Genomic DNA, 72,089 nt, shown 5'->3' with positions numbered 1-72,089 from the left:
GGCATGAATGTGGGATCTAGTTCCCTGACTAGGGATCGAACCCAGTCCCCTGCATTGCGAGCACGGAGTCTTACCCACTGGCCCACCAGGGAAGTCCCAGTTCAATCCTTTCAGAGTTAACATTTATATGTGGCATTAGGTAAGAGTCCAACATAATTCTTTCACATGTAAACATCCAATTTTTCCAGCGCCATTTGTTTAAGAGACTACCCATTTCCAATTGTGTGCTCTAGGCACCCTAGTTGAAGATTATTTGACATAAATATGGAACCTTCTATCTGTGCTCTCTCTGCTGATCGATTATTCTTTTTCTGTCTGTATGTTTGCACTATTCTCTTTTGATAACTATAGCTTTGTAGTATATTTAAAATCTGGAAGTGTAATGCTTCCAACTTTTCACTTTCTTTATCAAGTTATTTTTGATATTCAAAGTTTTGTAATATTCCACATACATTTTAGAAGGAACTTTTCTATTTTTGTCAAAATTGTCATTGGGATTTTGAAAGCGACTGTTCTGAATCTATAGATCACCTTGGGTAGTATTGACAATTAATATAAGTATTCCCATCTGGGAATATGGAATGTGTGTTTGTTTATTTATATCTTCTCAAGTTACTTCCAGCAGTTTTTACAATCTTTATCATGCAAGCTTTTCACTTCCTTCATTAACTCCTAATATATTATTCTGTTTGAACCTAGTGTAAATGAAAATATACTCTTAATGTCTTTTTTGGATTATTTTCTGTTAGTGTATAGAAACTCAACTAATTTTTGTTTAATTTTGTATTTTGAAGTTTGCTAAATTTGTTTATGATTTCTGTACTTATTTGCTTTTTAATGTGGATGCTTTAGGTTTTTCTACATAAGATTTTGTCATCTGTAATCAGAGATACTTTACTCCTTCCTTTCTGGTTTGGATGCCTTTTTTTCCTTGCGTGATCATTTTGACTAGGAAATTGAATCCAAGTGGTGAGAATGTGCATTCTTACATTTTTCTGGAATATAGAGGAAAAGCTTTCAGTCTTCCACTATTGAATATACTGATAATTGTGGTCTTTTCATGTATAATCTTCATTATATTCCGGTTGTTTGCTTTAATTTATATTGGGTAACCCTGGTCTCATAGAAGGTGTCCTGATAATTTATCTCCTCTTCACACTTTGGAAATATTTGTTGAGAATTTGTGTTAAATTTTCTTGAAATGTTGTTGAAATTATCTAGTTAATTCATCTGGTTCATAGATTTTTTTTGTTGGGAATTCTTTAAAATTAGTATTTTTGTCTAATTGTAAGTTTATTGTGATTTTAAAAAATTCTTTTATGCTAAATTCTAAGTAGGCTGTATCTTTCTAGAAATTCATGTAATTTTTTAAGTGTCAAATTTGTTGTTGTATAATTGTTCATAGTAGCCTCCTATAATTACTTTTATTTCTATAGTATCATTTATTATATCTCTTCTTTCACTTCTGATTTTACTTGGGTCATTTCTGTTTTACTTAATTTAGGTAACTATTTGTCAAATATACATAAAATGTAGAGTATTTTCACTGAGATTATTAAGTGGGATAATTTATTTGGTATCTTTCAGCTATATCTTTTCATGACATCCTGGGTTTGATGCCAAAAAAAGCCAGGCATGGAAGATTTATTCTGAATAGTGCTGTTCAGGAAATAAGAAAGCTGTCGCCTTAAAAATTTAAACTTAATGAAAGACTGGGAATGTAAGCAGGCATGTGAAGGACTAAAAGGATGTTATTATGGATATAATCGTATTAGGACAACTTCCCATAGGAAAAACATTACTGCCAAAATAAATCAAGGATATAAATCAAATTGGGAAAAACTCCAATTTAAGTCAGTAACTTTGGCAGAAAAATATGTTTTTGTACATAAAGATGTGTACCTTTTTTATTATTTATTTATTTTTAAAATTTTTATTTATTTTTTGGCTGCGTTGGGTCTTTATTGCTGCACGCGGGCTTTCTCTAGTTGTGGGGAGCGGGGGCTACTCTTCATTGCGCTGTGCAGGCTTCTCACTGCAGTGGCTTCTCTTGTTGCAGAGCATGGGCTCTAGGCGCACAGGTTTCAGTAGTTGCAGCATGCAGGCTCAGTAGTTGTGGTACACCAGCCCTAGAGCGTGCGGGCTTCAGTAGTGGCGGCGCGTGGGCTTAGGTGCTCTGCAGCATGTGGGATCTTCCCAGACCAGGGCTTGAACCCATGTCCCCTGCATTGGCAGGTGGATTCTTAACCACTGCACCACCAGGGAAGTACCTATAATTTTTTAAATTATGCACAATCTCTGAATGAAAATTTGGAAAACTTGGAAAGTCATCTAGTCTATACTGCAAATACTCATGTCTGAAAACAATAGATTTAAGAATGAAGAAAAAAAATTCCCAGTATCAATTTGGGAGATCCATTAGCAAGTGTTCTTTATACCTTAACCAACAAATAGTTTCTCCCTATTCTAAAACCTGTAATGTTGATAATAATGGGAGGGTCTTTATCCAGCCAACGTTGTTCTATAGGTATCATAGTATAGGTAATACGAAACAACTTTTCATGTGTAATAAAATGAGTAAGGCCTTAAGCAAGAGCTCTATCTTCAACAATCACAGGAGTATTTATAATGGAGCAAGAAGTTATCCATTCATTGGAATGGGGAATCACTTTGACCAAGACTCAAATCTTATGAAACATCGGGGAATTCAATTTTCAGAGAACCATTCTAAAAGTAACAGTGTAGAAATGTTTTTCATCAAAGTTCTAATCTTACTGTGTATTAAGCGTGTTCGTATTGGAGAGAAGACTTCCAAACGCAGTGAGTGCGGTAACGTTCTTCACCAGTCTTCAAGTCTTACTCAGCATCAGAGAATTCATACTAGGGAGGAACGTTAACAAGTGTAATAAACGTGGGAAGGGCGTTCATCAATCATTAAATCTAAGAAGACATAGGGAAATCCATACTGAAGGGAAATCTTACAAATGTAAAGAATGTGGCAAAGCCTTTAATCAGCGTTCATATCTTAGTCAGCGTTAGAGATCTCGTGCTGGAGAGAAACCTCGCAAATGCAGGGAATCTAACAAAGCCTTTAACTGGCTCTCAAAACTTTCTAGACATTTTCCTACTAGGGAAAACTGTGCAAATGTAGAGAATATGACAAAGCTTTTAACCACAATTGTCACCTTGCTTGACATCGGAGGGTCCACCGTGGAGAGAAACCCTACAAATGTAGTAAGTGATTAAAGATGTTAGTCCTGGGCTTCCCTGGTGGCGCAGTGGTTGAGAATCTGCCTGCCAATGCAGGGGACACGGGTTCGAGCCCTGGTCTGGGAAGATCCCACATGCCACGGAGCAACTAGGCCCGTAAGCCACAACTGAGCCTGCGCGTCTGGAGCCTGTGCTCCGCAACAAGAGAGGCCGCGACAGTGAGAGGCCCGCGCACCGCGATGAAGAGTGGCCCCCACTTGCCGCAACTGGAGAAAGCCCTGGCACAGAAACGAAGACCCAACACAGCCAAAAATAAATAATAAATAAATAATAAATAAATTTAAAAAAAAACTGATGACAATTAAAAAAAAAAAAAAGATGTTAGTCCTAAATATATACTTTAGAAAACACCTGAGAGTTCATAATGGAAAGAAACTTGAATGATGAAAAAATGTAAGCAGTTAATCAAAAATAAAATCTAATTAAATACCAGAATACATAGTAGAAAGCATTCAGTCAATAACCCTTTTTTGGCATTACTTTAAATCAGAATATTGTAGAAAATAATCTAAAGACAAACACTTATAAAATTTATTTGTTGATATTGATCACAGGGTCAAGGGAATGAATGGACAGGTATAATTGTTATCAATATCTTTATTTATATTGGCTTTGAGATTGTTTGAAAACAATAATTAATATAATCCAACTCTCAAATTACTTTATTGATATCCAAGAAAAGTATAGGTAACCCTTCCATAAGTGGTTATAAAATGAATGTACATCCATGTTCACTAAATAATTAACCTCATGTTTGTAAACCATATAAATCACAATCTCAGATCATTCTATCAGAAGAACAAGAATGCTTCCGAATTTCTGTAATCTGTATTTTGACAGAGAATCATAGGTGGATTGTTAAAGGTTTTTTAGGCTGTATGTGAACTTAATGTATGTTAATTAATAAAACTGAATGTTTTAAAAATAATGTGATAAACTTGTATAATAAATGCAAATTAACTTCTTCCACATTATTTAAGCATTATTTTAGGTAACAGATGATCACAAAAAAACTATTTGTGAACAGAGTGGGGTGACACCTATAGTAATCCCTTTCCTACTGGCCTTAGCACTCAAATAGTTTGAGATTATATTTTTCATAATTTGTATATTGTATCTTTTCCTTCTGTTTGTAACTGCTGGCACGTTATGGTAGTTATAGTAAGGTTTATACAAGAGGCTTGTTGAGAGCTTACTTAAACTACTGCCTGATACTGCTTCCTCAGCAATCGTTTTGTGTAGCCAGGCAACCTGCAGGTGCCTTGAACTGACACCAGCCATTCCTGTGAGCACATGCACTAGAAAACAGGCTGCGAACTCACTGCAGACTCTCATTGCGGTGGCATCTCTCGTGGAGCACGGGCTCTAGGCGCGCGGGCTTCAGTAGTGGCATGTGGGTTCAGTAGTTGTGGCGCATGGGCTTAGTTGCTTCGAGGCATGTGGGATCTTCCCGGACCAGGATTCGAACCCATGTCCCCTGCACTGGCCAGCGGATTCTTGACCATTGCACCACCAGGGGAGTCCCCCAAATTATATCTACTTTAAATGAGTGACCTTCCAGGGAAGATGACCCACAGGTGGCAAGGAGCAGCCTCACTTCCTCTCAACAGAGCCATGGCCTTGTCATGTGCTCTGGGTTCTATACCAGACATCAAATAGTTGGGGGAAAAGTTCATCAGTCAGAGGCAGTGGGTATTTCTTTTTCAAACAGTTTATTTAGTTTTTAGGCTAGAAGTTCCCGAGATTTTTCATAACCCATGCTGTCTTTTTACCAACCTTGCCTGGAATGGAAAGAAGAATTTTTTCAGTTGTGCTAATTGATAGAGTGGATTTGGGTAGCAGTTTATTCTCACTTTTAACATTGGTATAAGTGAACTATAATCATGTGTCTTTTTCTGTAACTAGTGGTTTGTTTTCAGTTATACCAAGAACGGACTACTGCATATGGATAGAAAAGATGTATATTTGGTGTGATGTACACAGTGCATAGGTAGACGCTCATAGTGGACAAAAATGGCTGAGAAAACTTATGAGGTACCTTTTCTGTTTTCACTTCTCTCTGGCGTTGTCTACATGCAGGCACTTTGCACATATAACCCAGTATGGTTGCCCCACCGCCAGGCATCAAACCATGCTCCATGCAACGAGAAGGAGGCTGTGGGAGTCTGATAGCACAGAGGCGTTTTGCTGTGAAACCACTTTTTTTTATTGATTTAGGGAACATCATCCTCTTTATATCATTGGTCAGAATTCTATCACGTGGCCGCTCTGAGGAAATGCATGTTCTGTAGCACAGGCGGACATGTGAAAAGATATTTGTGAATGGCTGATGTGACCTGAACTCTTCCTCAGAGCCTGACACAAAGGACGTTGCAAGTGGTTAATTGTTTGAATTCAGGATGGTGTGGATGGTTCAAAAAAAGGAGTGGTGTGTAGGGGACATTGGCTTCATTTGGGCCAATTCCCTGTCTCTGTTGTGTGTGAGTCCTGATGTCACCCCTTGAAGGGCCATCAACTGACGGGAGAGGTGATGATCATGACAATGATTTGTATTTCTCTGAACTTGCTGAGAAGAGTTTCTAGTATGATTGTCCCAGAAAATTGTGTTTATGTTAAATTTTTTTTGTTTTATTTTATTTTATAAAATAGGCAGGGAAATGGGTTAAAATTACTATGAATTTTTAAAGTTAAGTTTCTGATGGGCAGGCTTAGGAAAGACAGTGAGGGAAGTACCCCAGAAACAGGGAGAGCAGTGCAGAGAGCCAGCTCCTTCCCCAGCCCTGCCCCCCAGGAGGCCATGCGCAGGTCTGTCCCCACCCTGGGTCCTCCCCTCACTGCACAGGTTACAGGAGATCGGTGTTTGGTTGGCTGCTTCTCCCACATCTCAGTGGAAGATGCTTGCATTTTGCTGAAACCCACAAGCAGATAATGTGAAGAGCAAATACTGTATGTTTTGGAGTCTTAATTTCTCATTTAATTCCACATTTCAAGATCCATACCTTCCAGCACCTTGCTTTCCATTCCTGCAGATCCAGTATTTGTTCAATTTCAAAAATGTGCATGTATGTTGTGAAATGATTACCACATTCCAGGTAATTAACATATGTGTCATCTCACTTATTTGCATTTTTTTCTGATGAGAACACTCCCAATCTTAGCAAATCTCAAGTACATTGTACCCTATAATTAACTGTCTCATCAGGCTGTACTTGGATCTCTACAATTTATTCATCCTGCAGAACCACATCCCATCTCCTGCACAGCAAGTTCCTGACAGTCAAGATTCTGCTGTTTTATGAGTTGGACTTTAATAGATTCCACATATAATTGAGATAATACAGTATTTTCCTTTCTGCGTTGCCTTATTCCACTTAGCATAATGTCCTTCGGGTTCATTCATGTTGTCCCAAAAGGAAGGGTTTTCTTTTTGTAAGGCGGAATAGTGTGCACTCCTCTGTATCACATTCCTTTATCTGTTTGTGTCAGACACCAGGGGCACGACGGCCAGGTGGCACCTCAAATTCCTAGACGCCTAAATTAAATAAATCACAAATCGGGAGCATCCAATGTTCGTGAGAATGAATAGCAATTAACCTCCCGTATGGCTGATGGGAGAATAAAAACTACATGCCGTTAGGAAAACTAACTGACTTTTACCAATCAACGTAATATCTTATCTACCCTATTAGAAAAAAAATGAAAGTAAACACAAAGCAATGACAAGTCTCTGAACTTCCAAGTTCCCTTCCTTCCTGTATGCCTCCACCATCTATAGTTAGCTTGTATTGTATGCAAACGTTTTTTAAAATCAGTGATAGGGAAACAGAAGAAGAGACAGAAAGGTGAGCCCAGTAACTACATCTTCATGGTTATTACGTAGCGCAAGTGTCGTGCTACTAAACATGGCTCTGGGGAGCAGCGTGGTCACAAAGAAGAAACTTGATGAAGATACAGATCCATGGGCCCCACTCCAAACCTGAAGAATCACAGTTTCTTCCATGGATCCTGGAAAGCTTTATATGCATATTAAAATTTGAGAGGTAAGGCTTACGTAACTGCTTAGCACTCTAGGCTTACAATAAAGAAGACATGTTTTAATAACCCGTATCACCTGTGACCTCCTTCACAGATTCTGCCTGAGGGGCACATTTAAAAAACAAAAAGTATAATTGACCTACAATATTATATTTGATTCAGGTGTACAACATAGTTTCAGGTGAACATAATTTATCTAGATTACAAATACATTTTTTAAAAAACTACCTGCTCCAGGCAATTTCAGGGTGAAACCAGCGTTAAGCAAGAGGGCTCTCAGATATATTTGTGGTGTGAGAGGTGACTCCATCCTTTGGTTCAAGGAAAGGTGATAGAGCCTGTGTGGGAGGGTCAGGTCCCTGCAACCCACGTTCCCCGTTGCTGCAGCAGAGTTAGTGGTTGACTGTGGGATAGAAGGGCACATGAAAACAGTGCAGGAGAAAGGCACCTTTTGGTCTCCATGTAGGAGCTCATTTTTTCCTGAATCTGTCACATGACCAATGATAGGGGACCTTGGCCTTTCTGCATTTCCAGGTCCTGCTGCCTCTGAGTGGGGGGGCAGCATGTGAAGGCACTGTGCTGGTGGCTTCAAACTTGTACACGTGTGATTTATCTGTATTACAGGGTCTGAGGAGGGAACCTAGAAATGCGGAGGAAGAGGGAGAAATGGCAGGTTCTCAGGTAAACGTTGTGACCCAGGTCAGTGGCTGTGTCCCCCTTTCTTGCTGAAATCCCATGTATGTAGCACTTGCAAACATTTACTTCTCTATCTCTGGTGGTCCTGCCTAACACGTTTGTTTCTACTACTTTGTTTTCCTAATGATAGCCAAGGGTAGATCTTTAAGATATTCCTCTCTTATATCCTAGACCCTTCTTTCCATTCTTTTCCTCCAGGTTCCCTTTATAGCCTGAAGAATTCCTACCATAAATTACTGATGTGCAAATGATGAAGATGTCCCCTTTTTGTCAGATCACCTTGGGGATGTGTTGATACACTAGATTCCCACCGAATATGGGGTTGAGTCCTGGGATATCAGTGAAGAAGGGGAATATGTAATATTTAGTCCTGTCTGGATGCAACATCAGTCTATGTAGACAAGGATTATGAAAATGCACCAATAAAGCAGATTGCTGTATGGCCCAGAATTAAAGTTCTGAAAAAGAAACAGAGCCCTAAATTGCCTCAAGGAAAGAGTTACTCTTTAAAATGCACTAGAGTACAGGATATGAGAGTTATATGTGGCTTTAAATTTGATTAATACTTTTCTTATGATTATATTATTTTTATTATTATTATCATTATTATTATTTTGCAAAACTGTATCACAGCAATGATGAGTCCTGTGTGCACTGGCCAGTTTTTCAATTTGTTCAAGTACGGCTGACATTAATTTTGTTCACTTGGTTCAGGGGCTGTCTGCCAGATTCCTCAACTGAGAAGCTAATAATTTTCCAATTATAATTTATAAGGGTCTTGGATTTATTGAGAGATATGCATAAACAATTGCATTTAATCTGAAAATTCCCCCTTTCTACTTCATTTCCCTTTACTTGTAGATTGCTTTGGAAAATCACAGCTCTCACCTTTGTTCAGTGGAGATACTGGCTTTTGTTAGTAACTGTTTTGTAAATTTCTATTTAATTCCACTGTCATGTCGCAGTTATTCACTTCTTTATTATTTTTTGTATCTTCAGGAAAAGAAAACAACAGTTGTATAGTATATGTTCAAGTATCTTAAAATGCTATAATCAGCACAAATGAGAAATGAAATCATTTAAAGGAAATAGGAGTTTGTTGATGCAAAGAAAATCTTCAAGATATTTCTTCTTATCCTTCTCATTTCTTGAGTTGATCTGCACCTTTCACTCTAAATTAGTGATAATTCTAGATATTCATAAAATGAAATAAAATACTGTTGCCCACATCTTAAAGTCGAGTATCCATTCCCTGTTTTTGATAGAGTTCCTTATTTTTGGAAGTAGAGTTAAGGATCTGCAAATTAGAAATGCTTCCAATTTTACAGGGGCTGTCAGGAAATACTATTTGGTGAACTAATTTTCTATAACATGTAGTATCCTCTCTTCTCTGCTGAGCACAGTACTGGATTGGAAATTGTAGAATCCCCGGGACGAGTCATGTTCCTTTTTTAAATAAACAGGTCTTGCTGTCTCTAAGCTGAACCTGGTCACCTTTTTTGAGCAGAGGAAAGACCCGGGATGTGAAGAAAAGGAGACAACAGTCATATACACTCAGGTAGGTGAGAATGAATAAATCAGATAGCACAGGTGTGATGTCCAAAGGTGAAGGAGGAAGCTAGGCTTTAAAATGTGGTCGGGGAAGCTCTGCTTCAATGGAAATTATTTTGAGAAGCCTAGGTTTATGTCTCTTGCTGTCATGAATGGTGGACCTTTGAAATATCATGCTTACTGACATAGATTAATTTACTGAAAAATTTCCAGTAAACGCTGGAAGAATGAGCTCTGGGGTCACTAAAAGAACGGAGGAAGATGTTTCAGCTGAATTTTAGGGAAACAGCATGTGGCAGGAAACGATTAGAGATTTGCTGTGCATGAAAAATGGACTCATAATCTGCAGAAGGAAGATTTTCCTGTGTTACCCCCTTTATTGACAAATAAAGAGGTTGCAAGATGAACTCCTGCATTTCTGACCTTAGAAAACACATTTATAGAGGATCTTTTCATTCAGTTTGGAACAACATAGAAGGCAAAATATATGAATCTATTTTGTTTAATAGTTTATTTTTGAAATCAAGAAAAGAGTTAAAATGCCTTCCATAGAAAATAAAAAAGGCTATAAATTCAAAGAGGTAATCAGTTAACATAAATATTTGTGGTTAAATTATAAACTTTTATATAATTTTAAGTAAACATTTTATTTTAAAAATAATTTCAGAATTGTAGAAAAGCTGCAAAGATAATACAGAGAGGTCGCAAATATGTTTTCATTCAATTTTCTCTATAGTTACCCTTGTATATTACCATGCTGCATTTGTGAAAACTAGGAAACCTACACTGGTGCAATACTGTTAGCTGAATTCCAGACTTCATTTGCATCTCACAAGTTTTGACCCTATGCCATTCTTCTCTTCCAAGACCCAGTCCAGAGCATTAGGTACATATATTCATCCTATGTTCCCTGTCTCTTGTGCTCTATGACTCTCTCTCAGTCTTCCCTTATTTTTCATGACCTTGACAAGTTTGAGGAATACAGATAAGACACTACTTAGACTACCCCTAAAGTTGAGTCTGTGTTATGTGTTCCTCATGATTAGAATAAATGAGTTATTCTGGAGAAAGATTCCACCTCTCATCATGTCATATCATTTGGTAATTAACATGATTTATCATTAAGGTTGTCAATCACTTGTTTAAAGTATTTGCCAGGTTTCTCCACTGTGAAGTTACTGTGTTTTTCTTTTCCATACTCTATTCTTTGTAGGGAAATCACTAAGTGCATCTCAAATGCAAAGAGGGGCTGGAGGGGGTAAAACAAGCTTCCCCACTTTAAAAGAGCAATCGTTCCCTGTATTATTCATCATTCTTATGTATGGAATGTATTCCTTTTCCCCATTTATTTCTATAATTATATTTTTAACATTGATATGGAATCCTATGTATTTATTGAATACTTTGTATTATCATTCAGTTCCATGCTCTTTATTTTGTTGTTCAAGTTCATCTACATTTGACCATTGGGAGCTTTTTCAGTTTGGTTCTACTTCCCCGTGATGCACCACCAAACTTGTGGTTCAAGCATTACTTATAACCTCTTTAAGATCTTCCAGTCTCCTGTGTATTTCCAATTTCCACAGTCAACTCAGTATTTCCTGCTTCATTCACATACGACTCTGTCTGACTTTTACTTTTGGGATAAAGTAAAACAGAACAAAAAGGAGTCTCTCAAAACTCTTCAATGATCTCCTTGGAAATAGCTAGTAGATTGTAGTTGTTTTTAGTAATTAACAACTGGGATAAAGTTTTTCACAAGTATCCTCCGTTCCCCCAAACTGTTCTCTTATCGCACCTACAGGTGCAAGGATATGTGCAGCTTTGAGGGGAGATGAGGCCCGAGAATCACAACCTGCACTTGGTTTATGCCTGTCTCCCTCCAGAGTAGGTACTGGCTGTCTTGACCCTCCCGCTGAGCCCACCATCCCGGCAGCAGAAAGGAGTCAGGTGACAATGATTTCTTTATATCTGAAGGGATGACTCTCCATGGAAGGGAGGGTGTCAGGAATGTAGGTAAGTGTTCATTTCAGAAAAAGTGATTCTCCAGGGTTTGATTCTGGTCCAGTGCCAAAGCCACACAGGAAGATGAAATAATTCTGAACCTTGAGCTGAACTAGTAAAGAGAGTTTGGGATTATAGTTCCTGCGTCAGCCCATTGTGGTTTCTAATGTAGTTTAGTGTAATTCACAATGACCTTGATTCTTGGTGCTGAATCCAAGTAATGCTGAAACATGACTTTTAACATACTTTTAAGTGTGGAAACCAATCTGTTGTTCGTACTAATGACTGGAATCAGAGAATAAATGTTCAGGATCACTGCAGGTTTGAGCCTGTAACACCACATGCTTATGGTAAAGACTAAGAGAAACGTATGTTAAGTCATTCAGTCCTGCGCAGAACGTTGTATCCAAATGGTAGTTGCTGGAGAGAAATGTGTCCTCTAACTCAGGGTGTATCGAGGGCTCAATGGAGACACAAGCTCTCTTCTGCCGCCATCGTCAGTGGTCAGTTCATCTTGATGAGGTGGCCTTCCCTCTTGAAGAAAAGGAATCAGTCCTTAAGGAATGTGAATGTATAATCATGAATTTCAGAGAGTGGAAGTCAGGCTCAAATGTACCTTGTGATAGTTGCTCTGTTTTAAAAGTATTCTATCAATAAACAATGTATGATTTCAATTTAATAAGATGCACAAGGTTTTACACATGGGAGATTCCATTTTTGCATAACTATCTTGTATATTAAAATAACATAAAAGCCACCTCTACCTTCATTGCTAATAGTTTTACTTCAGTCAGATATTAATAAGTTGATGAGAATATGATGTAAAATTTGTGATTTCTTTACCCTACACCATTTTATTCATATTAGTGATTCATAACAGCTACTTTAAGGCACACTACGATACTATTCAACAATTCCTGTGATAGGTGGTATTCCATTTTGTTCAGGCACAGAAACAAATGACTATTTCTGTTGCTGTCCTAATATTGAGGCTGTCTTGCATGTATTAAATCCAACTTTGTCATGTAGCAGGTTTCTGTAGTTTTACAATGAGAGCATCTATATTAAGATCACTAAATCTTCTGAATAATTGATATTGGCCTATTAAATGAGTCTTTATACCTAAATGGAAACTTGTCAGTACTAAAATAATAAAATAAATTACCACCAACTTAAACTATAATGACAAGTTAGGAAAACAGATAAATATATATCTAGACTATTGGAAGAACACAGCTAACTAGATTTGTAAGTATTTCATAGTAATTAAGTATGCTAGGTTTCTCAACAGCAAAAGGATTTGGGACTTGTATGTATCATTTATTTCATAACAGAACCACCATGTTACTGATTGTAGGACGGTTAGTATTCCCTGGTGTGTTTCATGTTAGGTGCTCATGATCTGATCCAGGTCTCTCTGGTTTTCGTCTTGAATAGGCACAGGCAGCAGATTCAACACATCCGTAGCACTGACATCTCCCCTAGATCCTCCCCTGAACCTAGAGTCGCCCAAAGCGTCCTTGTCTTGGTGGGAACTTTTGTGTCTTTGTAACCGTCATCTCCGTATTTCACATTTGTTTGGCTGCTTTAAGTAATCCCAGCTGGTAGGTGGTGAGTGCTGCTGCACTGATCACTGTCTGTTTCTTAAGTGTGGTCCCCTGCGTTCCCTTGATCATGACCGCAGAGCACCCAGGCTTTATTTTTCTTTGATAATAATTAGAGAATTTCCTAATCTTGTGATATAGATATAAATTGATGATATTTGCACATTGATCAGTTTTTCATATATTCATTCCTCTCTAAATTATAAGTATAATTTGTAAATAGTCATTTACAAGAGAGTGGCAAATAAGACAATTTTATGCTCCAAAAGAAGCAATAAATCATAATACAATTGTGAATGCATTCTTGTTTGATTATCATATAAGTACCTATGTAAATACAGTTTTATTAATGCTTGTAGTGAAGCTTCAGAATCTAGGCAGTGTCAAGCAGTAGTCTCAGATAATCTGGGATTACAGAGGAGTTTTGGGTGTGTAAATATGTATCTGAAATAATACATTTTCCTAGAAATAAACTTGGCCTGGAATTGTAGGAATAGCTACATGAAATGAAAGAGCATGTGAGATGGCCATTCAAAATATATAGGGATATATGTTGAATATATATATATATATATATATATATATATATATATATATATATATATATATATAACATATATATGTATGTATACGTATATATGGTAGTATGGTCATTTTAACAATATTAATTCTTCCAAACCATGCACATGGTATATTTTTCCATCTTTTTTGTGTTGCCTTCAACTTCTTTTATCAATGTCTGATAGTCTTCTGTGTACGTCTTTTATCTGCTTACGTATGTTTATTGCTGGGTATTTTATTCTTTTTGATGTGATTGCATATGGTATTGTTTCCTTAATTTGTCTTTCTATTTTTTTAATTAATTTATTTATTTATGGCTGTGTTGGGTCTTCGTTTCTGTGCGAGGGCTTTCTCTAGTTTTGGCAAGTGGGGGCCACTCCTCATCACGGTGCGCAGGCCTCTCATTATCGCGGCCTCTCTTGTTGAGGAGCACAGGCTCCAGATGTGCAGGCTCAGTAATTGTGGCTCACGGGACCAGTTGCTCCGTGGCATGTGGGATCTTCCCAGACCAGGGCTCGAACCCGTGTCCCCTGCATCGGCAGGCAGACTCTCAACCACTGCGCCACCAGGGAAGCCCCTAATTTGTCTTCCTGATAGTTCATTGTCAGTGTTTAGAAATGTAACAGATCTGTATATTAATTTTGCATCTTGCAACTTTTCTGAATTCATTGATGTGCTCTAGTTGTTTTTTGGGGTATCTTTAGGATTTTCTATGTACAGTGTTGTGTCATCTGCGGACAGTGACAGTTGTACTTCTTCCTTTCCAATTTGGTTTGCTTTATTTCTTTCTCTTGTCTGATGTGGTGTGCCTAGGACGTCCAATACTATGTTGAATAAAAGTGGCAACAGTGGGCATTCCTGTCTTGTCCCAGATCTTAGAGGAAATGCTTTCAGTTTTTCACCATTGAGTATTATGTTAACTGTTGCCTTCTCCAAATGGCCTTTATTATGTTGAGGTATGTCCCCTCTATACCCAGTTTCTGGAGAGCTTTTAATAATGAATCGTTGTTGAATTTTGTCAAAAGCTTTTTATGCATCTATTGAGACGATCATATGGTTTTTATTCTTCAATTTGTTACTGTGGTGTATCACATGGATTGATATGAAGATATTGAACCATCCTTGACTCCCCGGGATTAATCCCACTTGACCATGGTGTATGGTTCTTTTGATATATTGTTGGACTCAGTTTGCTAATATTTTTTGAGGATTTTTACATGTATGTTCATCAGTGACATTGCCTAGTAATTTGTGTGTGTGTGTGTGATATTTTTGTCTGATTTTGGCATCAGGATGATGCTGACCTCATCCTCTGCAATATTTTGGAATAGTTTAAGAAGGTTATGTGTTAACTCTTTTCTAAATGCTTGGTAGCATTCAACTCTGAAACCATCTGATCCTTGAGTTTTTTGTGGAGTTTTAAAAAAATTATTGCTGGTTCTATTTCATTACTGGCAATTGCTCTGTTCATATTTTCTATTTCTTCTGGGTTCAGTCTTGGGAGATAGTACAGTTCTAGGAATTTGTCCATTTCTTCTACTTTGTTCATTTTATTGGCATATAGTCATTCATATTATTTTCTTATGATCCTTTGTATTTCTGTTGTGTTGTTTTTTTAACTTCTGTTTTTTCATTTCTGTTGTTACTGATTTGGGCCCTCTCTTTTTTTTCTCGATGAGTCTGGCTAAAGGTATATCAATTTTGTGTATCTTTGCAGAGAACCAGCCCTTAGTTTCATTGATCTTTTCTATTGAATTTTTAGTTGCTATTAAAAAAAAATCTACTCTGATCTTAATAATTCCTATGTTTCTACTAACTTTGCGTTTTGCTTTTTCTTCTTTTTCTAGTTGCTTCTGATGTAATGTTAGGTTGCTCATATTTGATATTTTTCTTGTTTCCTGAGATTAAATGTATCACTGCTGGCTGTGTCCCATAGATTTTGGATTGTTCAGTGTTCATTTTCATTTGTCTCCAGAGATTTTTGGAATTCCTCTTTAATTTCTTCAGTGTTCCTTTCTTCTTTTATTCTCTTCCCCTGTGATGTAAGGACTATCTTTAATATTATGTTTGGATTTCTTTCCATTTTTTTGTATGTTTGTTTGTTCTGTGTGTGTTTATCTCTTATTGATTTTTGGTTTATAGTCTTTTATCTGGTCCACAAGTTGAGAGCAAAGAGCTCAGTACAGAACCCTTGATGTAATGCTGTGCAAGGCAGATGACCCTCATATCAGGTGGCTTGAGTGGTAGATGACCTGTGAAAACAAGTTTCTTGACCACTTTTTTATGGGCTGTGTGGATAGTAATTGGCTTGTAAGGATGCTGTGGGAGGAGACACCACACACATAAATTATAACTGAATTGCCTCTCAATGAAGAGAAAAACCAGAAGTGAACAAATAAAAATATTTGGAACATATGAAATTAAATTTCACTGTAAAAGAAATAAAAGTACTCATTTTACATATGAGAAGGCATCCAACCTCAATGATGTTCAGGGAAAAAATACATTAGAATGCCACAGTAATAGTTTGGGTTTTTTTCCTATTATATTGGAAACTTAAAGTGCCTTTGTAGTATCTCTTGTCAAAATCAGTGGAAACAAGTCCTTTGATATACTCTTGCACGGAGTATACATGTCTAATATCCTTTTTAAGGTAGTTTGTCCCCTCTTTTACTTCTTCAGGTTCTGGGATTCAGAGGTTCTATGGGACTGATGTTTGTGTGATGACCTTGAAATTTAGGCCTCTGGTCAGTCTCATTTAGGCATTGATCATTTGATTTCCTGAAGTAGAAGATAACAGGTAAAAAAGTCATATAGTGATCAAATGAAGACAGTGGAATAGAAGGGCATGGAGCTCATCTCCTCCCACAAATACATAAAAAATACATTTACATGTGAAACAGTCCTCACAGAATACCTACGGAACACTAGCAGAAGATCTCAGGTGCTCAGAAGTGCAAGAATGATCTCCACATAACCAGATATGATGACAGAAAAAAAAAAAAAAGGAAACCAGACAGAGCCTGTGACCCTGGGAGGAAACTGTGAAAGAGGAAAGGTTCCCTCACCCTGGGAAGCCCCTTCACTGGCAGGGAGATAAGCTGGGACAGAAAGGGAGCTTCAGAGGCTTGAAGGAGAAGACAGCAGCAAGTTTCCAGCAGGCAAAACAGAGAGAGACTGGCACAGAGGATCTGTGCTACCTTACTGCTGTTCCCAGCCCAAGAAGCATGCCTGCGAGTACGTGCAGGGGCTGGGTGCTGAAACTTGGGCTTCAGAGAACAGACTTGAGGAGAGAACTGTGGTTGGCTGCATGAAGACAGCCTGAAGGGGCTGGAGTGTGGTACAGCCACAACTGGGTGTGTATGCACAAGAAGCCTGGGCCTGCCATAGAAGTAAAGCACCATTGTGGAGGGGCATGAAGGGAGGTGTATGGCCACCATAGCAGCCTCTTTCTTGGTGCCACCTCTATGAGCTCTGGGAGAGTGCAAGCGCCAGCAGATTGCCCACATGTGGAGGTGGGGCTGAAATCAGAGCTGATCTCCAGGGACCATGCAACTTGGAAAGCAGGGCTGAAACCTAAGGCCAATCCCTGTGGCTGGGCAATACCTGGCTTTGCACCACTGCCCTGTCTTTGTAAACTCAGTGCCTGTGGGGCACGTGAGTAGACAGTGGGTGCTCCCATGGCTGGAAGCGGTCTGGCCTCAGCAGCTGTGGGCCTTGTGTGTACGTGGAGGCACACGGAAGCTGGGCTGGGCTGAGGTGTGGGCTGCTTTCCTGCTCCCATGGGGTCCATGTGTGCAACAACTGTGGTCCTGGTACCTGACTTCAGTGGATCAGTACCTGTGGATCTGTGTGGGTGGCTGTGTGAGCAATGCACCTGAGGGACACGAGGGCCTATGGCCTGCATTCCCACAGTTGAGGTGGGGCTGAGGGCAATGCCAACAACAGTGTATGTTGTGAGCCCACACAATGGGTGACAGGTGATGCCACAGAGCACATTCCCTGGTGGACAGCTCCAGAGGAGGAATACTCAGTGGCCCCTGTCCCAGCAGGAGCGCTCCAATCCATCCTGCCTCACACTGCAGCTTAGAAATGAATCTGGGGGCTTGTACTCCAACAACCAAGGAGCAGACCCTGCCCCTGACAGAGCTGTGACAACCACAGAGCAAAGAGGCCCCATTCCATATCCAGTGCAGGCAGTGGTCACCACAACACCAGTCACCGCCCATCAAGGAGGTACTGGTCACACACACTGAGGAAAGATGTGGTGGGCATTCATACTAAAAACAGCCATTGTACCAAAAATATTAAATTCACACAGGCTACAGAGGGATGCTTGCACATAAAAACAGCCCTCCAAGACCAAAGTAGATAATTGTTTCTCCTAAACTCATAGATTAAGAGAAATATAAGTAAAATGAAGAATCAGAGGAAGTGCTCACAATTAAAAGATCAAGTGAATTTCTCTGAAAGAACAAACAATAAAACAGACCTATTCAGGCTGATAGACACGAAGTTCAAAAAAGAGATAATGAAAATATTGAGGGAATTAAGAAGGGCTAGTGACAGAAATGCAGATTATTGTAAAAAGAAACTAGAAAGAAGAGGAAGCGAGAAAAATTAGAAAACTCATTTGTCAAGACAAAAGCTGAGCTAAAGGTAATGAATAACAGAATTAATAATGTGGAAGAATGAATAAGTGATCTGGAAGATAGAGTAATGAAAAATCACCCAATCAGAACAGCAGACAGAAAGCCAAATGAAAAAATAAATAAATAAAAGCAATATAAGAGACTTATGAGATATTATAAAGCATGTCGATCTACACATAATAGGGATCCCCAAAGGAGAAAAAAGAGAAATGGGGATCAAAAATGTATTTGAAGAAAGAATGAAAAGTTCCCAAACCTAAAGATGGAAACACATATCCAGGTACATAAAGCACAGAGGGTCCCAAACAAGATGAACACTAACAGACCTACACCAAAACATATTATAATTAAAATGGCAAATGTTAATAGGAAATAATAAAAATCAGAGAGTAAATAAATAAGAGATTTAAAAAATAGAAAAAATCAATAAACCAAAAGACGGTTATTTGAAAGGGTAAACAAAATTGACAAACCTCTGGCCAGGCTCACCAAGAAGAAAAGAGGGAGGAGACAAATAAACAAAATAAGAAATAAAAGAGGAGAAACTACAACTGATACCACAGAAATAACAACAACAATCAAAAAAAAAAAAAACATGAGAATACTGTGAACAATTATATGGCAACAAATTGGACAACCTAGAAGAAATGGGTAAGTTTCTAGAAACACACAGCCCACCAAAACTGAATCAAGAAGAAATAGACAAATTTGAACAGACCTATCACTAGAAGTGAAATAGGATCAGTATATTAAAAAATTCCCTACAAGCAAAAAAGTCCAGGACCAGATGGCTTCACAGGCAAATTCTACCAAACATACAAAGAAGAACTTACACCAATTGTTTTCAACCTCTTCCAAAAGATTGAACAGGAAGGAATACTCCCAAAGTCATTCTGTGAAACCACCATCACCCTGATACCAAAACCAGACAAAGATGCTACCAAAAAAAAAAAAAATTAAGGCCAGTATCTGTGATGAATATAGATGCAAAAACTATCAAAAAAATTAGCAAACCAAATCAAATAACACATAAAAAATCATATACCATGACCACATTGGATTTATCCCAGGGTCACAAAGATGATTCAACATACACAAATCATTGTGATACACCACATCAACAACAAAAAAAGACAGGATCCACATGATCATCTCAAGAGATGCAGAAAAAGCATTTCCTAATATTCAACATTCATTCATGATAAAAACCCTTCCAAAAGTGGGCATAGAGGCAACATATCCCCAAATAAAAAAAGCTGTTTATGACAAACCCACAGCCAGTATAATAATGGTAAAAAGCTTAAAGCCTTCCCACTAAAATTTAGAAAAAGACGAGGATGCCCAGTCTCACCACTTCTCTTCAACATAGTATTGGAAGTCCCAGCCACAGCAATCAGACAAGAAAAAGAAAATGTATCCAGATTGGAAGGGAAGAAGTAAAATTGTCATTATATGCAGATGATATGATACTATAAATAGAAAACTCTAAAGACTCCACACAAAAGCTCCTAGAACTGATAAACAAATTCAGCAAGGTAGCAGGATACAAGATTAACATACAGAAATTGGTTGCATTTGTTTACATTAGCAATGAAATATCAAAAAGGGAATGTAAACAAACAATCCCTTTTAAAATCACATCATAAAATAAAATACTTAGGAATAAACCTCACCAAGTAGGTGAATGACTTATAGGCTGAGAACTACAAAACATTAATAAAGGAAATTGAAGATGATTCAAAGAAAGGGATATTCCATGCTCTTGGATTAATATTGTTAAAATGGCCGTAATACCCAAAGCAACCCACAGATTTAATGTGAACCCTATAAAATTATCCATGACACTTTTTTACAGAACTAGAACAAAAAATCCTAAAATGTATATGGAACCATAAAAAAGACCCAGTGTTGTCAAAGCAACCGAGGAAAAAGAGCAAAGCAGGAGCCATAAACCCTTGCAGACTTCAGACAATATTACAAAGCTATAGGAATCAAAACAGTGTGGTATTGGCACAAAAACAAACATGGATCAATGGAATAGAATAGAGAGCCCAGAAATAAACCCATACACCTACCGCCAGTTAATCTTAGACAAAGGAGATGAGAATATACAATAGGGAAAAGACAGTCTCTTCAGCAAGTGGCGCTGAGAAAGTTGGACAATGAGATACCACTTTACACCAGTCCGAAGGAACATCATTAAAAAGTATACAGATAACAAATGCAGGAGAGGGTGTGGAGAAAAAGGAACCCTTCTACACTGTTGGTGGGAATGTAAATTGGTGCAGCCACTATGGAAAACAGTATGGCAGGTCCTCAAAAAACTAAAAAGAGAGTTGCCATATGCTGCAGCAATCCCACTCCTGGGCATATATCCAGACAAAACTATAATTTGTATAATACTAACATGCACCCCTGTGTTCATAGCAGCACTATTTACAATAGCCAATACATGGAAACAACGTAAATGTCCATTGACAGATGAATAGATAAAGAAGATGTAGGGTGTGTGTGTGTGTGTGTGTGTGTAGTGGAATACTACTCAGCCATAAAAAAAGAATGAAATAATTCCTTTTACAGCTACATGGATGGAACTAGAGATTATCATACTAAGTGAAGTAAGTCAGAAAGACAAGTACCATATGGCATCACTTATATGTGGAATCTAAAATATGACACAAATTAACTTATCTAGGAAATAGGAACAGAGTCACAGACATAGAGAGCAGACTTGTGGTTGCCAAGGGAGAGAAAGAGTGAGGAAGGGATGGATTGGGATTAGCAGGTTCAAACTATTATATATAGACTAGATAGACAACAAGGTCCTATCGTATAGCACAGGGAACTATATTAAATATCCTATAATAAACCATAATGGAAAAGGACATGAAAATGTACATGTATGTGTAACTGAATCACTTTGCTATACAGCAGAATTTAACACAACCTTGTAAATCAACTATACTTCAATAAAATAAATTCTAAAAAAATCTATGTTCTTGACATAAAAAAGTCATGAAGTCTCAGAGACAAAAATCCTATACCTCTTTCTCCATGTGGGGATGAGACAGAACACTACTTGACCACTAAACAACACCCCTGCAACCTTCTGTTCTTCCCTCTATTTAATGCTAACTTTGTACATGTGCCAATACACGTGCATCTTTTATTTTCAGTCAGATATTTGTTTCTAAAAATTACCATCTTGACAAATGTATATCTAGGTCATTGGGTTTTATTTTTGTTTCTTTACATAGATACACTGGTGAATATTTCCCTTTCACTAGTGATGCTGCTGTGAATACTTTTAGGCACATATCTTTGTTGTTATAAACAGAACGCAAGGAATGGAGTTGCTGCTGCATCTTTTTGTGCATCTTCAAGTTTACTCTATCAGACCATTTTTTCTGTCTTCCAAAATGATTAAATCCATCCTACCAGCACTAACCTGGAGGAGAGTCTCCATTTTCCCACATCTATACTCCTCTGGTTAATGTCCAAATTTTTATGAATTATATGTATATGATATGTTACTGTTGATTTTATTTACATTTATTTGATTACTAATGATGCTGTTTATAGTGGAATATATTGCCCACCACCTTTAGTTACTTCTTTACAAATTGCTTGGTTGTAGTCATAATTCTATTATTTGTGAGTTATTTTCAATTGTTTATAAAGTTGTATTTTTAAAAAGTCTATTCTGGACCTTATTTTGTTCTGGATAATGGTTATTTACAATATATCCTTCTACTTTAAAGATTAAACTATTTCAAGACAGGATTTACTACTTTAATGTTGCAGAGTATGAATCTACTCTTTGTAGTTTGTATTTTGTATCTTTCTAAATAAATCTTCTCCTGTTCTGAAGTCATAGTGTTTATTTTAAAATTTGCATTGAATGTTTTCATATTTCATTCTTATCACTTGATCCATCTAGCATTCATTTATGTAAATAATGTAGGGATATATTAAAGTTTTATCCATCCATTATCAGAACCAACTCATATATTTCAGTGTTTATTATATATGAATGTCTGTTTAAGGGCTATGTGTTCTGTTTCATGAATCTTATTGCTATTATTATTCCATCATCACCTTCTTTTCATTACTATTTTGTTACAACAGATCACCCTATATGTTAGGGTAAGTTGTTTCTTCAAATATTTCTTTGCTCCTTTTGGCCCTGTACTTCTGTTAATTTTTCAACAATCTGGTGATTTTCCAGAAAAATCCATTGATATGTTGATTGGAACTGATGGAGTCATACATTGGTTTGGAGAGAATTATTTATTACTTTTTCTAAATATGGATTTGGGTAGGGATGGGCTGGAGGTAGCCCATCTGGCACAAATTTTAACATTTAAATTATTTTTCCCCCTTTTTGGTCACCTTCCTAGAGGATCACACAAAACATATAGATGCATGGACTGGATAGTCGATGTAGCCTAGATGGTGGTAGGAACGTGGGGAGGGAACAGTTAAATCCCATGCACAGTTCTCTACTGATGGGCATTCACGTTTTTTTCCCCCACTTTTGACATAAATATTGCTTCAGTGTCATTTAATATACCTTTTGCATATTTAACCAAGCATATCTGATGGATAAATTCCTAGAAGTGGAAATTTGTCTTCAAAATGTTGATGTGGCCAGACTGGCCACCAAAAGGTTGCATCAGTTGCCACAGTCTGTCAGTGTTAGTGCCTGTTTCCCTACATCATCACAAACACTGGGCCTTATCAGACTTACTAACCTTTACCAACCTGCTAGATACAGCGTGTTATTTTCATCTCATTAATTATGACTGAAGTTGTGTGTCTGTCTTTTCAAATATTATTAGCCATTTGTGTAGTTTTTGGTTAATTGTTCTCTCCATTTATCCATTCTTACATAGAAATGATCATTTACTTTCTCTATATTGTTTGATTGGTTGCTTTATTTTTTAAACATTTTATTATGGATAAATTTAAGCATATACAAAAAAATATACAGGCACATGAAAAGATACTCAACATTGCTAATTATTAGAGAAATGCAAATCAAAACTACAATGAGGCATCACCTCACACTGGTCAAAATGGCCACCATCAAAATGTCTACAAATAATAAATGCTGGAGAGGGTGTGGAGAAAAGGGGACCCTCCTACACTGTTGGTGGGAATATAAACTGGTGCAGCCACTGTGGAGAACAGTATGGAGGCTCCTCAAAAAAAGACCTAAAAATAAAGTTACTGTATTATCCAGCAATCCCATTCCTGGGCATATCCGGCAAGGACGAAAGCTCTAATTTGAAAAGATACGTGCACCCCAGTGTCATAGCAGCACTGTTTACAGTAGCCAAGACATGGAAGCAACTTAAATGTCTATTGACAGATGAATGGATAAAGAAGATGTGGTACATATATACAATGGATTATTACTAAGACATAAAAAGTAATGAAATAATGCCATTTGTAGCAACATGGATGGATCTAGAGATTATCATACTAAGTGAAGTAAATCAGACAGAGAAATATATCATATGATATCAATTATATAAGGAATCTAAAACTGGTACAAATGAACTTATTTACAAAACAGAAATAGATTCATAGACACAGAAAAGAAATTTATGGTTGCCAAAGGGGAAAGGGGTGGGCGAGGGATAAATTAGGATTGGGATTAACAGATACACACTACTAAATATAAACAACAAGGACCTACTCTATAGCACAGGGATCTATGCAATATCTTGTAATCTATAATGGAAAAGAATCTGAAAAAGTATATATATAATATAACCAAATCACTTTGCTGTACAGCTGAAACTAACACACCATTGTAAATCAACTATACTTCAATTAAAAAACATTTTTAAAAATATTTATTTATTTATTTGGCCGTGCTGGGTCTTAGTTGCAGCACGTGGATCTTTGTTGCAGCATGTGAGATCTTTAGTTGTGGCATGTGGGATCAAGTTCCCTGACCAGGGATCGAGCCTGGGCTCCCTGCATTGGGAATGCAGAGTCTTAACCGCTGGACCACCAAGGAAGTCCTAAAAAGATTTTTTTAAGTCAAGAACAAGGTATAATTACCCCATGAACTCATCTTTCAGTTTTTTTTTTTTTGTTTTTTTTTTTGTGGCTGTGTCGGGTCTTCGCCTCTGTGCGAGGGCCCTCCCCAGCCGCGGCAAGCGGGGGCCACCCCTCATCGCGGCGCGCGGGCCTCTCACCATCGCGGCCCCTCCCGCCGCGGAGCACAGGCTCCAGACGCGCAGGCCCAGCAGCCGTGGCCCGCGGGCCCAGCCGCTCCGCGGCATGTGGGATCCTCCCAGACCAGGGCTCGAACCTGTGTCCCCTGCATTGGCAGGCAGATTCTCAACCACTGCGCCACCAGGGAAGCCCCATCTTTCAGTTTTAACAATTATCAGCTCTTGGCCAATCTTGTTTCCTCATTATCCTCACCCACTCCCTACAAACCCAAGGTCATGTAGATTTTCTTCTATGTTTTTCTATAATTCTGATAGTTTTGCATTTTGAATGTGTGTTCATAAATTTGAATGAACTTGGTGTAAGTTTTAAAGTTTGTGTCTGCAGTCATTTCATATGGTTTCCAGTTAATTCTTAACGATTTTGGAGAAGTCATGGGATACTTGGCTCTCTTTCAGTTTGAACTTCTGCAGTTTAATGGATTCAGCAGAAGTGCTCTCAGGGGGCGGGGCCTCTGCTGAACTGTGAGGGCGGCTTGGCCGGCACATGCCCATTGGCTGGCGGGGAACGCGAGCCCGCCTCCCCGACCCGCCGCGGACCTGGCCCTGCCCGGGCAGCTGAGAAGAGCTGGGTCTCCTCAGGAGCCCCTGGAGCCCTGGCTTCTGGAACACGCGGGGCAGAGGCCATGCTGACGGCCCCAGCTCCGGGAGGACAGGCGTCGAGCCACAGTAATGGGAGCCTGGTCTGCTCAGGACCTGCCGGGAGGTGACGCCGCTGAGGGAAAAGGTGAGGAAAAGTGGGGAGAAGTTCCTGTGCGTGGCTGACCGCTGCGGGTGTCTGTCTTCAGAGGAGCCAGGAGAGGAGGGGCTTGCTGTGGAAAACTGGCTTTTTGTGTGTGGTGTAGACAGAGTGCAGTGTTGTTCTTTGGCATGTGGCGTCCGGTTTTCCCAGCACCGTTTATTGAGGGGACTGTCCTTTCCCTGGTGTATGTTCTTGGCTCCTTTCTTGTGAATCAGCTGATCACACACCTGTAGGTTTATTTCTGGGCTCTCTGCTCTGTTCCTCTGGCGTGTGAGTGTGTTTTTGTGCCAATTCCACACTTTTTTGGTGACTGTAGCTTCATAACGTAGTGTGAAGTCAGGGAGCGAGATGCCTCCAGCCTGTTTTCCTTTCTCAGAATCCCTTTGGCTATTCAGGGGCCTTTGTGTTTCCACACAAATGTTAGGAATGTTTGTTCTGTTTCTGTGAAAAATGCCATTGGGGTTTTGACCAGGCTTGCTTTGCATTTGAACATTGCTTTGGGTAGAATGGACATTTTAAGAATATTCTTTGCAAACATGAGCACTGGTTATCTTTCCATTTATTTGTGTTTGTTCAGTTTCTTTCATCAGTGTCTTACAGTTTTCAGGTGTGCTTTCGCCTTCTGTTAAATTTATTCCTAGGTATTTTTTGGATGCAATTGTAACTGTGATTGTTAATTTCTCTTTCTGACGGCACATTATTAGTGTGTAGAAAGACAACTGAGTTTTGTGTATTGATTTTGTACCCTTTGTATTTTGTACCCTGTGTATTGATTTCAGCTTTACTGAATTCGTTTATTAGTTCTAACAGGGTTTTGGTGGTTTGATGTGGAAAACTAGAATTCAGAAATCCCACTGTTTCTACTACAGCCAGGTCATCCACAGCACCCGAGACATAGTGGCTCCTAATGTAATCTTCCCACCGTGCCTGTTAATAACGCGTGGACCCTACAAGAATGATGAGCGTCACCACTTTAGGTGAACCGCATCTGGTTAAGGCTTGGCCTCTATTATGAAGTTTGATGTCTTCTCTGCTTTTTTTGGGCATGGTTTTGACATGGTACTTTTGAAAAGTAATTTACTTCCCAGTAATTTCAAGTGCATAAAAAAACTGTAAGTAGCAGTACAAAACACACCACCTCATATAAACTACTCCAGTGTGTTTTGTGCAATACTGGGGTCCTCTCCCAGGGAACCAGCACATAAAGACCCAAAGACGAAATTTTATGGTTCCACCTTATAATCCTATCCACGGGCCCACTTCAGCATTCACCATCTCCCCAACTCTATGGAAATGTCTTTTCCCATTCTGATCCAGTTTTCTTTCTCTGAAACCATTACTGAGACTTTCCCTCATTTTGAAAACCTTTATGGATTTAAAACACACGAGCTAAGTATGATCTGGGTGACCTTTTCTGCATGAGCTCTTTGACTTAGAATGTTTTCATTGTTCATCCATGTTCTAACATGTATCATCAGTGCTTCATTCATTTTTTTCATTGTGATTAAAAGTAACATTTACCATTTAAACCATTTTGAGTATACAGTTCTGTGGCATTGACTACATTCACATTGTCGTACAAATATTCTCACCATCCGTCTCCTGGACCGATTCATTTTCCCCATGGGAAACTCTGTATCAATGTCTCTACATTTTTGCCAAAATTTGTTATTTTTAATTCTCTTGATTATAGGCCTTCTAGTGTTTGTGGAGGGGTACGGCGTTGTGGTATTAATGTGCATTTCCATCGTGACTAACGATGTTTAACATCTCTTCAGGTGTTTGTTGACCATTTGTATGTCTTATCTGGAGAAGGGTCTTTTCAAGTCCTTTTTCCATTTAGAAAACTGGGTTGTTTGCGGGGGCCTGCAGCTCCGCCGCCCGAGCCGGGTCCCGGCAAGCGCTCCTGCTGGCGGCCTTGGCCTCGGTGAGTGCAGCCTGGAGCGGTCTCCGCGCCGCAGGGGCCCGCGCGCCGGGGCATCGCTAGCGGCCTCGCAGGGGCGCCGCTTCCTGCCTCGCGCTGGCAGGAGAGGGGACGCCCGGCCCCAGGCGCCCGTGGCCGGAGCGCCGAGACCGTGCTGTGCCGCGCAGACGCGGCGCCGGCGGGGCGGGTCTTGCTCGGCATTGGCTGCGGCTCCCCTGAGCGCGCCGGCGGTCCGCGCGCCTCTCCCGGAGGTGGGCGTCCCGGCCGGAGCGCACCTGGCGCGGGGCGTCCTCGGGGCTCCTCGCCGTCGGCCCCCGGCGAGCCGGCGCGGGTCCGGGGAGCCAGCGCGCGGCGGCCGGGAACGACGCCTCCCGTGGGTCCCTGGCACCCTAGCGGCATCGGAGCGCAGAGCGGAGGACCGCGGGCCGCAGGTAAGGGGACGGGGGCTCGTGGGGGTGGGTGGAGGAGGGAAGCACGACTCACACCAGAGCTGTTCGGCACGGTCGCGGAGCCCCGTAACCTGGCGGCCGCAGGAAGGGCTCGCCTTTGAGTAGAGGCTTTGAGGACAGGCCCGAGCCTACCCTGTCCAATTTTACAAAACAACTGCTGGTGTAAAGCTCGCTCCCGCGCGGTTTTCGCAAGTAGCCAAGTGCCCCACGCGAGGTCTCTGCAAGGAGAACCTGAGAGGGCCTGTAGCCCTGAGAGACTTGCCCTTGGCTTATGGCAAGGCCAAGGGATTTATCCTGCATGGTGATTTCTCCTGCTGAGAACCCCCAAACCCCACTCTGGCCAGCTGGCCCAGCTCTGCTTCCTGTACGTCTCCAGCCCGGCCGGCCCTTGGCCACCTGCTGGGATGGGAAAGGGAAGGGTCTCAGAATTGCACCTTAGAAACTTGCCAGGGGGCATGGATTGAAAAACATGGGGGCCATCCAGGCAGCAGAGAAGGGAGAAGGGCACCTTGCTGCCCTTTCATTGTGGAATCGGTGGAGCTTCTGCTGAGAGGGGCCTTTCCATGGGGACCGCATGCAGTGTGTTGGTGTCTTGGAACTGAAGAATTAGAACCTGTACAATTTTCAAATTCTGTGGTCCTTTAATTTAAAAATCAAAACCCCTAGAACCTTTGCTTTATAAATTGAGGTCTGAAAATTGAAGGTCTGTTTTGCTTCCACTGTGACACTATATTAAGAAATGTGGATTTATTGAGAAAAGAGTCAGAATAGAGAAGGAAACAGAGAACTCAGAGGTACCACTGTAGTTTGGCAAAGGCTGGGGGGAGTTTATTTGTCAATGCTGCTGGCTTTCAGTAGCCTGCAGCCATTCTCCTCCTGTGGCTGAGGGGGTATAAAGCTGTACTGGGTTGCTCTACTCTTCTTTTGTAGAATTCCAGCTCAGAGCCATCTCTTGATGTATAAGTATTTCGCAGACTAGGTTCCCAGGCAACTCCTGGAGGGCCAGAGGGGTTCCTTCCTTCATTATACCTGTCTGTTTGAATGAAAACCAGCAATGACATATTTTTCTTTAAATCTGGTTTATGGTCTATCATCCAAAAACCAGATTAGCTATTTCCTCACTCTCTCAATAGGCTCGAGTTCCTGGAAACTGAAACCTAGAGAGGGTGGAAGAGTGCCCGAGGGAGAACGGGAGAGCCTGCCGGGAACCGTGACTCCTGGGTTTTTAATGAGCTTCCTAAACAGCATGGTCATTAATTGGCAAGTGATGACCTTATGGAGAAACTACTGGTGAAAATGTAAAAGCCTTTTGTTAACAATGTGCCCACCAGGTGTGCATCTTATGGAGTATTTTCATTGCATTTCCAACACCTGGGAGGGTGTTGGGCAGAGGGCAGATGTTTAATAGATTTGTTGAATAAGTTCAATTACATACAATTATATCAATGGAAGGGTCAGCAACACTATGAGGTTAGGGTTAGGGCCAGGGCCAGGGCCAGGGTCAGGGTCAGGGTCAGGGTCTTAGGGTTAGGGTTAAAAATGCAAGTTCTGGGGTTGGGCAGATCTGGGTTCAGACCGTCGTTTACAAACTGTCTTCGTGCAAATCGTGTGTTTTTTTTCTAAGACTCAGCTTCTACCTTTATGAAACGGGGGTAGCAGTGGTGCTGATCCCAGAGGTTTTGTTGAGGCAAAGCTCTTTTCTCAGTTCCTAGTATGCGTGAGTGCTCAATGCACTCAGTTAATATTATGGTTATTGACCCTGGAGGTACTCCCCAAAGCTAAAGGCCAGAGGCCTGACAGGTGTGTTGAGGAGGTGGGTGCCTACTGTGAGCCCGAGGTGGCAGGTAGCTGGAGGAATGGAACGGCTGCTGCAGAGCGGGACTGTTTTCTCCTGCTTTAGACTTTTCTGTATTTTCTAGATTTTCTTAAAAGAACCATGTAGATGGTTTTGTACCCTGAAAACTTCCAACAAAAACTTTAAAGACCTTATCCATGCAAACATTTACTCTAAAAAGCTGGAGAATGGAACTGAAGGCCTATTTTGGAGAACTTTCTGTATTCCCATTTCCTGGAATCTTCTGAAATGGAACCAAGTGGGGGAGGGGTGTGATCTGTACTAATTCTCTGAGCTCTTGGGTCTAATCACTGAGCATCCCTGCATCCCAGCTTCCTCCTGAGATCATGGGTACCTCTCAGTTCATAAGTTCAACAATTCCTTACTTAAGTAAATAAACACACAAAATACTTACATCAGTGGCCAACAGTTCCTCACTGTCATCAATACTGGCCACGGTGACCTCTCCTTGGCTCACAAAGGGGAAGTCAAAGGGGTTGGTTGAAATGAGAAGCAGGTCTGTGAAGCAGAAGGATCCCTTTAGCATCTTATGCACAACTGACTCTGAGTTTTTTTCCAATGTGATCGATTTGGAAGATGAGAATGATAACCAAGGAACTTACCCATAAGTTCCGGCTTCTTGTTTGACATGATTTGGTAAAAAATATGATAGCCTCTCTCATGGGATAACTGAAATGCCACCCTGGATTTTTCTAAGAGATCTAAGATAACAAAAAACGATGTGATTTTAGGGTCCCCAGGAGATGCCTCTGTGGCCAAAGCCAAGGTGCCAGATAGAGTGTTTGGACTCACAGGTTTCACTGTCCGCTGACACCAGCTTTCCTGTGGCTGCAAAGTGAATGCGAAGGAACGTCCCCTGTCCAAAGACAGATGGAAAAACACAGTTATTTTCTTTCTATGGTACTGTAGCCGGCTTCTGTTAGGTGCTACTGAGGATGGGTGGGCTGTGTAGGCTCACGGAGGAGGTGATGCCAGAAGCATGAGGACCTTCCTCCTCTCTGTTTGCTTGGCATCTGGTCCCCACGCCGGCTCAGCCAAGACTCAGGTAGCTCTGCCCAGAGCACCTGGCCCTGTTCCCACAGCTCTGGGGATGCCTGCAGGCTCCCTCTCGAGTCTCTGTTTGGGACCACCTCACACCTGACTGTCTCCTTGGTCTTTATCCTGCTCAAACTCTTTGTAACACCTTTGAACTGATAACCTGGTTGGACTATCTGACTTCTTTTTTGCCTCTGGATGTTACTTCTGAGATTTCTTGCCTCAGTTTTCCTTACTACTTACTACATGCAAACCTAGCTCCCAGGCCAGGCCTCCTGGCTCCCCAAAGATCCACTCAGCACTTGGGTTCCCCCAATCTTGGGGAGTGAGGGGTGGAATTATATATAGTATATATGTGTGTGTGTATACTCCCTTCTTACATCATCTGCTTAATTGGTCGCTACCACTCTGTGAGCCAATTGGAGGGCAAAAATATTGCCTTGCTTGTTCACCCACAGACCCTGGAATGTAGTACATCCTCAGTAGTATTCTCAGTATTCTCTGAATGAAGCCTAAGAAGAGTTAATGAAGGACCAGTGTAGGTTTATGTGAATTATGTGTTCGCTCTTCAGGAGTTCTAGCTGCTGAATGCAAGTGCCTCTGGGTACTTGCTCTGCTGGCCAGTGAAATTAGATAGGAGACTGGATACTTGTTTATTTGCCAGTGTCGGAAGTAAATGCCTCTTTGGTTGAGCTAATCCCAAGTGAAACATTGAAGGATGGGACATATCCTTCAGTATCTTCAGTTTCAACTTCTTCCCAATTTTTGAGCTCTGCTGCCTCCACCAGGTTTTCCCTCCTCCCAGCACCTCCTGACTTGGAGAAGGTCAGATCTGCTAACTAACTTTACACTAAGGTTTTCATGGCTAATAAGTCAGTGGATACTGTTCAATGGACTTATGTATTTTAAAATGCTTCCACCTGAAGAGACGAATTTTAGCGTAGAGAAGTCATTTTGTACTTGTGGAATTTGAATCTTGAATCCTTGTGACTTCAGGAGGCTCTGAGGTGATGCTGATTAGTTAGGGAAGGACAGCTAAATCTTCCTTCGGCTGGGAATAAGACAAAATGTTCTTTGAAGGGTTATCAGAATATCCCGGTTGGGCAGCTTGATCTGAAGCGCTTGGGCGTAGACTAAGGCCAGGTATATCCTAGTTTATGTGGCCATTTTTCATATTCAGCATTGGAGGAGAGGGTTTTCTTTCTGGGGGTCATTGACAATTGGACTGAGTCTTAAGGAATCTCAAAGAGTTGTCATTCCTCACGGTCTTGGCATTTCCAAAGGCCTACAGGAGGGGGTTGGCCTGGATGATCTGGTCTTCCAGGGTTCCCTAATAATAAGTGAGAAGAGGAAAAGAGAGGACTTTGGATGTCTTCCGAAGTAACTTCCCAGTGACTCAAAAGTGTGGATGCTCTGGGAAGGTCCCAGGGAGAGATGTCGCCCAGCTCAGGCTGGTGGCAGGTACAGTTGTGCTGAGTACCCACAGGCCCATCCCCACCCCACCCAAGGAGGCTTCAAGGTCCCATCGTAGAAGGAGTCTTAGCACAGCATCAAAGTGGCTTCTGGCCACACCAGATTCCAGGTTGGAGCCCTACCCGCTACCTCTCAATCTCCCAGATGGCCTTTCTTCTCTGATAACATTTTATTATAAATTATGGATTTGTAAAATATAGACCTCTGTTCCTGCATGCACCAGGACCCATTTATACAGATATTCGGGTTCAGAAGTAGAAACAGACTGTGAGCAATGAAAGTGACCCATATGATAGAAACAGTGGTTCTCAAAAAAATGTTTAAGTTGCATAAAATATTTTGTGAGAATTATTACGTAGAAATCCGCTTATAGAAAGCAGAGTTTTCACCTTTTCCCCTTCCCCACATGATTGCTTGCCTTTCTGACTTCAGAGCTGTTTGGAAACTACTGTCCAGCCCAGTGGTTCTCAAAGTGTGATCCCTGGACAGGGCATGAACAATGGGAACATGACAGAAATGCAACATGCCAGGATTTTGAATGTGAGACAGGAATTTCAGTCAGAAATTCTGGGCCTGGGGACCAGCAATCCATTGTTAACGAACCCTCCTGGTGATTCTGACGTGCACTCCAGTTTGAGAACCACTGGCCTAAACCATTCCTTCGCCAAAGGAGGATGTGGAGTTGTTCAAGGTCACTCGGCTGTTGCTGATGGAGCTGGTGCTAGAGCCCGAGTCCACAAGGTGGAGCCATTTCCTGCCTTGCCCCGTAAACACCCCCTGGGGCAGGACCTCGTGCTGTGCATCTCTGCTGAGCACAAAGCCCTGCGGACACTTGGGGCTCACCTGGGGTTTCAGTTATACTCATTCCAGCAAGCCTTCCAGGTGCAGGAAGCTGCTCACCTGCATCTTGCCCGGCCGCTGCGCCTTCCTCTTCTCCCCAGTGACCGCAATTGCTGCAAAGTACTGGATCACACGCTTGGTGTTCACTGTCTTCCCAGCCCCGGATTCTCCGCTGTTGATTTAAAAGTAAGTGAGAGGGACTTCCCTGGTGGTCCAGTGGTAAAGAACCCGCCTTGCAATGCAAGGGACGCGGGTTCAATCCCTGGTCAGGGAACTAAGATCCCACATGCCGCGGGGCAACCGAGCCCGCACACCATAACTACTGAGCTTGCGCGCCTCAATTAGAGCCCACGTGCCACAAACTACAGAGCCCACGTGCTCTGGTGCCCGCGTGCCACAACTACAGAGCCCACGCACTCTGGAGCCTGTGTGCCACAACTAGAGAAGAGAAAACCCGCCTGCCACAACTAGAGAGAAGCCTGTACACCACAGTGAAGAGCCCGCGTGCCCCAACAAAAGATCCCGAGTGCTGCAACTAAGACCCGACGCACCCAAAAATAAATAAAATATAATAAAGTAAAATAAAATAAAGTGAGATACACAGACATAGAGAACAGACTTGTAATTGCCAAGGGGACCAAGGAAAGGGGGAATGGAGGACAAATGGATTGAGAGTTTGGGATGAGTAGATGCAAACTATTAGATATAGAATGCATAACCAACAAGGTCCTACTGCATTGCACAGGGAACTATATTCAATACCTTGTGATAAAACAAAATGGAAAAAAATATGCAAAGGAATATATATGTATAACTGAATCACTTTGCTGTACAGCAGACATTAATACAACATTGTAAATCAAGTATACTTCAATAAAATAATTTTTTTAAAAAAAGTAAGTGAGCTAAAGGAGAGCAGAAGGAATGGACAGCCCCTTCCAAGTCATCATGGCAACAACACAGATTATTCATGCGATGAGGACGGACTGGTTGTCTCGATCTAGAAATGCACAAGGAAGCAGGACAGAATAAATAAACAACATACAGGCAGGATATACAAATCAGGCAACATTGGGGGTAGACAGAGCCTATGAGTTCTAGTTCTGGCTTTGCCATTAACTAGTGGTGTGATGATTTGGGCATGTCGAATCTTCTTTGAGACAATTTGTGCAAATGCTGGATGTGTAACGTGGGCAGCATGGGAAGTGAACGGTGAGTCCCACAGTGTGGAAGTTATTCGTGTTCACAGATCTTTACCTCCTCAATAGCACTTTCTTATCTCCCTTTTCAACAAAGAAAGCAAGTCTCAGACTTAGAACTTGTAAGAAGCCACAGCTTCTAGTTAGAATTTATGGACACTGATTTGTTGTCATTGCCTTTTTCTTTCACCTTTACTTTCTACTTGTGGACAGTGACCGTGATTTTCCATTTACAAGAGTGTTATAGGTTGAATTGTGTTCCCCCCAACAAACTAATATGTTGAAGCCCTAACTAACCCCCAGTACCTCAAAATGTGACCTTATTTGGAAATAGAGTCATTGCAGATGTAATTAGTGAAGATGAGGTCATACTGGAGTAGGTGGGCCCCTAATCCAATATGACTGGTGTCCTTATAAAAAGAGAAATTTGGAGACAGATGAGAACACAATGTGAAGATGAAAGTGCAGATCAAGGTGATGATTCTATAAGCCAAGGGATGGCAAGGATGGCCAGCAAACCACTGGAAGCTGGGAGAGTGGCCTGGACCATATTCTCCCTCTCGGCCCTCAGAGGGAACCAACCCTGCTGACACCTTGATCTCAGACTTCCAGGCTCCAGAGCTGTGACACAATGCATTTCTGTTGCTTAGGCCACCCAGTGTGTAGTACTTGGTTACGGCAGTCCTAAGAAACTAATACTAATAGTAATATTATTCTTCCTTTTTTTAAAAAATAGTTTTCCTCCAGATCAAAGGGCAGATTTGTTCGGTTCCTATTTTATTTTTATTTTTGGCCACGCCACGTGGCATGTGGGATCTTAGTTCCCTGACCAGGTATCGAATCTGTGTCCCCTGCAGTGGAAGCACAGAGTCTTAACCATTGGACCGCCAGGGAATTCCCTATTCTTCCTTTTTGAAATGGACGGAACTTCAGTCACTATAAGGAAAGATTTTAAATATGCAGAAATGGCCAGGATTGCGAATGTGAAATTGGAATGGCTGAAGTTTGGGCAACATTGTCCTGGATGACTTTTAAGCATCTTCAGATCTCAGATGCTTGCTTCTACTTCTTCTCTCTATACCAAGTCAAATCAGGTGAAAGTGGAACAGACCGAAGTGATGTTAGGCATGACAAGGGTGACAGTATTACCACGTCTCTGCTATTTCATCTGCTATTCTGGAAATTTAAGGAGGAGAAAGAGGGAGCCTGAGAAAACAGGTGAAGGGAAGTTGCTGTGCCCATTTCTCCAACTTTGCATTCCTAAGTGGCTACTAATATAGTCTTTCTTCCAAGTGTGTTCCTGTTGGGGGTTTCTTTGGAGGTGGGGGCAGCACATCTCCTTGTGCTTCACATCCACCCCCAGAGAAGCATGTACTTAGTGTGGCTTCAGTCCCAAGCTCTGGCTTAAGAACCGTGACTGGTAATGGAAGATACTGCGCCCCTGGCTTTCCATCCTGACATCCTCTGAATCTACTGAGGTCACTTTGGTCATTGCACCGTTTGGATGACCAAAGCCTGTGAAGGGTTCGAGTAATTAACTAAGAACCAGTGCAGTTAAAGGACTTGAATACTTCACTAAAACTATTTTTTAAAATATGGATTAAAGAAATTACTCACCAGTCAACATGAACTGATAGGCGTTGTCAGAGATGGAGAAGATGTGGGGCGGGGCCTCCTGGTGCTTTTTGCCTCTGTAGGCCGTCACCACCTCAGGGTTGTACACTGGCAGCCACTGGTAGGGGTTGACGGTGACACAGAAGAGGCCTGAGTAGGTCTGAGAAGATCAGAAAATTCAACCTATGGATCTTGACTTTACTAAGAGAAGGAAATGGAATAAAGAGAGGTTGAAGGGTACTCACGTAGATCATCCAGGCTGCGTAACGCTCTTTGAGGTTGTACAGCACTCCTGGCTCGTGTAGGTGGGTCATCATGGCCATGTCCTCGATCTTGTCAAATTTGGGAGGGTTCATGGGGAAGACTTGGTCACTGTTCGGAGTGAGTGTCTGGATATTGAGAGGAAAAATCACATGATGAGTGGGAGAGCCGATGTGGTGACCTACCAGTGGGGTGAACATGGTGAGATATTGTGGTGAGATTACCCCATTACCGTGGTTAACTTTATGGATCATTTCTGTGCCCAGAGATGATCCGTAAATAACTGTTCTTGATAAATCTAAGACTGGTCAAACTGTATAACCAATTCTGGTCTGATGCCCCCAAGTCCGCATGCCATTCTGTGTGCCAGAAGAGGGTTACAGGTGTGCAAAGTTACAGAGCCCTTCAGCCTCAGGGTGGCCAGGTGCAACTCAGGCTGGCCAAGGCCACAGCAGCTTGCCTCTGTTTACCCCATTTGCTATGAGTGCTGCAATGAGATCACGCTTGGAAGATCGGGAAAAACTCTTCCAGTGTATTCTGTAAATCTCCACCTCAATACCTCTGCTCACGTGGGTCCCTTTGTCTGGAATATATCTACATTGGAATTACATCTAGCAAGCTTCAAAGCTCTTCTGAAGTACCACCTCTTCCATGACCTGTTTCTGCTCTCCCCTGTCTTTTCAAGGCTTCCAGAATTCCCTGCACCGCTGCCCTAATAGTTAAAACATTTGGACTTGAAGCATGGTCCATGCCTGAACAGTATTTTGAGACTATTACCTAATTTTCCCCTCTCTGTTTTCCCTCCCCTTGAAGCATACAACTGGCACTCCATTACTCAGGAAAGGTAGAAAATAGGGCATAAAAGCGAGAGAGCCTGTAAGCCTTTCTAGCGTTTATTTTCCAAAAGGCCGAATCCTCAGAAGAGCTTTGAGGGTTTTACTGAAAAGATAAAAGGGAGGAGATTTGTTGATATAGACCAAATCTCTTGAGGAAAGGAAGCCCTTCTGCCCCACCGCCCTAAACTAGAGAGAGAGGGACATCCAAAATAGCATAAGGAAGATGGAAAAATCTGTGTGTCCTGAAGGTTCAGAAACTGGGGCGCTCCTTCCACTTCCGGGACTGCATGGCCTGCGGTCTCCCGGGCTCCCGCACGTACCGACTTGCCAACGAGACAAAGGACGGGGCGCGCTGCCAACGGCGACGCGTGGCGTCATGCGTCGCGGGGCGCGCCTCGGCCTGCGCGCTTGCACGCGTCCTGGGAGCCGCTGACGGGCCTGCGCGCCGGTGCAGAGCCGGAGGCGGGCCGCGGGGGCCCAACGACGGAGAGGGTGGGGCCGGCTCCGGGACCGAGGCGGCAACACGCCGAGCGAGCGCCTGTGCCCGAGGGCAGCGATGCTGGGGTTCCAGGGCGCCATTCCGGCCGCCATCGCGTCGGCCGAGAGGAGCGGCGCGGTCTTCGTGGTGTTCGTGGCAGGTGATGATGAACAGGCTACACAGACGGCTGCAAGTTGGGAAGATGAGCAAGTGACAGAAGCATCTTCAAACGGTTTTGTTGCTGTGAAAATCGATACCAAAAGTGAAGCCTGCCTACAGTTTTCACAGATCTATCCTGTAGTGTGTGTTCCATCCAGTTTCTTTATTGGAGACAGTGGAATTCCCTTGGAAGTAATAGCAGGAAGTGTTCCTGCAGATGAACTTGTTACCAGAATCCACAGAGTCCGGCAGATGCACTCGTTAAAAGGTGAAATATCAGTGGCAAATAGTGGCCAGTGAGAAAGTTCAGTCTCTACTCCATCCACCTCATTTGATCAGAACAACACTTCTGAAAACTGTCAGTCCAGAAATGTAGAGCTCTGTGAGACACCACCCACTTCTGACACAAAGTCAGATTCTGCAACAGGAGGAGAAATTTCAGGCCAGGCCACTGTGTCTCCAGAGCCTGGTGGATGTTCAAATCAGAGACCTACAGAGGAGCTCACCGTCAGAGTGGAAAGACTAACCAAAAAACTTGAAGAAAAGAGAGAAGAGAAAAGGAAAGAGGAAGAACAGAGAGAGATTAAGGAGGAAATTGAGAGGAGGAAAACTGGAAAAGAAATGTTGGATTATAAAAGAAAGCAAGAAGAAGAATTAACAAAAAGAGTGTTAGAGGAAAGGAACAGAGAAAAGGCAGAAGATAGGGCAGCTCGAGAGCGTATAAAACAGAAGATTGCACTGGACCGTGCAGAGAGAGCTGCTCGTTTTGCAAAGACAAAGGAAGAAGTAGAAGCTGCTAAAGCTGCTGCCCTGCCGGCCAAACAGGCAGAAATGGAAGTCAAGAGAGACTCTTCCACAAAAGAAAGAAACAATGTTGCGAGAATTCAATTCCCTCTTCCTGATGGTTCTTCCTTCACAAATCAGTTCCCTTCTGATGCTCCTCTAGAAGAAGCAAGGCAGTTTGCTGCACAGACTGTTGGCAACACTTACGGTAATTTTTCATTAGCAACAAAGTTTCCCAGGAGGGAATTTACCAAAGAAGATTATAAAAAGAAATTACTGGATTTGGAACTTGCCCCAAGTGCTTCAGTGGTACTGTTGCCAGCAGGAAGACCAACTACATCCATGGTACATTCTTCCAGTGGCGACTTTTGGACATTCTTGGGGACAGTACTTTACCCATTCCTTGCCATCTGGAGATTGATTAGCAACTTCTTATTTGGTAATCCTCCTCCTGCACAGACCTCGGTGAGAGCAGCATCATTGGAATCCTCAAACCTTGCATCCTCTAGCAACTCAGAAAAAAGGGAACCAGTCAGAAAAAGAGTGCTGGAGAAACGGGGGGAAGACTTGAAAAAGGAGGGCAAGATATACAGATTGAGGACTCAAGACGATGGTGAAGATGAAAACAACACTTGGAATGGAAATTCTACTCAACAGATGTAGTGTGACAAGGACAATATGTGCAGTAATCATTGTTTCTCTTATGATTTAATTCAACTAAAATTCTACTGGAGAAGTGGGACTGCTTTATGTTTTCCAACTCACCTACAAAGTGTCTCTTTATTCCTGCTTAGTGGGTTAAAGTTGTTTAACCTCAGATAAGTCAAGAGATAAAATAACTGGCTGCTAGGTCCTTGTATATGGTAACCAACTGCTAGAAGCCTAAAATAAGAAAAGGTCTGTGACAGCCTCCCTTTATCAGCTTTCTTGTTTAGTATTTCATATGCCCATTAGCCCTGTGCTCTCAAATGATATGTTTTGTTTAGGGCTGTTTTGCTCCAGAACTCCTCAGCCCGCACAAAGTAACTGGTGTGTCACTGAATAATTTGATCTTGAGTCAGAGCATTTTAACTAGCCAATCAGATGATAATTTGGGTTTAACTTTTCTCTTCTTGCTCATCAGCTGCAAGCAAAATCTTGTAGTTTTTAATCTTACTTAGACACAGAATAAAAAAATCTTTTCCAAAAAAAAAAAAAAAAGAAAGAAACTGGGGCTTGTTTCTTAGCACATCCTTCAGGGGGGCAGTGACACCCCATGTGGTGTTACTGAAAAGTGTGGCATGGCTCTGGGGAGGGGACCCCAATAGTAACTCCAGAAAATTTATTTCCGGCCCTGTGAAAAGAGGCTGACACCAGAGGTTAAGTTTAATAATAACAATCATCATCATCATCATCGTCATCGTCATCTGTCTTGTATGCTTGAATTTGTGAACTGCGATTCATACCTACCATGTACTCTTTTTTTAAAAAATTATTTTATTTATTTATTTTTGGCTGCGTTGGGTCTTCCTTACTGCGCACGGGCTTTTCTCTAGTTGTGGCGAGTGGGGGCTACTCTTCGTTGCGGTATGTCATGGCTTCTCTTGTTGCAGAGCACAGGCTCTAGGCACACGGGCTTCAGTAGTTGTGGCGCACGGGCTGAGTAGTTGTGGCTCGCAGGCTCTAGAGTGCAGGCTCAGTAGTTGTGGCGCACGGGCTTAGTTGCTCCGCGGCATGTGGGATCTTCTGGGACCGGGGATTGACCCCGTGTCCCCTGCATCGGCAGGCGGATTCTTAACCTCTGTGCCACCAGGGAAGTCCCCATACCCACCATGTACTCTTGATTCCTACACTAGATGATAAACTTTGGGGAAGCGGGACTGAGATTTGCTCATATTTGCAGAGTGATAGACACTGTGACCTAGACATGGTGCGTGTCCAGTAAGGATTGAATTGAATGGTGCTCTGTAATTCTCTGCATTAAATTAGGCATTGCCTCTGGAGCTCCCTCTGTAAGTCACTCTGCAGCCTAGAGAGTTCTATTTGGTATATTCGCCCATCCAGCAGCAATCTGTATCAATCTCTCCCTTAAATAGTCCAAACTCTTCCACCACCACCTTCCCCTTTCTCCAAAGCAAACATCATACAAACTCTCAAAGGCCAAGTCCTCGAAGGAAAGAGCCAGAGGAACGGTGTGCGCCATGGCAGTGTTTCCCTGCGGCGTCACTCAGCGTAGATCAATGTGAGTCTTGTTCTAGCTTCAGACTCCTATGGGCCAGCATGCAATTTCCACCATTCTACTCCAAAGGCAAAGGGGGACGCCCGTGTTAGCAAGGACATCTGAGGTCAACACTTACCCGGTTGTCGAGGGTCTCGACTGTGACTTTGTCATTTTCCTTGCTCTGGATCATACCTTTCACATAAAATTCCTTATCATCCACTGCAAAGCAAGCTTTCTTAGAATCAAATGGGCGATTTTGAGCCTCGATTCTCTCCTTCTCTGATTTCCACAGGTAGGGAGCTGCTTCTCCAAAAATGGCCATCTCTGCATCAGAGCTCATGACTGCAGGGGCTGGGAAGACCAGGGCTGCTGAGTCTGGAGCTTTGGGGAGCTCCATCCTGTTATTTCCATTCAGACAGGGTGCCAGATTCAAAAGTTCCTGGGATTAACCTACGTTCTGAGGAATCCAGGACCTGGTATAGGGGCCTAGAGTGGGCAAGTGGGGGTGAGCTAAAGGAGATATTTTACTCCAAGAAAAAAGTTTGAGGGGACATCTCTTAGTCCAGCTCCAGGTGTGGAAGTCTAAACCAGTTAGAGGAAGCCAAGCTGAGCCTAATAAAGGAGGCCTCAGAAAATACTTCCTTAATTACACATCACATTTGAGCCTCATGATCTCGGTGTCATTCCCAAATCTTAAGGGTGTCTGAAAAGAATTATTGGAATGTTGATAATTCCTAGTAGAAAGTTCAGATAGCCCAGTGAAAAGTTATGAGTTGAACATAAAGTACTGCCACACTTGTTTAGCCAATTACAGGCAACAAGGTGATAGGAGACATTATGGCCTAGTGCAATGGTTCCAAACTTTAACATGCACCAGAATTACCTGGAGAGCTTGTTAAAACACAGATTTCTGGGCCTCACCCCCAGAGCTTCTGATTCAGTAGGTATGGGATTGGGCCTGAGAATATGCATTTCTAGCAAGTTCTTAGGCAGTGCTGGTGGTGCATTCATCAGCTGATGGTGAATTCATCATTGTGGTCCAGGGACCACACTCTGAGAACTGCTGGTGTAGGGCCTTCTGACTCCAAGAGTGGTCCTTGAACACGTTGCATCAGCATCACCGAGGAGTTGTTAGACATTCAGAATCTCAGAACCACCCCGCATTACAAAACCAGAATCTGGGGGCTTCCCTGGTGGCGCAGTGGCTGAGAATCTGCCTGCCAATGCAGGGGACACGGGTTCGAGCCCTGGTCTGGGAAGATCCCACATGCCGCGGAGCAACTGGGCCCGTGAGCCACAACTACTGAGCCTGCGCGTCTGGAGCCTGTGCCCCGCAACGGGAGGGGCCGCGATAGTGAAAAGGCCCGCGCACCGCGATGAAGAGCGGCCCCCGCACCGCGATGAAGAGTGGCCCCCACTTGCCGCAACTAGAGAAAGCCCACACACGAAAACTAAGAGACCCAACACAGTCATAAATAAATAAATAAATAAAAATAAATAAAGTATTAAAAACTATTAAAAAAAAAAAAAAACCAGAATCTGCACTTTAACAAGATCTCCAGGTGATTTCTAGGCATAGTAGGGTTGAGAAGTACTGGGCTTAAGGCAGGGGTCTCCAAACTTTAGTTATGTGTAGCAGTGTCGGGGTGTGACAAACAGTGTTTAATTAAATACCTGCTTTAGAACTCACTGCTTAGCGTGTGTGTGTGTGTGCATGTGCGTGTATGGTGTGTTTATGTATCTTTCTGCCTCTCTCTCTCTGTCCACCCTCCCGCTCATCCCCCCCGTCACTTCTTTCCAAACCATCCCCTTTCACAGACCTTCTCTTTATGTGTTTTCCTTGCTTAGAAGCTAGAAAATTTGGCTTAAAGTCCCGGCACTGAACTTGGTCAAACCACTTAACTTCTTTGGGCCACTAATTTCACTTAAAATGAAGAAGCAAGCCTAGCTCATTTCTAAGGCCCCTGCAGGTTGTGTGACTTTTCTGGTTCCTTTTCCTCATCTGCATTTGCTTTTCCTGTTCCCTCTGGACCTCCTGACCCTCTACTTCTTTTCCCCACAACTCTTCCCCTTCTCCCTTTCTTTCTCTGCTTTTTCTTTTCCATACATTCTTCTGTAAGTGACCATAAAATGGAGTTCAATTACACACATGTATCCCCATATCTCTCTTAAGAAATAGGTCATATGTTTTGAATAAAGCCTTTTATGTTTCCTATTAAAAGTGGGAAAATTGAACATTTTATGGTTGTCTCTTGGAACTTCCCCCGCCCTCAATCTTACACTTTATGAAATTACTCTTCATTGGTAACTGACTGTTGTTTCAATATCCCTCCTTGAGATTCTGGGGGGATCTAGTCCTACAGAAAGAGGAGCAACTGCTTCCCTCTGGATCTTATTCAGGATAAGTTGCATTTCGATTTTACTTTGGCCAGCGGCTCTGCTGAACCATCTGTGTGCTCGTGGTTAAGTTTTCATAGTTAAGAGATTGGAACTCAATATAGCACCGCAAAGAGGACCTCTGGCTTGCAGGCTTCATGCGGTTTAAATGTTCTCAGTTACTGCCTGGCGGAGAGGAAGAATTCATCCATATTGTTTCCTCATCTGTGAAGATAGTCCCTACTTTTGTGGCTTAAGTGAGTTTTACGACAGCAGCAGTTCTCAAGCTTTGTTTTCTCAGATCCCCTTCACACTCTTAAAAACCATTGAGAACCCAGTGAGTTTGGTTTATGCAGGTCATATCTACCAATATTTATGGTATTAGAAGTCAAAATTGAGAAAATCTAATTCATTTACAGTTCCTATCAAATCCATTGCATGTTAACATTAATGACATATTTTTATGAAAATGACTGTATTTTCCAAAACAAAAAAAAATTAGTGGCAAGAGTACCATTGTTTTTCATTTTTGCAACTCACTTTAATGTCTGCTGAGTAGAAGATGGATGGGTTTTCATGCTTGCTTCTGTATTCTGTCTGTTGCTGTATGGTTTTTTGTTTTTTTGTTTTTTGTTTATTGGTTAAAGTAGATATAGAAAATCTTTCACAGATATATAATTTGGAAAAGGAAAGAGTATTTTAATTGCCCTTTCAAATAATTGCGGAAATTCTTTTTAGATACTATACCAAAACTTGACACGTGGTAGTTTCTGTGGTAGTTCCTTAAAGGCTAGTTGCAATGTGGAATCTGAAACCATATCAACAAACATTATGATCTGTTGGTCTGTGTTGAACTTTGAATGAAACTTTTACCCATGTGTAAACATCATACATTGATCATTTGGAAAATATTGTTCGCTGAATTATACAGAACTTCCAGATATTGGCACGTTTCATTATACAGTATAAAAAATCACAATCATTAATATCAGTACTGATCTCATTAGAAAATTCAAATATTAGGACATTGTCAAGCTAATGATAGTAGATACAAGTCTTCCAAAATTTTAATTTTTGCTTGAAAACTCAACTATAGCATTAGTAAAAAATACTGTCAGTAGTTTTCCTTGAAAGGATAAACACACTTCACTGCTTTCTGAGAAACTGTGTGCCAGATATACAAGTCTGAGAAACAATAGTTTGTCCTCTAGTCATTCTTTCAAGTAAAAATGGTGCTTCATGAATCAAGTGGCTGGTTCATCTTGCTACTCAGACAACTGCACATGTGTTTTTCCTTGAGACAAATGTCAAAGTCCAGTGTGCAAAAGGAGTGCTTTTCATGGACTTCCTGTTTGATCATGTAGAATATTATAAAGATGTGGATAAATTTGAGATGTAGTCAAATTAATACTTTCCATTGCTGCAAATTTTAGGTCATTTTTCAATGAAGCTGGCTTTTTAAAAAATTTATTTATTTATTTATATTTATTTTTGGCTGCGTTGGGTCTTTGTTGCTGCGTGCAGGCTTTCTCTAGTTGCGGCGAGCGCCACTCTTCGTTGCGGTGCGCGGGCTTCTAATTGCGGTGGCTTCTCTTGTTGCGGAGCATGGGCTCTAGGCATGCGGGCTTCGGTAGTTGTGGCACACGGGCTCAGTGGTTGTGGCTCACGGGCTTAGTTGCTCCGCAGCATGTGGGATCTTCCCGGACCAGGGCTCGAACCCGTGTCCCCTGCATTGGCAGGCGGATTCTTAGCCACTGTGCCACCAGGGAAGTCCTGAAGCTGGCTTTTTAAATTTAAAAAAATTCTTTTTCACTGTCAGTGTCTGGCTGTGAAGAATACTATGACTGTTAGTACAGCTTGGTGCCACGTCTTGATTTGTAATAAAGTGTCAGGTCGTCTATCCATCCTTGCTTTTGCATCATTAAGTCAACACAGTGAAGAAAGCACATGGCATCTGGGTATTATGAAAATTGTTTTGACCTCATGTACCTCTTGAAAAGTTCTTAGGAATCTCCAAGGATCCATGGGCCACAGTTTGAGAATGGTTGCACTATAGTGTGAGGGAATCTCATCAGGCTGCAAGTGTATGATCTGATGTCATTTAGCTTGACTTAGTGTTCAGCCTGCTACCCAAAGTGTTGAAAGTTGATCCACATCAAAATCATCTGCAACAGAATCTCTGTGGTTGGGACTGAGGAAACTGAATTGTTCTCAAGGGCCTCAAACACAGTGATGTTTGGGAGCATTATTTTGCTTTTATAAAGCCACTCTTTCCAAAACCATGGCATAGTCCCAATGGTCAAATACAAAATGATTTTAGGCAATTATTTCTTAATTTTAATAGTTATATTAAAGTCTATTACCTTATTTTAGCAAAATGTAAGATGCCATCGATTGTAAGATAACCTATTTTGTGTCCCACTAATAAAGGAAAACACCCTGCTAATTACAGTACTCCTTTCATTGATTATAAGATGCATCCCAAGTTTAGAGATAATATTTTGGGAAAATGTGAAGAAAGTTAGAATAAAGTAGAATAATATGTGCTAACGACTTAGAGACAGTGAAATATCTGTTTATAGTAGTGATATAAAGCAGTGTTTCTCAAACTTTGGTGGGCATAGGAATCCAGCTGGGAATCTTGTTGAAATAGATATTCTGATTCAGCAGAGCTGGAGTAGAGTTTGAGATTCTGAATATCTAAATGTCTCAGCTGATGCTGAGATAGACGGTCCAGACTTTCATAGCAAGCATATAGGGTAACTTTGAAAAACACATCTAAGAAGAAAAAGAATCAAGGTAAATCAAAATATTAAGTGAATTAGCAGTACTGGTCTTAAATGGGTATTGCAAAATTTGTGATAGTAGTATAAGAATGAAGTCTGAAGTTGGGGAAAGACTACAATGACTCATGGTCAAAGTATACCTTTAGGTCTCTTAGAAAAACAAGACTTTCCATCTGGGATTCAAGTCACTGCGTGTGTTGAGGTGAAGATTTTTCTTCTTCCACCCACAGCTCTAACCATGACTCAGAATCCAGTATCTCCTACTTTTACTGCCTAGATGATGCATGAGTTGTCTCAGCGATATTCTTGCAAATGTGTTGTCCAGCCTACTCAAATGCCTTCAAGATGACTTTTTTCCCTTTTGAAAATTTTGGAAAATCATTTGGGGTAGTTTCTGCAGGCCAAAGATACTTCTTGCTTTAAACTGAAATCTGGCTCTCTGTGACTTCAGGATGTTTGATCCTCCTTTTGGCTCTTGGTAACAACAGAAAGAGTTCAAACCTTCTCCCCACAAGACAACTCTTCACCCATTTCATGGCTGCTCTGGGTTCTCCTTAGCTTTTTTTTTTTTTTTTTTTTTTTAATGTGGACCATTTTTCAAGTCTTTATTGAATTTGTTACAGTATTGCTTCTGTTTTATGTTTTGGTTTTTTGGCTGCAAGGCATGTAGGATCTTAGCTCCCCGACCAGGGATTGAGCCTGGAAGGTGAAGTCTTAACCACTGGACCTCCAGGGAAGTCCCTCCTTAGCTTTTTCTTTTCCAGGCTAAGTAGCCCCAGTGCTGTCTTCATCTGTTTCTTCCGTGATGTGCTTCTGCATCTCCTTTACCATCAATCACAGTGAGCTCACTCCTGTTAATCTCTTAAGTGTGACATCCAGACCACATGTTGTCCTCCATCAGCATGTGCCCTCACCTCTCCTGACCTAGGTGTCATGCCCGAGGTGGTGACTGCCCTCTGGCAGCCTCCTCACACCGATGGCTCACCACTCACTGTCAAGCAAAGCCCCTCAACGCACGCTGTGTGCGTCCGGTTGCTAAGTCAGATCTTGTCCCCATATTTATACAACTGTACTCTGGGACCCAGGGCTAAAACCATGTATTCTTGGCTGATAAAACTTTCCCTTGTTAGGTCTCATCCAACTCTCTTGGCATGACTCATGGTGTCCCTGGAAACTCTACCCCCAGAAAGTCCCGTAATTATCTGCTTCTTGGTTTTGAGAGCTTGACCTGCTTCCAGCCCTACACAGCTGTGTCCCTCCAACCATCCCCTCTGTTCCTGTCTTTAGGGGTCTTCCAATGGGGAAGGCCATCCCAGCCTCCCTGACCTCCAGCACCGCCTTCTGAGTGCTCCCCAACCCCTCTTGCTGCTGTCAGTGCGCTATGACACTGCTCTCAACTTTCAGCCCTCTCCTGGGAACTTCTCAGCTACTGCATCTTGTCAGCAATGGTGTGGTCATGACTTAGTTATACTTTGGTTTCCTTGGTCCTAATTCATCTAGAATTACTTCCAATAAACACAAATCTTGAGGTGGGGGAGTAATTTTTTTTTATTACTACAGTGGACATAGGTTTGAATCCATTTCTCCTTATTCTCTCAGCATCATTTGTGAGTAAAGACACAGCTGAGGGGATTCACGGGTGCGGCCTCTGCTCAAAAAACAGCAAAGTTAGACTTGTGTGAAGACTGAATCTTGAGCCTACGAACATCATGTTTGGGGCCAACCTAAGTATATTGACCTGGAGCTTGTGTGTCAAAGTTCTGCAGTGTGTTTTATTCCTGTTAGTGTGATGAGCAAATTTGGGAAGCCCTGCTTCCTTAGCTGCATATTTTGTAATCTGCCTTTAGAAATACTTAAGTAATGGATTTTAATTTCATCAGTTTCAGATTCCTATGAGTGTGGCAAGAATGAGAATGTGTAAAACACTGTTTGCTAATTTCAATTATTGTATTCCCAATCAAGATGAAAGTGACTCTTACCTTCTTGGTTTCCAAAGCAATGGTTAGTGTCCTTCAGGAATGAAGTGGCTTCTGAGAGAGTGATTCCAGAAATCAAAACTAAACAAAACAAAGAACAAATGAACTATGAAGAGTTTAAATAAATCTAGAAATTGTACTTTTCTAAGTTTAGCTACATTTAAATAGTACACAGTGGATGGTGTGGGATGGAAATACATTTTCCATTTTTCCCTTCGGTGAAATCATCATTCTTTAAATAATTGGGTAATTACAGCACTGATTAACAATTTTTTTGAGTATCTTCTGTGTGTGCAAAGTACCATGTCAGCTCCTTAAGGGGGTATAAAAAAGGATAAAGACAGTCTCTACCCTAAAGGACTGCAAAATTTAGGAACAGTTAAGAGAAATGCTCAAATAAATCTTTGAACAAGGAAGAATAATACAAATTCTGTAAGCATCTAAATGAAGTGTTATGGGGACTTAGAGAGATGATGCTTCCGGCTGAGGGTAGGGGGCCGTGAGGGGTCAAAAAAGAAAGGAGGGAGGGAGGGGAATTATCCGGATTGTAACTGGGATGCTTTTAGACCAGAAGTTGAATTCTTTGTCAATGAGAGAAAAGTTGTGAATTATGGGCAAGACTTCTTTAAGAGGTCTAGGAAGGGCACTCTCTTAAATATCCTATATTCTCTTGGAGAAGATGAAGGTAGGGTAGCTGATAACTTATTTGGGCCTAAGGAATCTCAGTCCAGAAGTTTATAACCTACATGAAGATCTCAGGATACCATAAGAGTCTGAATAATTTTCAATATCGAATTTAACTTAAACTTCCCATTTACCACACAGTACTTTTATGGAACCTGGGGAACATATCATGAAATACCATTTAGGCAGGAAAAGACATTTCAACACTTGCTTTCCTACTTTGGTCGCGTACTCTTGGTCTCTACCTTTTATGAGTCTCTAATAATCTCCAGCTATATCCTAAAATTCTCACAACTTTCTCAGGAAAAGATTAAATGATTAAATATCATATTTTGAATCCTTGGTTCAAACGAAATCACACTTGGAGGCAGAACCTCGGTTTTCTAAGGCCAGCTCTGTAAAGTAGCTGTTGTAATTTCCTTGAGCTTTGGTTTCCTTCTGTAAATGAGACAGATGGACCAGAAAATCCCCAAGGTTTCTCTTAACCCTGTGAATGTATGACACAAGGTATTCTGGTGAAGATGGTGGCCAGAAATCAAAGCATCGCAAGCTCCTAAAGCTATAGAATCCCTCTGAGGGATGCTCCTGCAGTGTCAGACATGACCCAGCCCAAAGTCCACAAGGCATGCCATGCATGAGCAGTCTGGAAACTGGTCATTAATAAGCAAACTAGGATGCATTCTGAGATGGATAAAATGCATGGGAGAATTTCTTCCCGTAATCATCTCCCAGAAATCCTGACATAAGAAAAAAATTTACATAACCAACCACAAAAATTTCAAATAATACTTCAAGGCAATCACAGAAGAGATATCACAAATTAGCATGTTTATTTGCTAACTGCAATTATAATACTGACCTAAACAATTAGAGGGGTAAGTACGTATTATATTCAGCTTTATATCCTAGAGGATAGTTGTTTTTTTTTTTTTGGTGTCATAATTGCTTATATTCTTGTCTTTTTACTCTTTGTAGAAGCTTCTTGAAAGGCCTCGCCATCTTGTCTCCCATATTGCCCGTAACACAGTTCCTTACGCTTAGTAGGCCCTCAGCAAAGGCTGCTGTGTTGCCTTCTCTCCTCTCCAGGTAACCTGATCAGGTATAATCACAGCTACATGGAGCAAAAAAGCGGGCACTTGTGAGCACTTACCTTGCGATGCTGTGGTCGAAGCAGTTTCGAAAGTGTGGCCCCCCAGCTCCCTTTATACTCCCAAATGCACAAGCCCAGCACTCTAACTTGGCTGTATTGGGGGATCACCGTTTACTCCTTAGATGTAAATGCATCGTAGCCCTGATCTTTCACTCTTGTTAAGTTACTTGGATAAATGACCAGCGGAGGCTGTATAATGCCAAGTCAGCTGCGTAGGGATTTTGACGTTGGACACAGATCTTTGAGACTTAGAGAGTCCTAGAGGCCGAGCAGAACTGGGGCAGAGTGTGCTAAGAAGGTCAGTGAAGGGCAGAGCCACAGGGTGAATTGTCAAGCGATGGATGATCAATAGCATGGATACTAGTATGTCTCCTTTACCCAGCATCGTAAACATGAGGTGGTGTGCGCCTCTTCTCAGAAATCTCCGGAAAACATAAGATTGGCCATTTAACACATCCATTCTTTTTTTTAAATCGTTATTTTTTAATTGAAGTATATTTGATTTACAATGTTGTGCTAGTTTCAGGTGTACAGCAAAGAGATTCATGTATGTATACACACACACACACACACACACACACACACACACACATATATCTATATATTCTTTTCCAGATTCATTTCCCTTATAGGTTATTACAAAATACTGAGTATATAGTTCCCTGTGCTATACAGTAGGTCCTTGTTGTTTTTCTATTTTATATATAGTAGTGTGTATGTGTTAATCCCAAACTCCTAATTTATCCCCCACCTCCCTTTCCCCTTAGGTAACCATAAATTTGTTTTCTATATGTGTAGGTCTACTTCTGTTTTGTAAATAAGTTCATTTGTATCATTTTTTTTTTTAAGATTCCACATATAAGCGATATCGTATATTTGTCTTTGTCTGGCTTACTTCACTTAGTGTGATAATCTCTAGGTCCATCTAACCCATCTATTCTTAGCCATTAATTTATTTTGTTAAAAAATCCATTGTAGATGGAAAACTTTCCAAAATGTATTATATATTATCTTGATTTATTTAATCTAGTATCTTGAATAGACTTCAACTTCTCCTTGATCACTCAGGGGCCTGGGAGGTGATGTAATAAAGTTGTCAGGGATATTATAGTTTCTTCGCGGATTTTATCCTGCACTAATTGTTCCTAGGATGCAATGAATTTTTGTGTCACCTTTCTAGTTTTTATATCTACACCTTCACGGCAAGGTACTCAGCTGTATTCTGTCTGTGGTTAGTGTGTTTGCCTCTGTGAGCCCAATCTTCCTTTTTCTAAACTGCTATAGAATGGGAAACAGATGAGCAAGCTAAAGGAAAAAACAAACAAAAAAAAGGAGTCATAAGTTCCATGGGAAGTTCTAGAAGTTCTAATGGAAATACATGGTCTTTGTGACAACTCTTATGGTTGCTCGGGGTTGTTTTTTGGCTGAAACATAAGTAATGTTTGACTATGTAGGAATTACCATACATTTTAGAAGTTAGAGCCATTTACAGCAATACAGCCTGACTTGTTTATGTTGTATATGATCAATGTGTACTGAATTATACTCAATATTTTGTAATAACCTATAATGGAATATAATCTGAAAACAATAAAACTGAGTCACTTTTCCGTACACCTGAAACTAACACAATATTGTAAATCAACTATACTTCAATTAAAAAGAAAAAAAGATTCTCTAGTCTTCCAGTGGGTAGTCTCATATAGGTAAGGCATTTCCAAGGACAGTTTGCATTAGTCAAAATGAAATTGTGGACAAAGGAGAAACAGATAGGAATAGGACTTCCACGTAGCATTTTCCAAAGTAGATTTGACAGAATGCTGATTCTGAGAGAAACTGTGAAATAAAAGGTCCCGTGGCTAAATGAGTTCAGGAAATGTGGCCAACTCTATTCCCTGTTGCTGGAGATTCACCATAAATACTAGCATGTTAAGGGGCCTGAGAAGCCTTTCAGTAAAAAAATATGAAGAACTTTTTTGTACCTGGTGATCTGATGTTGGAACACCATCTTACTCCCTGCTTGAGAAAACAAGAGGAGAAGGCTGAAGGCTGCAATCCACAGAGAACTCGTCTCATTCTTAGTACCATTTGGCCCAGAAGAAAGCAACAGAAAGTGATCAGGCATAAACACAGCTGCTTTTATCCAAGGGACAGTCTTTTGTATGTAACAGATGCTCAGTAGATTTTGTTCCTGTGTATAAATGAATAAGGACGATTCATGGGGAATCTGTGTTGAAAGAGGGCTGAAGTGATAAGGCAGAAAAGAATGGAATCAGACTCAGTCTCACTTAATAGTAATAGTTTATATTTATTAAGAACTCACTACGTGCCAGGCTTTATCCATATTGGCTCACTTAAGCATCATAATAGTTTTGTGGGGTAGATGCTAACATCATTCCCATTTTATGGCTGAAGAAATTTGGGCCACTGAGAGTTTAAACAAACTGCCTAAGGCCACACAACTAGTAAGTGGCAGAAATGGGATTCAAATCCTCTCTGGCTCTAGAGCCAATGCCTATAACCTTTCACTTTTGCAAGCCCATCACTTTTGAGTGCTGGCAATGGGGAAAGGAGATATGAAATAGGGACATTGCTCCAAAGGAGGAGATAATGGACATGGGAAGAGAGTACATAGACACGAAAAGATAAATTACTTTTCCAAGGTTAAGTGCCAAGATGAGTGAGATGCACAGTGGACTAGATGTATGGACAAGGTATTTAAAGCCCGTAAGGTATGTTGTGTATGTAAAATATTCTTATTTGTTATTAATGATAATAACATTAATTGTTATTGTTATTAATGATAATGATACTGCTTTGGAGGAGAGAAGAGATCTGAAGGGGATAGTGACTGTGGAGATAATAATAATAATAAATAATAATAATAATAATGCTTTTTGTAGTTCTTTCCAGTTTACATAGCACTTTTGTATATTTTATTATGTTTATTTTTCTCTGCAAGCCTTAGGGGGTTATACTGTTTATATTCTTATTATTCCCATTGTCCATATGGGGAACTGAGGCCTAAGGGAGTTAAGTGATTGACCAAAAGGCCCCACAGCTAGTAGGCAATGGAGCCAGAATTGGAATCCCAGGTTGCTGATTCCAAAGCCTCGCCTTTTCCTCTATCCTCTACTCTCTCTTAAAGGAGGCAGATTTTAAGAGTACAGGGAGGAGGTTCCAGGCTTAGGGAACGTAGGGATTGTGGTTAGAAACAAGACTTCCCAGGGTGTGTTTCAGGAAGGTGGAATGGGCAAGCCTGGATGGAAGGGTTGGGGGTAACACGGAGGTGAGGCTGGAGAAGTGGGCTGGGCTTGTCTGTGATGGGCTCCCAATGCCCATGGAAGGAGTCAGGACATTATTCTGAGATCATTGGGGAACCTTTCAAGGTTTTAAGCAGAAAAGTGAACGTGTGTGTGTGTGTGTAGACACACACATATATCTGAAGATTAGTATAGAACTGATGGTAGGATATAATGGAGAGAGAGAACCTGAGGTCCTAGAACCACTTAGCAACTATTTAGAAAATCTTGGTGTACAACTTGCCAAGATGATTATACAGGCTCTGATATGATTTATGGGAGTAGGTGGGCAGTTAGAATTAACCCCTGGATGACCCTATAAATTCAGATGTGTGTTAAAATTCTCCATAGCACCAGAGGGCTGGCTTTCCCAGTGATTGTCCCCTGGTATCTCCGGGTCCATCCCGTAGGTTCAAGAAGAGTATTGTGTGGGCTTGAAGTTGTCTGCCTCACTGTCCCGTTTAGGCCTGACAAAAAGAGAACCCCAGGAGGTGAAAGGAATATGTGTAGCTCATTTAAGACCTCTCTGAGCTCTAGACTTATTATTATTATTTTTAACATTTATTTATTTATTTAGGCTGCTCCAGGTCTTAGTTGCGGCATGTGAGATCCTCTTTGTGGCATGCGGGATCTTTAGTTGTGGCATGCACGTGGGATCTAGCTCCCCGACCAGGGATCGAACCCGGGCCCCCTGCATTGGGAGCACGGAGTCTTACCCACTGGACCACTGGGAAGTCCTCTAGACTTATTTTTCGAGGCCCTATCCCACATTAATATATTACAATCCTCTCCACATAATATTAAACATGCAAGTAATATCTATTTGCATTGAATATAAAAATAATCATGGTGTAAAATGAAGAGGGCCTTGATTAAGCAGTACAGAAATGAGATGTAAAAGGAAAGAGAAAACCCAAGGGATACTCTGAAGGCAGGATCCACAAGACTTTGATGATGCCGAGTTTGAGGAGGAAAAAGGAATCAGAGGATCCTACCTTTCATCCAGCCCTCATTGCAGCCTAGAAATCTAGGGGCATGATACCTGCCCAGGAGAAATAGTGAAGGGGGGGAAATATGAATTTCGATTTTGGACAGATTGAGATTGAAATGATGGTGATATCCAGCTAAGTAGGTAGAGATAAGGATTCAAAGTTTACATACAGGAGACATTAAGACTGAAGATGTAGGTCTGTGAGTATGAGGGTGTCACCTGTATGCAGTTGATAGTTGAACTTATTAAGGAAGCTGGGTTCTCAGAGAAAGGCTGCATGTTGAGGAGGTGAGAGGCGGAAATGAAGATAAAAAGAGTGGAAAAAAAAAAGGTTATTCTTCAGGTAAACAAATACCTGAGTGAGATCTTGCTGGAGTCAAAAGAGCCACGTGGATCCATATTTTACTTCTGTCATTTACTGCCATAAATGGCAAGTCCCATCACCTGTCTTCGCAGCTGTGATGTTTTCTCCTTCCGCTGCAAAATCAGAAACATAATTCTGTTTCTGCCCAAGTCATGAGGATAGTGTGGGGATCAAATGAGATACTGTCAAGATGTGGCTGTCTCCGCAGGCAGTCTCTTTCCAGCCAGTGCCAAACAGTATGCTTCAATCTGTATCAACCTTGACACAGACCTTGGCAAATAATCCACTAGCACAAGAAACATAAGTGAGCAATGCAGGCTTTACTGAAGATTTTGTAGAGCAGACTAGAAGAGGATTATATTACATCCCCTAAAGTACTCAGTTTCCATCAGCAATGACTTCCACGAAGTCCATTTTCCGTCACACTGATGCAGGTGGTTGATTTCCTTTCTTCCCCTGAGGTGTCTGCCCGACCCCTACGTGTACTCAGTTGTTCCTCTGTTACATGGGGCCCTTTAGCTCTGCCATCGACCTGCATGCCTACTCATCTGGTTACTCAACAAAATAAAAGTCCTCAAGTAAAGAACACCACTTTTATCCTTAGCAAGTTTGGTGATCACCTATTTTTACTCACATATTCCCTTTGGGAGCTTCATCTTTATCCCACCACTATGCCCTGTAGTCCCCAGCTCACACCCCACACCATCATTCCATCTCTCCCAACCCTGAGAGGAGTTCTGTGAATGAGGGTTTTCTCCAGTCTTGTTACAAAATCATTTTGTCAACTCTAAAGTGATGGGAACTTCATTATTAGTGTCAGAAGAAGTCAAGGGAGGTGGTATCTTCGAGAGGGTGGTATTTTCAAGAGAGAGGATATAGTAAAAAGCTCTACAGAGAAGATGGAGAAAAGGAGGACCATGAAAAGGGCATTGGGTCAGTCAGAGAGGTGATCCTGACATTAATGTCAGCAGGATGGTGGGGGTGGAAGCTTTGAAGGCAAGGATTAAGGAGTGAGCAGGTGTTAAGGAGGAGGAAAAAGTTTTCCTGATTTCCCCGGGAGCAAATCTCTCCACCAATCACTATATAAGGCGCATTCAGAGGAAATGCAGATTTGGATGGAGAAAGCAGCAGCAGGGCCAAATAGAGAGGCCCAGGAAACAAGTGTAATCAAGTTCATTCCGCAGAGGGCTACTTGAGAAGAAAGGGCAGTTAATTGTGCTGATAGGAGGATCATCCCTTACCCGTTACAACTATCTAAGAGCTATGTAACAGATGAAATTTCCAAAAGCAGCAAGAAGTTCCCCAGCCAGAAACAGAAATTTCTGGGCAAAAGTCACAGGACAGGTATATTAGTGAATGATACAAATTTATATTTAATCGCCTAATTAAAACTATTGAGTGAGAATATTAGATCCAGAACTAGAGGGGAACCTTGAATATTACCTAATCTAACCCTGATGTTACAGAATCAGAAACTGAGGTTCTGGACAGGTTACCTAATTAATGCTAATTAATTAGCCAGACCCCCTTCCCATTCTACTCTCAGATCGAAGAGCACTAGTTCAGAACTCTTTCAAGTGCAATACATAAACTTCCATACTGCTGGCATTTCTACACTACAATTTTGCAAAGCAAAAAGTTGATGGGGGATTATCCAGAGAAATATTTAAACTGATTTTCCTTCAATCAGTGAGGACATAGATTTATCAGTTTTACAGGTTGGAAAACTGAGGCTTGGCAAGATTAAGTGACTAGTCATACAGCTAGTAAGTGGCAGAATGGGAGCTAGAACAAGTCTGGTTTGAATCCAAGTCCAGTTTGTGTTTTCACTACAAGACGGCTGTTTCTGGCTTTGCAAGACCCTGTTAAGACACTAACGCTCTCAGAATTATACATGCTTCTCAGAATTACACGCAAACGAGGCATCCTTCTCTGAAAATATCATGGAGAGAGTGTGTGCATGGCCTGGGAACATTGTGTTCAGAGAAGAAATTCTACCAGTTAGGTCTGTCCAGTAAACTGGAGACTTTCTTATCTGGCCTCATAATCTTGACTGATGCCTGTGAGACTTAGGGTCTATGTCATTTGCCCTTTTTTGTCTAGTAGTTGTATTTTTTTTGTTGGTTTCTTCAGTGCTTAAAGCCTCATTAGAACTAAGAAACGCGTGATCAATTACTTTTAATTTCAACTGTTGGGGTATGAAACAACATAGCCTAAAAAAAAAAAAAAGATTTTATGCCCTTGGCTAGGCATAGCCCAAATGCATATTTACATTGTTAAGAGCTGCATGATAATGTAGTGACTAAGAGTGGACTTTGAGGGTCAGAATACTGAGGTTCAAATCCTGACTTCACTATTTAAACTATTTGAATTTGCGCAACTTATTGTACTTTTCTGAGCCTCAGTTTCTTCATCTGTAAAATGGGGATAATAACAATACCTAACTCATGGGGTTCTTGTGACCACTGAGTTAATAAATGCATGATAGGCTACTTTTTGAAAGTGACATGGAGTGGGTGAGGCCATGTCAACAGCAGAGCCTGAGACTTAGAAGCCAGGAACTTTCTCTAGAGAATGTACCAACCATTGCCTGTGCCAGAGGGCTCTGGAAGCCAGGACAGCATCTTCTATGTTGTTCTTTCATCTCTTTTTTGTTGCTGTTTGGTAAGGCCCATCAGCTGACCACAGCCTCACTACTGGCCATCCAGCCCTCCCATTCTACCCACTACATATAGCCAATTTCCTCTCCAGATGGCCCAGAACACTCTTAAGTCACCGCCACCCCCCACCCCCCACCCCCTCATTCCACACACTCACAACAATAAAACAAGACGAGGAAGATGGAGCCTAGATACCTCAAAGCAGGGTGACCAACCTTCCTAATTTGCTTGGAATTGAAGAGATTCCTGAGACTTCAGTTTTAAAATCAGGACAATCCTGGGCAAACCCAGATAAATTTATCACCCTACCCAAAAGGTGGTTGGGGGTATGACGGCAAAATCCTCCAACTTGCCCAAGATGGGGCTAGATGGAACCAGCTTGAGATCTCTCACAAAACCAGGATGGTGATGAAATTCACATATGGAATTGCTACTTTTGAAGCTGTAATGCACAGAGCCGGTAACAGGGAGCATGCACGTATTCAGTTGTTTATTCACCAAACATTCATTGAGGGCTTACTACATGCTGGGAAGATTTTAAGCACTAGGGAACAGAACAGGCAAAGTCTCTGCCCTCATGGAAACTCTATTCTAGTGTGTGTGTATGTGGGGACAGACGACAAACAAACAGATATCAAATGTCAATTAGTGATAAATTCTCTGAAGGAAAGGAAAATTAGGATAAGGAAACAGTGGCTGTGTGGGTTTGAAATGGATCAATCAGGATAAGTTTCTCTAAAGAGATGGTATTTGAGCACTTAGAGGAAGAGCAAGCCAGGAGAATATCAACGGGGCACAGTATTCCAGGCAGAGGAAACAAATGCAAAGGCTCTGGGAGGGGAACTTGCCTGCACAGGAACAGAATAAAGGCCAGTAGGGCAGGGATGAAAGGAGCCAGGGATACAGTAGCAAGGAATGAAGTGGCAGAAGCGGCTAGGGGCCAGATGCTTAGAGCCTTGCAAACTAAGGTAAGGATTTAGGGTTTTAAATGCCAGCTGTTATTATAAAGGTAACGCTATTCTTCCATATTCTCTGCTGAGCGTTGGCTCTGTTATCTGCTGTTTTTCTACTCAGCTTTGCTTCACTCTGTCAAACAAAACGTTTAGCTGCTCTTCATTTAGCAAATGGCTTATAAAGACACCATTCCAGGCATTGGGGATTAGAAGTTGGTTCTCTCAAACAGCTTACCATCTAGTTCGGGGAGGGTGGGTGGATCACAGTATTGAAAACACGTGAAAAAATCAGCAGCCGTGGACTTCCAAGGAAACAGCCGGTAACTGCCGAGAAGAAAGGCGGTTTCAATTTCCCAGAGAGGTGAGGAGTTGCTTCCGGTGCGCCCCGGGGCATCATGGGAGGGGTGCGCCCCGGGGCATCATGGGAGGGGTGCGCCCCAGGGCATCATGGGAGGAGTGCGCCACCGGGGAAGGAAAGGCTGGAAGTGATTCCGCCAGGGTTGGGACCAGCCTGGAGACGCTGAGGGGCCCTGGCCGGTGAGTGTACGTTTGGAGTTTGTGAGAGAGGCTGGCCTTTCTCGTCAGCTCCGCGATTCCAGAGCTTAACTGTGCGTGCGGTGGGAGGGTGTGAAGCCGGAAGTGGCGAGGGAATTCGAACCCCCGGCTCTTGACGTGACTGGGCCGCAAGGAGATTTCTGAAAAGTCTCAAGTTGCCAAATTCCATTTGAAGTTTTTCAGTACGTTTGTAGGCGTTTTCTTACATTGCATATACATGTACTTATGTAATATATAGGGCTAAATCCATTTTTGGGTACTAAAAACTGTGGATATCAATAGAATTATTTTTCAGAATATACCGGAAAAAAATATGATTCTGTTGCTCCAAAGATACCACCTTTCCCATCCATCCTCTTAACAACATTTTTCATAATTTGAGGGCTCCCCCTGTGTTGTACCTCAGTTTCCCCGAGAGAGAGCCATAAGCCGTTGTTTCTGTGAGGAGCTGAGAAAATAGCCCGCCCTCTTGGGAAGGTCAGGCTACTATAATATAAGAAAAGCCCTGTTTTGGGTGTGTTCCCCAAGGGGAATGTTTTTCTCCTTCATCAGCGGAGAGGCTTTCTTTTTCTCTCGTGGGCTCCGGAAGCAGCATCTTGGTGGCGCTTGGAGCCAGGAGGGAGGAATCAGGCTGGTAAATTCCATCCTTAAGGAAGTAAGGTTCTTTGCATCTGCCCACAGCTGATTCTTCAGCTTCCCACTTAGGAAAATGGGACCGACTAAGTCCGCAGTGAAGGTGCCTGGGGACACTGGTGTCAATGTAACATGTGCCCAAACCTCTGTCACAGCCAGGAGGCAGAATTTAAGTTTGCTCACCGACAGCTGCTGTGTTAGCCCTGGAATGGTAATGCTTACGGAAAACTTGGCTGAAAGGCAACAGCTTTTAGTAGTTGTGCTAATGGTCTCGTCCATCAAATGACCATCTCCTCTTCACCTTTCTCTTGTCAGTTATACCCATGTCTTTGATGAGAATTGGATATGAAGTCCTCTTAAGAAGCACGTTCCTTTTATTTATTGTATTTAAAAAATACGAGCCTTTAAAAAAATTCCCAAAGTGAGGTACACATTGTAGAAAGATTGAAAAACATAATCAAACATACTGAAGGAAAAATTTAAATCACTCCTAAGATTTTAGCATAGAAGTAATCTCTACCGGAATTTGGATTAAGTCCTTTTACACTTTTTTTTTATGTTTGTGAACACATACACAGTTTTGTTTTTTTTTTTTAAACACGTGCTTTAAACAAATACACAATTAGGGTATCAGCCTGTAAGCATGGTTTTGTATTCTGCCTTTGCAACTTCACAGATTATGGGAAATTTTACCATGATATTAACTCTTCTTCTCCATCATGATTTTTAATAGTTACATATCGTTCCATCCTATGACTGTACTCCGTTTTCTATTTTGGGGCACTTAGGGTGCGCTAATTTTTTTTCTTTTAAATATTCCTGTAAACATATGTGTGCATATGTTTATGCGTATCTTGACGATATTTATGGAATAGACTTTCTGGGCAAAAGGTATGGCTGTGTTAAGGTTTGCAGTCGTACGATGCCTGTTATTAGAGTCTCCACAGTAGTGATGTGGTATAAGAAAACAATAAGTATTCGTTAGTGAGCGTTCCGGAGCCCAGGCTCATATTGCTTGCCGCACACCAGGTCAGCCGATCGAGAGACGAGTGGCTGGGGCAAGGAATAGTGACTTTATTCGGAAAGCCAGCGGACCGAGAAGATGGTGGGCTAGGGTCCTCAGGTGAGATGGGCTAGAACCATCTTCCCCGAGGTAGAATTCAGGCTTTTTTTATACTAAAAGGGGAGGGAGTGTTGTTAGCTGTTGCAAACTTGGTGTCGGAATCCTTTGTTCTTGTAGCTGTCCACTTAGGTCAGGTCATGGTGTTCCTGTAAACCTCCCAACAAGACAAACGTTATTCTCTGTTCTGCAACTTTTTATCTCTCTATGAATGGAAAAGTGTTACACCTGTAAAGGCCAGAGCCTTGAGAATTGGCTATCCTGTATATTTCAGGCTTTAGGCAACATTAAGTTGTAGCAAAAACAAAGTACAAAGGTTAAAGTAAAAGAAACAGATCTGATATGGAGTCAGTTTTGTTATTCCCTAGTACATGAGCATACTGATTATCAGGTGTTGTAAATATGCAATAGTCAGTGCAACATGACTGCAAAATAAAATGGGAAATACTGCAAAATTTTCAGAATTTAATGAAGTTGATGAAAGTGGTATTAGAAACCTGCTTGAATTTTGCAAAGCCACTGGCCAGGGTGATGCAGCAGCACTGAACTAGTTAATAATTATAAAATTCTGAACATGGACAATGATGATCCAATAAGTGCTTCAAGGGAGTGAGTTTAGGATCCAAGGATTAGGAAGACCCTTAAAATATCAATGAAGACATCATACAGTTTTTGCAAAAAAGGACATTCTTTATGATTGCATTGCAAAAGTTAAACATAAAGAGTGCCACATCATACAAAATTGTGAGAAGGATGTTCCTTTCCTCCCAACTCCAACATTGATTCATTCTTTGTTCTAAGAATTAACAGAGATGCAGTTATAACGTAAATCTTGTGACGTATAAGAGAAAATAAATTTATTTCAGTAGTTCTGGCTTGATTTTTATGATAAAATCCCAATCAGACTTTTCCCCCACAATTTACTGTGTAATTTTGGACTTCATTTTAATTAATTTCGATTCACCTTAAGTGGTTGTTTTCTGAGGTACATGATTGTTGATGTAGAAAATCCCAAAGAATTTCCCCCCAAACTCAGAACTATGAAGTGAGTTCAGTAGGGTTTCAGGGTATAACATAAACATCCAAAAATCAGTTGTATTTCTTTAGGCTGTATGCTAGCAGTGAACATGTGGACACCAAAATTAGAAATACAGGGACTTCCCTGGTGGCGCAGTGGTGAAAAATCTGCCTGCCAATGCAGGGGACACAGGTTTGATCCCTGGTCCGGGAAGATCCCACATGCCATGGAGCAACTCAGGTCGTGCACCACAACAACTGAGCCTATGCTCTAGAGCCCGAGAGCCACAACTACTGAAGCCCGTGTGCCTAGAGCCCGTGCTCCACAACAAGAGAAGCCACCGCAGTGAGAAGCCTGCACATCGCAATGAAGAGTAGCCCCCACTCGCTGCAGCTAGAGAAAGCCTGCGTGCAGCAACAAAGGCCCAATGCAGCCAAAAAAAAAAAAAACCACGAAGAAATACAATGCAATATACAATTACTTAAAAACAAAAAGAAAGAAAAAGAAGAATTTAGGTGTAAATCTAACAAAACATGTACAGGACTTGTATGCTGGAAACTGTAAAACAAGGAAGACAGAAATCGAAGAGGATCTGAATAAATGGAAAAACATACTTTATTCACGAATTGGAAGAATCAACATAGTAAGTAAGCTAATTTTCCCCAAACTGGTAAATAGATTTAATGTAATTCCTATCAAAAATTATAACTCTGGCTTTAAAGTTGGACATACAGTATCCTAATTATTATTTTTCCAAAGCACTATAATTGTAGTATTTCCCCCAATGAAAAATTTTAACAGCTTTATGGGGGTATAATTGATGTATAACGAACTGTACATATTTAAAGAGTCTCGACATATGTAGACACTGTGACACCATCATCTGAATCAAGATAATGAACATGTCCATCACCCCCAAAGTTTCCTCCTGGTCCTTTGTAATACATCCTACTGTCCTTCTGTGCCTCCCATAAATCCTGCCTCTCTATCCCTAGGCAACCACTAGTCAGCTTTCAGTCACTATAGATTCATTTTTTTTCCCTAGACTTTTATATAAATGGAATAATAGAGTCTACACATTTTTGGTCTGGCTACTTTCCATCAGCATTATTATTTTGAGATCCATCCATGTTTTTGTGTGTGTTAATAGTTTATTTTTATCATTTTTTTAAAAAAAATTATTTATTTTATTATTTTATTTATTTATTGTTTCTGGCTGCGTTGGGTCTTCGTTGCCGCGGGCGGGCTTTTCTCTGGTTGCGGCGAGCGGAGGCTACTCTTCGTTGCAGTGTGCGGGCTTCTCATTGCGGTGGCTTCTCTTGTTGTGGAGCACGGGCTCTAGGTGCGTGGGCTTCAGTAGTTGTGGCTCTCGGGCTTTGGAGCGCAGGCTCAGTAGTTGTGGTGCATGGACTTAGTTGCTCCACGGCATGTGGGATCTTCCTGGACCAGGGCTCGAACCCGTGTCCCCTACATTGGCAGGCGGATTCTTAACCACTGCGCCACCAGGGAAGCCCAATAGTTTATTTTTGTCATTTTGTAGTATTACATTATATCGATTTACCACAATGTGTTTATCCATTCACCTGTTAATGGCCATTTGGGTGGTTTTCAGTTTGGGGCTATTACAGATAAATATGCTGTGAATATTTGTGTGGACATACGTTTTCATTTCTCTTGAGTAAATACCTAGAAGTGGAACGACTGGAACAAATGGGTAATTTCTTAACTTTTTAAGAGGCTGCCAAACTATTTTCCAAAATGGTTATGCTGTTTTACATGACCACTAGCCGGTGTGAGAGGTCCAGTACCTCCACCTCTTGGCCAACACTTGGACTTTTAGTCATTGTAATAGGTGTGTTGTGATATCTCATTATGTTTTAATTATTAGTCCCCTAATGATTCATGATGAGCATTTTTCATGTGCTCTGTGTATATCTTCTTTGGTGAAATGTTTGTTTAAATCTTTTGGCTCTTTAAAAATTGGGTGATTTGTTTTCTTTTTAGTGAAGATATAGATTTCTGTATGTATGCTGGACACAAGTCCTTTATCAGGGGTATAATTTGCAAGTACTTTTTCTCAGTCGGTGGCTTGTCCTTTCATTCTGTTTAACAGTGTTTTTCAAAGTGCAGAAACTGAATTTTGATGAAATGCAGTTTATCAAGTTTTTCTCTCATGGCTTGTGCTTTTGGTGTTGGCATCTAAGAAATCTTTGTGTAAACCAAGGTCACAAAGATTTACTCTTATGTTTACTTCTAGGAGTTTTTGTGATTCTACTTTTGGTTTCCTCTTTGATCCAAAATTTAATTTAGGAGAGTATTTTGAATTTTTTTGTTTAAAACTGTTATTAATTTTAGACATTTTTGCGATTGAGGCCTGTGCTGTTTATACTGTAAAGGAGTGAGGCTGATAGGGGTTGGGAGGCAAGGGAGTGTGGATGGTAGAAGGTGGAAGAGGGACAGGAGTGCATAAGGTACAGTTTTTGTCTAGATTGCATTTTTGTTCTACTGCTTCCTCTCTTTCTAGATACCAAACTCCTCATGTTTATACTGCACTAAATCGTTCTTGTTTTATTCTTCCTCTTTTCATAAGTCCTTTCTCTCTCTTTCTCTCTCTCTCACCCACTCATCCATCCAATCTGCCAGAAAACCCTATGTGTGCTACCTTCACAGTACATCTAGAATCCATCTGCTTCTCGTCATCTCCCAGTGCCTATCTCTCTGGTCTAAGCCACTGTCATTTTTTATCTTTTATTTTGCAGTAGGCTCCTAACTGGTCTCACAGTTTCTACCTCTGCCCCCTTCAGTGTATTCTCAATGCAGCAGAGTGATTCTTTTTTTTTTTTTAAAGACTTATTTATTTATTCATTTTGGCTGTGTTGGGTCTTCTTTGCTGCGCACGGGCTTTCTCTAGTTGCGGCGAGAGGGGGCTACTCTCCCTTGCGGTGCAGAGGCTTCTCATTGACGTGGCTTCTCTTTTTGCGGAGCACGGGCTCTAGGTGTGAGGGCTTCAGTAGTTGCAGCATGCGGGCTCAGTAGTTGTGGCTTGCGGGCTCTAGAGCACAGGCTTAGTAGTTGTGGTGCATGGGCTTAGTTGCTCCGCGGCGTGTGGGATCTTCCAGGACCAGGGCTCGAACCCGTGTCCCCTGCATTGGCAGGCAGATTCTCAACCACTGCGCCACCAGGGAAGTCCCCAGAGTGATTCTTTTAAAATGTGTGTTAATATCACTCCTCTGCTCAAAACACTCCGAAGATTTCCCATCTCACTCTGAGTGAAGAAAAAAGTCCTCAGGTGGCCCTGAAGCCCTACATGATCCCTGGGGTCCCAGGTTCCTCTCTTATGCCGTAGCTATCTTGCTCATTCTCCTCTAGCCCTGCTGGCCTCCTTCCTGTCCCTGGGACATGCCAAACTGCCCCTGCCTCAGGGCCTTTGCATTTTCTTTTGTTCCCTCTGCCTGGAATACTCTTGCTTCCTTCAGGTCTCAGCTCAAATGTGTTTTTCTTAGAGAGGCCTTGCTTGACTCCTCTCTACAAAGTACTAACTGCCTCCCTCTTACTTTTTTTATTTCTCATGAGCACTTACCTGACACATTACGCAGCTTCTTATTTTTTTTGTAGATCTTTTTACAAAAATTTTATGTTGGAGTGTAGTTGATTAACAATGATGTGTTAGTTACAGGTGTACAGCAGAGTGATTCACTTATACCCATACAAGTATCCATTCTTTTTCAAATTCTTTTCCCGTTTAGGTTATTACAGAATACTGAGCCGAGTTCCCTGTGCTATACACTAGGTTCTTGTTGATTATCTATTTTAAATATAGTAGACACAGCTTCTTATTTGTTGACTGCCTTTCTTTCCTTGCAGAATATAAGTTCCCAGAGGGAGGGAACTATGCTTTGTTCACTGCTATTCCCATAGTACTGAGAGCAGTGCCCGGCGCATAGTAGATGCTCAGTAACCACCTGTGGAGTGGGTGCATGAGTGTGTCCTGTCTGAAGGGGTAACCTCAGTGAGTGATTTCCTTAGTCATTTGGAACAGTCTAGAGAGATTTAATAAAATTAAGTCCAGTAAAAGGTAATTGTGTGTGTGTGTGGTGGAGCTGGAGATGGGAACGGGGATGCGGGGTGGTGAGGGAAGTACAGATATTGAATGTTCCACAAAGCCATATATAATGTTAGAAAAATAATAGCTAGGTGAGAACTGTGTTTGAGAGTAAATAATTTTGGAAGTAAATGAGTCTGGTTCAGTTTATCCGTTCACTGTAGTTTTTATTTATTCAACATGAAGAGAAAAACATCACAAAGCAAGTGACCCAAAATAGCACATTTTGTGCATTTCTTCAGCCCCTTGGCAGCATCAGGCAGATGTGTTCACGCTGCACTGACTTGTGTGTGAATCTCCCGGCTCTTCACCCGCAGCTTGTTGACCTGGGACTCGGCAATGTCAGCCCGTTCCTCGGCCTCCTCCAGCTCGTGCTGGAGCTTGCGGAATTTGGCAAGATTAGCGTTGGATTGCTCCTCCTAAGAATAAAGTTGTGAGAGTTAGACTTTGTGGTTCTCATTGCACTTGTCATAAACAGGATTATTTCCTCAACTCAGATATTTCCTTCTTACGGTTTGTTTGTCATATCTGATTTCAAATCCAGAGAGAACTTGTAACTTCAATTACATTTTTTACTCTAAAGAATGAAAGAAGAAATAGTTTTGAAATGGAAGAGACGAGCTCATTATGTCAAACCCATGTATACGTGAAGTCTATTTATGATGTATGGACTGAGTGGAAAGGAGGAAGAGACCCATGTGCGCTCGCTCACAGAGGTTAGACAGTAAATGTAAGGTCAAATTCTAACTTTGGGAAAATCCCAGTTGAAGTGTTTTTGCCATATATTTTGACTCTGGTATACAGAGACGCTGCGGGTGGGGGGATGGGGATAGGAAGAAAGTATGCCCTTTGTTGGTTGCACTTACTACCATTCGTGCCTCTCCCTTTCGTGTTCCCTTTTCTTACCTCTTACCCACTACATTGTGTCTGGAAGAGTGGGGAACAACCAGGAAAAGTGAAGCTGGAGAATCTTCCAACACATCCTAATTTGCTACAGCGAATGTGCAGGGATCAGTCCCTGCTGATGACAGTGGTAGTGAGGGAAGGAGTCAGCTGGGGTAAAAGATTTCTGTTTGGCTTTTGGGAACAATTGATTTTGTGCATTTCTAGAGGGAGAGGAATATTTATCATGGTGTTAGATTTTCTGCTGGATATTCTTTGCAGCTATCAAGTAAGGTGGGTTATTTGGAATTTTCTTTTTTTCCCCCAATCCCTACAAATTGCTTAATAATAAAAATATCTCGTCTTGAGGTCTTATTCTATAATTAGGATTTGGGGGTAAATTCATATTTATATCATCTCTCTTAAAATAAGAATGACATATTCTTACTTGGTCTCTTTCTTTCTCATTAACACATTCTCTTAATATACTTTCTACCCCCAACGAAGTTTCCTTCTTCCCTCAAGGGCTTAAAGATACTGACAGCCTCCTCAGCTTGTCTCTTGTATGATTTCACCTTTGCCTGTAATTTATCTACCAGGTCTTGCAGCCTGAGAACATTCTTGCGGTCTTCCTCAGTCTGGAAGTTTGAAAAAAATGGTCTGCATTGAATCCAACAAAATCAAACCACTACAGGTGGTGAAGTAAATCACTTTGATATGATGGCAGGTGGGCCTGGGGTAAATGTGGTCAACTCTGAGGCTTCCTTCATAGTATTAACAGTAGCCATTCTTGGTAAATGTCCTCTGTGTGCAGGCACTATATTGGAGAGTTATACACGTCTCTAATCCTTACCTCCCTACTCTGGTGAGTGGATGTTTTTATTCTATTTTACAGGTGATGAATTAAGGTTGAGAGTGTTAGGTAACCTATCCGAGTTTAAAAAGTAAGAGGCCAAACTAGGACTAATACCAGTTTATCTGTCTTTGAAACCTGTATTCTTTCCTCACTTACATTATTTTCTAAAGGCCTTCCTGATTTTCCTAGCTTAGGAAAGGGTCTGTGATAGGTGATTGTGTCATTTGCCCCTTATGTATATCGAGTTAACATGTAGCTATTTGTGAGTACCACATAGTCACCAGGTTTTCAATTTCCCTTTGTGTAGGAAGTCTGGATATTCTAGAAAGCTCTTCCCCTTACCTGGTAGGTGAGTTCCTTTACTCTTCTCTCATGTTTCCGCAAACCTTTAACAGCCTCAGCATTACGTTTCTGCTCACTTTCAACCTCTCCTTCAAGCTCACGTACCTACAATCAAGAAAGATACTTATATAGTCACTCTTGGGGGATGTTAATTAACTCAGGACCTACTGACGATATTGGGTGGCTGTCCCCAGCCACAGGATAAGGATGGGAGTCAATATACAAGAAGAGAGACGGATCGGGGAGTGCCGTTTTCACTTCCCGGATTCAGAGAGATTGAGAGACCCACCCTACCCTCCAGCTTCTGGATGTGCTTCTTGCCACCCTTCAGGGCCAGCTGCTCAGCCTCGTCCAGGCGGTGCTGCAGGTCCTTCACCGTCTGCTCCAGGTTCTTCTTCGTCCGCTCCAGGTGGGCGCTGGTGTCCTGCTCCTTCTCTGTCAGCTCCTCGGCCATCATGGCCGCCTGGTTAAGTTCACAAGAGGCATCAGTGGGCCACCCACCCCTCCTATGCGGGCACACGGAGGGCGCTGTGAGGCTGGCACTAGGCACGCTGATGCTTTCCTCCTTGCCGCAGCCACCGCTGATGCTGCACGGTTCCCCTCCCGCTTTGCCTCTGCTGAGGCTCCGCCTCCTTCCGTCTGTCCGGGAAGCCACCACTGACTGAATGCAGGGGTGCGGAGAGGACACCTACTTGCAGGTCCCAAAGGGGCGGCGTGGAAGCCCCTTTCTTATCTCCAGACAGCACCTCTGATAAGAAAGAATGGAGCGCACATCCGTGACGGCCTTCTTGGCCTTCTCCTCTGCATTTTTGGACTCCTGGATAGACTTCTCCACCTCTGCCTGGCATTGGGCTATGTCAGCTTCCAGTTTTTTCTTGGTATTTGTGAGGCACGTGTTCTACAAGAAAAATTAGATAAGAGGTTCGGGCTACATTTGGACACTTACAACGATTGGAAGGGAGAGGGTTGGGTGGGGAAAGAAGTCAAGCTCGAGAACGTTCCATTTCTTATTTTTCACACAGGTGAAAAAAAATTAAAAAGACTTTCATTTTTGATAGGACAGATATCCCAAAACAGGCCCGAGACTGGTACATAAAAGAAGTGAGTAAATGATAAATGTGGACATTCAAATATTTGAGGAAGGATAAATTATTTATTTAAAGGTGCTGGAACAAGGAAATGGTTGACATAACTATGTGAAATGAAAAATAATTCTCATGATCAAAACATTGTACAGAGTTGTTAGGATGATGACAAACGAGAAATCATTTGCAATGTGCATTACTGAAAAAATATTTCCTTCCTTAATATGTAAAAAAGACAAATCATTAAGAAAAAAGGGCAAAAGTACAAATAGCTAAGACACACCAGAAGAAATACAAATAGCCAACAAAGACAACAAAATGTTCCACCTCATTAGTAATCAAAGAAATAAGAATTTTTAAAATGAGGCATTTTCAACCATAAAATCAGTGAAGATTAAAAAAAATAATAGCTAAGCACTCTCACTTATTTTCCCCATGGGAGTAAAAATTGGGACAACTTTGTGAAAGACCAATTTACAACATATCATAAATGTCTTTGCTGTTTTGACCATGAATATATACTTCCAGGAATTTACTTACTTTTAGGAATATTAAGGAAATAGTAATCATGGATATATGTGAAAATTTAGTTATGAAGAAGTTAGTCATACAATCTTCTAATCACAAACATTTTTATTGGGAACAGTGTAAAAATATCCAACCGTAGAAGCCTGATTACATACACGTGCCATAATACACAACTACCATGGACGGCTTTTCTGCCATGAAAGAACCGTATCGTAGAAAACTATTTTAAAATATAGAAATATGCTCACAACACGTTGTTAAATGAAAAAAAGTTGCAAAAGGATTGATCACGTTTACAAAAAATATCATATTTATGTATAGAACAAGAGCCTAGGAGATTCCAAAATGCTAACAATATGGTTGGTATTTTTCTAGTTTTTTGGCTAATTCAAAAAATAGTTTTTAAAGCAAGGAATTTTGGGGGAATTCCCTGGCGGTCCAGTGATTAGGGCTTTGTGTTTCCACCACGCAGGGCACGGGTTCGATCTCTGGTTGGGGAACTAAGATCCCGTATGCCATGTGGTGTGGTCCAAAAAAATAAGAAATGAAACAAGGAATTCTTTAACTTTCCTAAAAGTAATTATTTCAAAAGACAATCCTAATTTTCTAAGCTCGCAGCTTAAATGTTACTGCCTCTGTGAAGCCTTTTCCAGCCCTTTTATGCAATAATTTGTCATGCCTTGCTCTGATTTCCCCATGATCTTTTATCTTCAGATAAAAGAAAGCTCAGCAATCTGTCTATCTAGAGACCAAGTTATTCCAAGAACTAGGCCTAATGAAAGTTTGTCTTGACCACTAGCCTGGAAGGAGCGGTGGGAACTCCTCTCCGTCAAGCCTGGGTCCTGCCTGCCTCCAGGGTGGACCCAGAGTGGAGTGAGGACGGACACACGTGGGGGTGAAGGAGCTGCACGCGGTCGCTGGCCTCCAGCAGCTCGTGCTCCGCCAGCTTGCGGGTGCGCTCCGTCCGCGCCAGGGCCACCTTCCTCTCCTCCGGCTCCTCCAGCGAGAGGCCATTCCTGCGCTCCACGAGGGCCAGCTGCTCCTTGAGGTCCTCACTGCTCCTCAGGGCGTCATCCAGATGCAGCTGGGAGCCCTTCACGAGAAACCAGGGGTGAGACCGGAGCCCAGGGCAGGCTGAGGTCCCGCCAGGTCCTCCAGGGGCCGTGCATTCACCTTGAGCTGGCTCTGGACTGAGCACAGGTGTTTCTGGGTCTCTGCCACCTGGCGGTTGGAGTGGCCCAGCTGAATCTGCATCTCACTGAGGTCTCTCTCCATCTTCTTCTTCAGCCTCAGAGCAACATTCCGGCTCTGGATCTCAGCATCCAGCACGCTTTGCATGGCCTTTGCTGCCCGCTGGCTGTTTCTTTTCAGCTGCTCGAGTTCTTCTTCCTTCTCAGTGATCTTGCGGTCAAGCTCAGATTTCAGCTGGTTCAACTCTAGCTGGACACGCAAAATCTTGCCCTCTTCATGCTTCAAGGAACCCTGATAAAAGTAAAGGAGTGATTGGGATTGCCGGGGGCAGCCACCTTCTTGAATGAGGTTTTTCATCCCCATTAGGATAAAAAGGGTATTATTAGGCTCATTTTACAAATAAATAGAACAGTACTCAAAAAGGTCAAACAGTTTGCTCCCAAATTGTTACTAGTAATGAAACTAGAACTGAAGCTTTGTTGTTAACAATCTTATGTCTTGAGAAGGACAGAGCATCGTTTTCAATTAGTAAAAATTTTGATTACTGTGTCTTTTTAAATAGTGACCATAAGTCAGGAGCCAACCTCTGCTCAAAAAAGACAGAGAAAAACAGAGGAATTGCTCTCCTGTTATCCTGCATAGGGCAAATTTCCCTAGACCCTCTTAAGCATCCGCCCCTCACTGGCCACAGCTGGTGATAGCATCAGGATCCTGCACTCTTTGGACCACACAGAATTCCCAGCAGCCAAAGATGACCGTGTATAACTCTCTGTTAAAACTAAGGAATTCTGAGCTGGCTCTCAGGATGTTTGTTTGGTGATTGAGTTCTTGCTTTCTGAGAGGAAGACGTTGAGGACATAATGAACAAGTTTATTTATTCAATAGGAGAAATACAATGGACTAGAGAACACTCATGAGGCGAGGCAGCAGAGAGCAGCTGGTCCCCCCCCAGGGCGGGGGTGGGGCTGGATTCTTCCCATTGGAGCCCCAGTGCCTCCTGCAGGAAGGGCCCCTGGGGGTGGTCTAGTCCCCTTCCTCAGCGCCCCGCCCTCCTTCACATTCCAGACACGTGCCTCCACCTCTTCCAGGGCAGCCTGGAGGTCTGACTTTTCTTGCTGCACTTGCTTCCTGGTCTTCTCCACTTCCTGAAGATTCTTGCTCATTTCCGCGATCTGCATGGTTAAGTCGGAAATCTCTTCTGCAAAGACAGGCTTGATTTAGGCTGTTTTCACAGGCTCTGTCTGATAGCACAGGCATTTGCCAGGGAATTTGGGGATTGGTGATTCATTCATGACCTTCATATAGGAGAGGACAAATACAGTGAAACCTTTCGGGGGAGGTGTTGACAAGACACAGGTGTGTGGCCTCACCTGAAGATGCAGAGGGAGGAACAACAGAACACCTGTATGACCCTGAACCTTCACACGGTGAACAAAAGGGTCACAGAGAGGACCGGGGGACACTACTGTGGAGAAAACAGATAGAATCATGGTCTCAGAAATAGAAGGGGCTTTAGAGGGCATTGGGTCTGGTCTAGTTTTGTAGGACAGCGGTCTGAGATCCTAAGGGATCTAGTGACAGGATCAAGGACACAAAGACATGTAGAGACAGAATCCATGGAAGATATGTTCTGTAGAAGAGCACGGAGCTTAGCAGCCCAGCGAACCCTCTGTTCTCGAGAACAAGGCTTGGCTGTGACTATGCCTTACATTGGGGAAGTTTGGGTCCCAGGGAAAAGTGAATAGATGTGAGGATTTAGTGGGGCATCGGGAAGGAGGAGGCTGTGGCCAAATGGGGGAGTGGTGGCCAGAAGAGAAGGGGGGCTGTCACACACCTGTGATAGGGAGAGAGCAGGGGGCTGTCACATACCTGTGACGGGAAGACAGCTGGGGGCTGTCACATACCTGTGATGGGGAGAGAGTTGGGGGCAGTCACATAACTGTGATGTGGAGACGGCTGGGGGCTGTCACATACCTGTGATGGGGAGACAGTTGGGGGCTGTCAGGTACCTGTGGTGCGGAGACAGCTGGGGGCTGTCACATACCTGTGATGGGGAGACAGCTGGG

The 72,089-nt window shown here is 41.8% G+C and overlaps 2 protein-coding genes and 1 pseudogene across 2 annotated transcripts in view; 1 reads left to right on the top strand and 2 right to left on the bottom strand.

The window, feature by feature from the left end:
- Positions 1–28,549: 28,549 nt before the first annotated feature.
- Positions 28,550–58,084, bottom strand: LOC130706445 (myosin-13-like). The gene is given in 12 exon segments (XM_057538525.1): positions 28,550–28,769; positions 29,986–30,089; positions 30,194–30,292; positions 30,384–30,447; positions 31,864–31,956; positions 33,000–33,114; positions 33,915–33,939; positions 35,756–35,912; positions 35,998–36,141; positions 40,606–40,820; positions 47,611–47,688; positions 57,947–58,084. Coding segments are annotated over 10 exon segments (1,125 nt in total). The 5' UTR covers positions 40,810–40,820; positions 47,611–47,688; positions 57,947–58,084; the 3' UTR covers positions 28,550–28,649.
- Positions 37,360–39,021, top strand: LOC130706444 (UBX domain-containing protein 4-like; annotated as a pseudogene).
- A 7,324-nt stretch (positions 58,085–65,408) lies between the features above and the next one.
- Positions 65,409–72,089, bottom strand: part of LOC130707050 (myosin-8-like) — a 14,371-nt gene continuing 7,690 nt past the window's right edge. The window contains exons 4-11 of the mRNA XM_057539719.1: positions 71,097–71,221; positions 70,006–70,314; positions 69,722–69,925; positions 67,992–68,117; positions 67,509–67,682; positions 67,220–67,324; positions 66,564–66,659; positions 65,409–65,558 (exon numbers count right to left, since the gene is read on the bottom strand). Of these exons, the coding sequence (XP_057395702.1) occupies positions 65,409–65,558; positions 66,564–66,659; positions 67,220–67,324; positions 67,509–67,682; positions 67,992–68,117; positions 69,722–69,925; positions 70,006–70,314; positions 71,097–71,221 (1,289 nt within the window). The remainder of the gene's footprint in view (positions 65,559–66,563; positions 66,660–67,219; positions 67,325–67,508; positions 67,683–67,991; positions 68,118–69,721; positions 69,926–70,005; positions 70,315–71,096; positions 71,222–72,089) is intronic.

The sequence above is a fragment of the Balaenoptera acutorostrata genome, chromosome 2 (genome assembly GCF_949987535.1).
Source record: "Balaenoptera acutorostrata chromosome 2, mBalAcu1.1, whole genome shotgun sequence".
Classification (NCBI taxonomy): domain Eukaryota; kingdom Metazoa; phylum Chordata; class Mammalia; order Artiodactyla; family Balaenopteridae; genus Balaenoptera; species Balaenoptera acutorostrata.
The sequence above is the reverse complement of the archived record's forward strand: the minus strand, read 5'-3'. Positions and strand labels throughout refer to the sequence as shown.